Source organism: Aquarana catesbeiana, linkage group LG01, assembly GCF_042186555.1.
Source record: "Aquarana catesbeiana isolate 2022-GZ linkage group LG01, ASM4218655v1, whole genome shotgun sequence".
NCBI lineage: Eukaryota > Metazoa > Chordata > Amphibia > Anura > Ranidae > Aquarana > Aquarana catesbeiana.
In genome coordinates, this window is record NC_133324.1 from 140484808 (window position 1) to 140545755 (window position 60948).

General features: G+C 42.1%; 1 protein-coding gene across 1 annotated transcript; it reads right to left on the reverse strand.

Moving 5' to 3' along the window:
* Positions 1-53128: 53128 nt before the first annotated feature.
* On the reverse strand, positions 53129-55362 carry TMEM174 (transmembrane protein 174). Its single transcript, XM_073611777.1, has 2 exons — positions 54657-55362; positions 53129-53228 (listed from the first exon to the last, which is right to left on the reverse strand). The coding sequence occupies exons 1-2, from the start codon at positions 55280-55282 to the stop codon at positions 53129-53131; spliced, it is 726 nt and encodes a 241-aa protein (XP_073467878.1). The 5' UTR covers positions 55283-55362.
* Positions 55363-60948: the final 5586 nt, after the last annotated feature.

Here is a 60948-nt window from a genome sequence, read left to right on the forward strand (position 1 = left end):
GGGAATGATTTAAGGTTATGGTCCATAAGAGAGCAATGAGGAATGTCAAATTTGAATTTTCTTCAGGTTCGATCAGAAGGCGTGACTTACTGTTCGTATGGTCTGATATTGTGGCCCGTGCACAATGGAGGTGGGGCTAGGTCAGTGGAGGGCATTGACAAGGCCAGGGTAAAGGTGAATTGGGAGGTTGTGCAATTTCTTATGCTCAATGGGGGCTTGGCAGTACAGCATCATGGTCGGAAGGTGCACCATGGCGATATTTACGCGGAGACGGCGTTCATTTGAATGCCACCGGTATCGATTTGTTGTGTCTGGGGTGGAGGACGGTATCCAGAGGGCCCTGAGGGCGTGGAGGTCCGCTCAAACCTAAGGTGTCAGGCCTGAGCGGTGGTGACAGGGTGCAAGGTCCTTATAGGTCATATGGGCAGTTAAAAGGTATGGTGTAGGGACCCGTCTGAGGTACGGCTCCCTGTTGGTAGGGACCCGTCTGAGGTATGGCTCCCTGTTGGTACGGGTACCTGCTAGTTTTCTCCGAGTTGGGGGTTCACAACTGGAGGCCTTAAAAGTGACTAGCAGGTATGGTTCTTGTTTATGCCTATTGGGACCTTGGGCTCCATTATCGTTAATAAACTGTATGTTATGTTTAAAAGGTTATTGATATGGTAATTATTGGTTATTTATATATTTGGTTAATAAAATGGCTGCTACAGCCAATTTACCCCAGTTATGTGTGGTGTGGTCATTAGAGGTAAGGGGGGTGGTTTTATTGGCATAGCAGGTAACAAGCCATGGTTAATACCATAGTCAAGAGAGGCCCGGAGTACAACGCAAAGCCATAACGGAGGGCGGCATGACAGGGTTTAATGGGGCTTTAGGTACCTGGTGTTAGGGAAGCAGGGGAGTGTAGTGCGTGTTTAGGTAGGCGGAACCCTGGAGGGGGAAGTGACGTAGGACCAGGAAGGGAGGAACAGCTTCCCACCCTCCCGTCCTACATGTTGTGGAAATTTTTCGGTTGGTTTGTGGGACTGGTGCGTCCCTGAGGAAAAGTGGTGCCCCTGGCGGGGTGCAAGGTCCTTTTAGGTCATATGTCCACCTAAAAGGTATGGTGTAGGGACCTGTCTGAGGTACGGCTCCCTGTTGGTAGGGACCCGTCTGAGGTACGGCTCCCTGTTGGTACAGGTACCTGCTAGTTGTCTCAGAGTTGGGGGTTCACGACTGGAGGCCTTAAAAGTGACTAGCAGGTATGGTTTTGGTTTATGCTTATTGGGACCTTGGGCTCCATTATCATTAATAAACTGTATGTTATGTTTAAAAGATTATTGATATGGTAATTATTGGTTATTTATATATTTGGTTAATAAAATGGCTCCTACAGCCAATTTACCCCAGTTATGTGTGGTGTGGTCATTAGAGGTAAGGGGGGTGGTTTTATTGGCATAGCAGGTAACAAGCCATGGTTAATACCATAGTCATGAGTCCTAGCTAGTACATTATGAAAAGCCTGGTCAATTTCCATAACACCAGTGCTGCTGTATTGCACATAGATACATTAGCAACAGGAGAGCTGTAAATGATGATCCTGTGGAAATAATCCCACAATGTTGAAAAACAGAAAAAATAAGCTTGAGCTATACTCTTCATTACACTTGTTTTTATCTACGTGATCACGCTTTTTAATTGTCTTGTTTATTGGTGTGACCCAATAAATGCATCATTTTTGCTCTGCACTATTAGCGCATTTCATTTTTTTTTGCCTCCCTACATTCCGGAATTTCCATGAGGTTTGGACATTACATCATTTCCCCATGGTCCCTCCCGAGTGGCTGTCTCCATCTTGATCGGCAAAGCAGAGAGGGGATACCCCACTGAGATCCAGGGTCCCTGGGATGACCACCTCCATCTTGGATCTCTAAGCCTGTTCGATTCGGTGTCTCTGGCATCCGAATCCACCATCTCTGGTAAGAGTATTCAATTTATTTGTCATTCGAGATTTTCATGCTGATGAAGCACAGATTTGAAGAATTTCCATTCACTTTGGACTCACTCTTCACTCTTCATGATGGGACTCTTTTCACTTATTTTTATTGTGGTTTAGTTCTAATATATTTCAGTTGTTGAACTTTACACATTCTTTTTTTGTGTGTCTCAGTGTATTGTATCCACTGATTATAATATCACCTTTATTTTAGCGCTACATTTTTATTATTATACTGCAATACAACTGACTAGTTCCTACTTCTACACCCTCTCCTACGCTGAGCCCTGTTGTATAAGGGCTTGTAAGAGGCTGATACCAGGTCACTTTCAAGTACTTGCATTAAAAAAAACATTTATAGTTATATTATCTACCTGCTGTCTGGGACATTTTTTAAAAGTCAAAACTTTGTAGAATCACAGTTCACTGTAATTACAGCTGCAAGTCTTTTTGGGGATGTCTCTACCAGCTTTGCACATCTAGAGAGTGAAATTTTTGCCCATACTTTTCTGCAAAATAGCTCAAGCTCTGTCAGATTGAATGGGGACCGTCTGTGAACAGCAATTTTTCAAGTCTTGCCACAGATTTAAGTCTGACTGGGTCATTGTAACACATGAATATGCTTTGATCTAAACCATTCTATTGTAGCTCTGGCTGTATTTTAAGGGTCATTGTCCTGCTGGAAGGTAAACCTCCACCCCTGTCTCAAATCTTTTGCAGACTCTAACAGGTTTTTTTCCAAGATTGTCCTGTATTTGGCTCCATTCATCTTCCCATCAACTCTGACTAGCTTCCCGATCCCTGTTGAAGAAAAGCATCCCCACAACATGATGCTGCCACCACCATGTTTCACGGTGGGGATAGTGTGTTCAGGGTGATGTGCAGTGTTCGTGTTCTGCCACACATAGTTTTGCTTTTTAGGCCAAAAAGTAAAATTTTGCTCACATCTGACCAGAGCATCTCGTCCCACATGTTTGCTGTGTCCCCCACATGGCTTCTCACAAACTACAAACGGGACTTCTTATGGCTTTCTTTCAACAATGGCTTTCTTCTTGCCACTTCCATAAAGGCCAGATTTGTGGAGTGCGCGACTAATAGTTGTCCTGTGGACAGATTCTCCCACCTGAACTCCAGAGTTACAATGGGCCTCGTGGCTGCTTCTCTGGTTAATGCACTCCTTGCTCGGCCTGTCAGTTTAGGCGGACGGCCATGTCTTGGTAGGTTTGCAGTTGTGCCATACTTTTTCCATTTTTGAATGATGGATTGAACAGTGCTCCGTGAGATGTTCAAAGCTTGGGATATTTTTATATAACCTAACCCTGCTTTAAATTTCTCCACAACTTTTTCCCTGACCTGTCTGGTGTGTTCCTTGGCCTTCACAATGCTGTTTGTTGACTAAGGTTCTCTAACAAACCTCTGAGGGCATCACAGAACAGCTGTATTTATACTGAGATTAAATTGAGATTACATTGCACACAGATGGACTCCATAGGCGTGCGCAGGGGGTGTGCCCCTAATGCCCAGGCACACCCCAGGGTTTTTTCACTGTCACAATGTGTGACAACTCCACCTCGGTGTCTGGTGTGTTCCTTGGCCTTCACGATGCTGTTTGTTGACTAAGGTTCTCTAACAAACCTCTGAGGGCATCACAGAACAGCTGTATTTATACTGAGATTAAATTGAGATTACATAACTAATAGCGCTGCCAGTGTGGCCATTTATCAGTTGAATGTACAATTCCTGTCAGAACTGCAGCCACTGGCCGTGGAGTGAGCAAGCAGGCAGCCACGTTTTCCGATACTGTCTCTGTAGTTCCAGCTACAGAATCCCTGACAGCTGAATATCACTCCGCCACCTGCTATCAGAGATGCTGTATCTGGGATGACAGTATGGGATAATTCCTGACTGCTTACTCCACAGCTGGTGGCTGCAGTCCTCACAGGAGTTAGTAGAGCCCACAATCCTATGCCTTCTGTTGCCACAAAAACAGATTACAACCGAAAACTGTCTCTGTCCTCGGTACTCATTTTTCAGTCTGAGTCTGGGGTTTCACAGCTCAGTACAGGTGTGTGGAGCAGGAAGAGATCACAGTGCATTCTCCATCATGCTTCCTGCCCAGCACACAGCACAGCTCTCCTCGGGGCAGACTGAAGATCTCAGAGGAATTATGGCAGCCTGCATCTTCTGTACCTTCTGTACATGTGAGTCCCGACCTGTCCTGCACCTTGCAGGGAAGGTTTACTGAAAGAAAAGTGACATTCTTCAACATGTTAGGAATTACTGGGACTTCTACATAGATGTATTCAACATTCACAGTATATCTTATTAAAATCATTATTTTTTAATAAGATATAATGTGTATGGTAAATACATCTATGTAGCGCCTCAGAAGTCCCAGTAATTCTCATCCTAGCAAAAAATCTGAGCATTAACATCAAGAAATGGAATTCCATAATACATCCCAACTTCAGGAAAGTAAAAAATTAAATCCTTTATATTTGTTTACGGATTATATTAACCCTTCAATTAATGCCCTATAGACAATAACTTGGCGTACAACATTTAACTCCTATGCTATGTCTTGTTTACTTTTGTTTTGACCAGCTATGTATATAGGACTGTCTGTATACCTGCTGGTTTGATGTATCACACACCTCACTGTTTAGTGCAGGGGTCTTCAAACTACGGCCCTCCAGTTGTTCAGGAACTACAGTTCCCATGATGCCTAGTCATGTCAGTGAATGTCAGAGTTTTACAATGCCTCATGGGATGTGTAGTTCCGCAACAGCTGGAGGGCCCTAGTTTGAAGATCTCTGGTAGTGGTTAGCTCATTAATAAAATATTTCTGTTTAAAAAAAAAAGTACATCGTTGCATGTGGGGAGGGGGAATATACTCTTTTATTTACCTGATTCCAAGATCTCTTTCTTCACTCCAAGTCGTGACATTATCACATACCATACAGAGACATTAACCCTGTATGGTATGATGGAGATGCTGGAGAGTGACCACAGCCAGTATAACTTACATAGAAGCTAAGGGGGACAGTCACAGCAGTGGAGGGAGCGGAGCAAGAAATAAGGTAAAGCTGAGTACACACAGACTGAGATTTGTCCAGTTCACCAGGTACTAGATATATTTCAATCTATGTGTAGCCTTGCCTATAAGACAGAAGCCAATCATTCGATCAGCTTCTCTTGGACAGGACTACTGGAAACCTTGTTCTTGCAGCCAATCAGCTGCAGCACTAATCAGTGTATTCTGATGGTGGAGAGTCCCTGCTGTCAGAATACGATGTCCCAGCAGGGGGATTCTTGCATCCATTTCGCTTGTGTAGATGCAAGAACCCGTCAGCTATTGATCTGAGTAAAAAAAAACCCATGCACATTAGGGCTGCGCATCTTCACTGGTCTCACGATTTGATTCGATTATGATTATCTGGTCAACAATTCGATTCGATTTGATTGCGCGATGCATCACGATGCATCACGATTACCGATGAGCTCCCACTTCCACTTGGGCCGCCTAGGTGGACCTTCCACCCTGCAATCTTCTGGGACACATCACAGTTCCCAAAAGATTGCCCGGCTATGCAGGACAGCGCAGTGAGACATGCGCACCCAGCTGTGAAGCTGCAAGCTGTCACAGCCGGATGCCCACAGTAGTATTGCCAGCGCTGTGGACAGGCGAGGGAGAGAAGGTAGGGTTTGGGTGGCCACGTCGCTGGATTGTGGGACAGGTGAGTGTCTTTTTATTAAAAGTCAGAAGATGCACTTTTTTTGTAGCTGCTGACTTCTAATAAACAAAAAATTGACTGGAACTCCGCTTTGAATTAAAAATAACCTCACTCCCTAAAAAGTGCAGTAATCCGGTGCACTACAGGGTACAGAGATTCACACACACGGCTGCTGGGAGGTCAAAAGGGAAAGAATCCACAGATGACAAACAGCCCTGTGAAGTTCCCTGTACTGTCTCTGTGCTGACCAGTGGCGGCTGGTGCTCAAAATTTTTTTGGGGGGCGCAAGCAAACTGAAAAATACTGAACCTCCCCCGTCAAACGCAGCCACTTGTGCCCGTCAAACGCAGCCACTTGTGCCCGTCAAACGCAGCCACCTGTGCCCATCAAACGCAGCCACCTGTGCCCATCAAATGCAGCCACCTGTGCCCAAACGCAGCCACCTGTGCCCAAACGCAGCCACTTGTGCCCGCCAAACTCAGCCACCTGTGCCCAAACGCAGCCACCTGTGCCCAAACGCAGCCACCTGTGCCCAAACTCAGCCACCTGTGCCCAAACGCAGCCACTTGTGCCCGCCAAACTCAGCCACCTGTGCCAAAACGCAGCCACCTGTGCCCAAACTCAGCCACTTGTGCCCAAACTCAGCCACTTGTGCCAAAACGCAGCCACCTGTGCCCAAACGCAGCCACTTGTGCCCAAACGCAGCCACTTGTGCCCAAACGCAGCCACTTGTGCCCAAACTCAGCCACTTGTGCCCGCCAAACGCAGCCACCTGTGCCCAAACGCAGCCACCTGTGCCCAAACGCAGCCACTTGTGCCCGCCAAACTCAGCCACCTGTGCCAAAACGCAGCCACCTGTGCCTAAACGCAGCCACTTGTGCCCGCCAAACTCAGCCAAATGTGCCCAAACGCAGCCACTTGTGCCCAAACGCAGCCACTTGTGCCCAAACTCAGCCACTTGTGCCCAAACTCAGCCACTTGTGCCCGCCAAACGCAGCCACCTGTGCCCAAACGCAGCCACCTGTGCCCAAACGCAGCCACTTGTGCCCGCCAAACTCAGCCACCTGTGCCAAAACGCAGCCACCTGTGCCTAAACGCAGCCACTTGTGCCCGCCAAACTCAGCCACCTGTGCCCAAACGCAGCCACTTGTGCCCGCCAAACGCAGCCACCTGTGCCCAAACGCAGCCACTTGTGCCCGCCAAACGCAGCCACCTGTGCCCAAACGCAGCCACTTGTGCCTGCCAAATGCAGCCACCTGTGCCCAAACGCAGCCACTTGTGCCCGCCAAACGCAGCCACCTGTGCCCAAACGCAGCCACTTGTGCCCGCCAAACGCAGCCACCTGTGCCCAAACGTAGCCACTTGTGCCCGCCAAATGCAGCCACCTGTGCCCAAACGCAGCCACTTGTGCCCGCCAAACGCAGCCACCTGTGCCCATTAAATGCAGCCATCACTGACCCCCCACAATTACTTTCTTTTAATAAATATATTACAATGGATGGTGTGCCCCCACTGTATGTGCTTTTAAAAAACGATGTCACTTCATACCAAATTTCGCCGGTATATGATCATGTGACTCCCGGCCGTCCCGCCCCTCTCCGCTCTCCTCTTCCCTCTCCGCTCTCCGCTCACGTGTCTCCTGAGTCCTGACGTCAGCGGGGAATTCTCAGTCCCGCCCGCTGAGTATAGTTATCGTATCAGAAGAGAGGCGGGCGGGACTGAGAAATCCCCGCTGACGTCAGGACTCAGGAGACGGAAGCTGAGAGCGAAGAGGAGAGTGGAGAGGGGCGGGGCGGGCCGGGAGTCACATGATCGTATACCGGCGAAGTTCGGTATGAAGTGACATTGTTTTTTAAAAAGCACATACAGCGGGGGCACAGCATCAATTGTAACACATTTATTAAAATAAAGACGTTTTAAAAATTTGCTCGAGCGCTTTCCCGGGAGGGGCGGGGCTACTAATGACGTCACCGAACATCGATTTTTGGGTTTTTATGCATCGATGCCGCATCGGGGACACCCGAATCGCGATGCATTGATGCAACGATTAATTTCAGCACCCCTAATGCACATGTACCAACTTAAAGTGGTTGTAAACCACAGCAGTGAAATTAAAAAAAACTCTCCTCTGTAAGGCAATTGCATAATATGCTAGTATGCATCACATACTGGCACATTATGAAATACTCACCTTACAACTAAGCCCTCTGACAGGGCATACATCTTCCCCGGTCTTCCTTCCAGGTTCGCGGGCTTCAGCTGTATGAGTGACCGGAGCTGCACATGCAGAGACAATTTGAGAGGTGGTGAGGAGACATTGTATCGCCTCCACACAACTTGCTTTAACCCCTTGAACTCCACTTTGCATGCAGTTGCAGGCCACTTGAATGGGTCACTGTCAGTGGGTGCTACACCTGCTCAAAGCAACAGGGAGTACAATTGCAGCTGCAGCATGTAAACATGCCCATCCGCTGCCTCTAAAGCTAAAGGATAGTAGTGGTTGAGGAGTGGTAAAAGCATAGCTCAACAGCAGGGTTTTACTGCACCTCAACCGCTAGTGTGAACTATTAAACGTTTTGATAAATTTTAAAAATTCAAGTTTCTTTTTTTTTTTTAATTCAATTAGTGTTTAATTAAAACATGTTTTAATACATTTTAATTGTTGTTTACATTTATTTATAAAAGTGCGTGTGTGTATTTATACAGATACGCACGCACGCATGTGTGTTTGAGCCTTGGGGTGCACACCCTAATGCAATAGACTGCGCATGCCTATGGTGGACTCTATATATTAATTAGGTGACTTCTGAAGGCAATTGGTTCCACTAGATTTTGTTTAGGGGTATCAGGGTAAAGGGGGCTGAGTACAAATGCACGTCATACTTTTCAGATATTTATTTGTAAAAAAAAAATTGAAAACCATTTATCATTTTCCTTCCACTTCACAATTATGTTAGTCTATCACATAAAATCCCAATAAAATACATTTACATTTTTGGTTGTAACATGACAAAATGTGGAAAATGTCTAGGTCTAAGAATACTTTTTCAAGGCACTGTATATACAGAATTTATGGCAGAATTTATGATTTCTTGGCCATTTTTCAGAGAATACGAATGATAACACAAAAACTTTTCTTTCACTCATGGCTAGTGTTTGGCTGAAGCCATTTATTATCAATCAACTGTGTTTACTCTTCTTAAATTATAATGGCAACAGAAACTACCCAAATGACCCTGATCAAAAGTTTACATACCCCAGTTCTTAATACCGTGTATTGCCCCCTTTAACATCAATGACACCTTAAAGTCTTTTGTGGTATTTGTGGATGAGGCTCTTTATCTTCTCAGATGGTAAAACTGCCCATTCCTCTTGGCAAAAAGCCTCCAGTTCCTGTAAATTCTTGGGCTTTCTTGCATGAACTGCACATTTGAGATCTCCCCCGAGTGGCTCAATGATATTGAGGTCAGGAGACTGAGATGGCCACTCCAGAACCTTCACTTTATTCTGCTGTAGCCAATGACAGGTCGACTTGGTCTTGTGTTTTGGATCATTGTTATGTTGGAATGTCCAAAGACATCCCATGCGCAGCTTCCTGGCTGATGAATGCAAATATTCCTCCGTATTTTTTGATAACATACTGCATTCATCTTGCCAACAATTTTGACCAAATTTCCTGTGCCTTTGTAGCTCACACATCCCTAAAACATAAGCGATCCACCTCCTTACCTTTCATCATAGACCTTGTTGACTCCCCTCCAAATGTAACGTTTATGATTGTGGCCAAAAAGCTCAATTTTGGTTTCATCACTCCAAATGACTTTGTGCCAGAAGGTTTGAGGCATGTCTGTGTGCTGTATGGCATATTGTAAGTGGGATACTTTTGGCATTTGCGTAGTAATGGCTTTCTTCTGGCAACTCGACCATGCAGCCCATCTTTCTTCAAGTGCCTCCTTATTGTGCAACTTGAAACAGCCAAGCCACATGTTTTCAGAGAGTCCTGTATTTCATCTGAAGTTATTTGTGGGTTTTTCTTTGTATCCCGGACAATTTTCCTGGCAGTTGTGGTTGAAACCGTAGTTGGTCTACCTGACCGTGGTTTGGTTTCAACAGAACTTCTCATTTTCCACTTCTTGATTAGAGTTTGAACACTGCTGATTCTCATTCTCAATTCCTTGGATATTTTTTTATATCCCTTTCCTGTTTTATACAGTTCAACTACCTTTTCCCACAGATCCTTTGACAATTCTTTTGCTTTCCCCATGACTCAGAATCTAGTAACATCAGTGCAGCACTGGATGAAAGATGCAAGGGTCTGTCAGGAGTCCAGAAACTTATTGGCATTTTATACACACACACTAATTACAAGCAAACCGATCACAGGTGAGGATGGTTACCTTTAATAGCCATTCAAACCCCTTTGTGTCAAAGGCCAAAATCACCAGGGTATGTAAACTTTTGATCAGGGTCATTTGGGTAGTATTTTTTGCCATTATGATTTAAAGAGTAAACACAGTTGATTGATAATAAATGGCTTCACCCAATCACGAACCATGAGTGAAAAATGTTTTTGTGTTATCATTCATATTTTCTGAAAAATGGCCAAGAAATCATAAATTCTGCCAGGGTATGTAAACTTATGAGCACAACTGTATATAAAAAAAAAGGGGGGGGGGGATAAAAAGTAAAATAAATGGTGGAAACAATTCTGGATTCATGCCTTAGCATAGAAATGAACATTACAAAAACATCCAACCTTACGGCAGGGTGCACATATGTAGGACCCTAGTAATAGTAAGCTGAGGGCTTTCTTAAGAAACGGAGGCAAAGCAACTACATACATTGCATTTGCAACCATCCAGACCAGGGCAACGCCCAGTGGCCAGATAAGCATATCAAATAACCAGAAAAAGAAGGGCAGAAGGAGCGGAAAAGTAGAAACAGAAGAAAACCGAAGAGAGAGAAAGGAGGAGAGGAAAGAAGAGTCCCACTGGGTTCACAACGGAGGATCACTAAATCAACAGAAGGGTATTGTCGAATCAAGAGGGCTGAATGTGAGCAATCCAAGGTTGCCAAACCTGAAGGAATTTTTCATGGGTGTCTGATAATATGGCTGTCAGTTTCTCAATAACCATATTATCATTCATACGATTTTTGACAGCTTCTAAACTGATTACAAGGGTTTTCCAAGCTTTCGTAATAGTAAATGTGGTCGCAGTGAAAAAATGCAGAGCAAAATTTTTCACATACATGTAAAAATCAGCATTTTTTGCTAAAAAATTACTTATAACCCCCAAACATTACATATTTTCTGAAAGCAGAGGCCATAGAGAATAAAATAGTGGCTCTTGTAATATTTTATGTCGTACAATATTTTCACAGCTATTTATCAAACTCAGATTTTCCAGACAAAAACACTTACATGAATTTTAGGGCACAAAAACACAATATAGTACCCCGTTTTTTGGTAATATATAAAATATGACGTCTTGTTGAGTAAATAGATACCAAACATGTTAAGATTTAAAACTGTGTACACCTGTGAAATGGCTACAAACTATGGTACCTAAAATTGTCCATAGGTGACGATTCAAACGACTTTACAGGTTATCAGTTTATAGTTAATCGTGAATTAGGTCCCTAAAATTATTGCTCTCACTCCAAGGTTCACAGTGATACCTCACGTGTGTGGTGCAATCACCACATATGCATGCCAGACCTACGCGCACATTGGGATTTGTATATATATATATATATATATATATATATATATATATATATATGGAATGGGAGTGCTATTCATTTTTTTTAAATTATTTATTTTATTTAAATTTATTTTTTACACTTTTTTTCCCCTGCTGCCTACTAAACAGAGCAGGTCACATGTTTGGCATGAGTGCCATTCAGGGAAGACTTTGCATGCTCAATGACTGCAAAGCGTTCTCTAATTAGATGAGGTGGAGATCATGATGTCACCACCCCACCTCTCCACCTTGTCCAATCAGTGAATGCTTTGAATTCATTGATAAAATACAAGTGCTCCCTGAATGGCACCTGTGCCGAGCCAGCGACCCCCTGTGTTCACAATGCAGCAGAGCATCCACTCAACACAGGACCCAGTGAGGCTAGTGAAGATCACCACAGTCTGGGGTAGGGACCAACGCATCAAACTGCCAAAACGAACCATCAGAGCGCCAATGGACACAGCCTGTCATATAAATAATTCAATATAAATATACAAGTACAAGGATCTATTCATTGATTGAGCACAAATCCACGTACCATAATCACACCTACATGCCTCAAATAACTGGCAAAGCAGAGTTATGTGTGCATGAGCCCTAAAGCTGACAAAATTGTAGATGTGGATTCTTTGCAACAACAGTAACAGTTTTTGTGTGCAAAACGTCTCTGATATCCCATCTCTGTGCTAATATGATTGTCTCCCTTCTGTAGAAGTCTTCACAAAGCTTGATGTCAAATTACAGGCATTTCCTACAATAAGAATATCATCATTGTTTAGATACTTTTTGCATGCATTAGGATGCTGGGATACAGGTTTTTTTTTTCTTTTGCTACAATACTGCAACTAATCAGGTTGTTATACAAGATGTTCTCTCCTACTTAGCAGTCCAATTCAGAATGGGCATGGCCTATTCTACATCAATATCTGAGAAGCAGGTAAGAATCCAAATGAATGTTTACCAAAATCCTTGCAATAGATATAGTTCACCTAGAAGGTTTTGTGTGTTCTTGAAGAAAACTGGAGTTGCACTTTAACCTGTTAAGAGATCAGACCTTTAAAACCATTATTCAATTTTGGTTGCAGGATGGTGGTATGTTACATCTTTTGGAGAAATATCACCAAAATCTACACACTTACTTCTTTCTACCTAGTATTGACCTTACTGAAAAGGAACGAGGAGAGGTATGACACTGGTGGGCAGAGCAGAGTTTGGAACTTTGATGGAAAGGCCTACGGCCACTAAAGTGACAAGCGATATGACAGCCTATGGCCAGCTAAACTATGGCCTTTAAGAGACATGACAGCCTATAGATTAGTGAATTTACCCAGTCTGTACCCAGTTTGAACTGCAAAGGAATTTTTAACTGTATAACGAATATTAAACTAATCAATAAAACCACAATGCTTTTGCTAGGGTCCTGCTAGCTTTCTTCCTGTATATAAATTACATTTTCTATGATTTTATGATATACATATTTAAGATCTCCAGTGTTTCTTCTCTTGTTTATATTCATTATATAACACTGAGATTGCTCTGGTGGTTTTAAAGAAAGCAACCCCTCTGCATTTTAACATGGTAAGGCACACAGTGTTTCCTTCAGAGTAAGGTATGAATCTACAAAAAGATTTACTAAAATTCTTGCAATATAATACCTTGGATGAGATTGTTTTGGGTTTTTTTTCTTTGTTTTGTTTTTTGCTTTGTATTTTTTCTTTTTGCTAAACGTTTGCATTAAACTTTCAAATATAAATTTTTTGCAATCATAAGCAGTATGTTTCTCTTCCTACCACTAGGTGGTGGTCCTCCATAAGGAATACTTATAGCGGTAGCATATCACCATCTACTGTAACATTTGCATCATGACATCAAAACAAGTTCCAACCTTTCCATCACAGGTATAAAATAAAACAGAAAGTAGATGCCACAAGGTAAAGGTTTGTGTATATAATAATAATAATATATATATAATTTATTTACTGTATATAGCCAATTAAAGGGATTCAGTATTCTTAATTTAATTACATAACTAAAAAAGTGCAGCACTCAAATAAATAAACTGTTACAACAATAATAAAGTGCTCGGCAAATACACGTGTCCATGAACATATTATCACCATCAACAAACATTTTATATGTGAAATAAGAATGATATCAAAATATTCTTGGAATATGCCGTCATACAATGAAGTATCTATAAAGTTCAATGTGATCCCACTTAGAGTGATAAATTAAATACACATAAACCAGTGCAATGTACATACAGTAAAACAGCTTGCACACATTTGAATATCAAAGTGCTCTTAATGGTAACCCTCAAATGCAAGAATCAGCCTAAGTGCTCTCCCTCTCCACCTGGTGCATCACAAACTGCTCACTTCTGGACCTCTTTTCTGTTAGGCCCCTTTCACACGGGCATTCCGTGTGTCTGTTTTTCATCCATCGACGGATGAAAAATATACATACATGTACAGTGGGGACGGAAAGTATTCAGACCCCCTTAAATTTTTCACTCTTTGTTATATTGCAGCCATTTGCTAAAATCATGTAAGTTCATTTTTTTCCTCATTATTGTACACCCCATATTGACAGAAAAACACAGAATTGTTGACATTTTTGCAGATTTATTAAAAAAGAAAAACTGAAATATCACATGGTCCTAAGTATTCAGACCCTTTGCTCAGTATTTAGTAGAAGCACCCTTTTGATCTAATACAGACATGAGTCTTTTTGGGAAAGATGCAACAAGTTTTTCACACCTGGATTTGGGGATCCTCTGCCATTCCTCCTTGCAGATCCTCTCCAGTTCTGTCAGGTTGGATGGTAAACGTTGGTGTACAGCCATTTTTAGGTCTCTCCAGAGATGCTCAATTGGGTTTAAGTCAGGGCTCTGGCTGGGCCATTCAAGAACAGTCACGGAGTTGTTGTGAAGCCACTCCTTCGTTATTTTAGCTGTGTGCTTAGGGTCATTGTCATGTTGGAAGGTAAACCTTCGGCCCAGTCTGAGGTCCTGAGCACTCTGGAGAAGGTTTTTGTCCAGGATATCCCTGTACTTGGCCGCATTCATCTTTCCCTCAATTGCAACCAGTTGTTCTGTTCCTGCAGCTGAAAAACACCCCCACAGCATGATGCTGCCACCACCATGCTTCACTGTTGGGACTGTATTGGACAGGTGATGAGCAGTGCCTGGTTTTCTCCACACATACCGCTTAGAATTAAGGCCAAAAAGTTCTATCTTGGTCTCATCAGACCCGAGAATCTTATTTCTCACCATCTTGGAGTCCTTCAGGTGTTTTTTAGCAAACTCCATGCGGGCTTTCATGTGTCTTGCACTGAGGAGAGGCTTCCGTCGGGCCACTCTGCCATAAAGCCCCGACTGGTGAAGGGCTGCAGGGATGGTTGACTTTCTACAACTTTCTCCCATCTCCCGACTGCATCTTTGGAGCTCAGCCACAGTGATCTTTGGGTTCTTCTTTACCTCTCTCACCAAGGCTCTTCTCCCCCGATAGCTCAGTTTGGCCGGACGGCCAGCTCTAGGAACGGTTCTGGTCATCCCAAACGTCTTCCATTTAGGGATTATGGAGGCCACTGTGCTCTTAGGAACCTTAAGTGCAGCAGAAATTTTTTTGCAACCTTGGCCAGATCTGTGCCTTGCCACAATTCTGTCTCTGAGCTCTTCAGGCAGTTCCTTTGACCTCATGATTCTCATTTGCTCTGACATGCACTGTGAGCTGTAAGGTCTTATATAGACAGGTGTGTGGCTTTCCTAATCAATTCCAATCAGTATAATCAAACACAGCTGGACTCAAATGAAGATGTAGAACCATCTCAAGGATGATCAGAAGAAACGGACAGCACCTGAGTTAAATATATGAGTGTCACAGCAAAGGGTCTGAATACTTAGGACCATGTGATATTTCAGTTTTTCTTTTTTAATAAATCTGCAAAAATGTCAACAATTCTGTGTTTTTCTGTCAATATGGGGTGCTGTGTGTACATTAATGAGGAAAAAAAATGAACTTAAATGATTTTAGCAAATGGCTGCAATATAACAAAGAGTGAAAAATTTAAGGGGGTCTGAATACTTTCTGTCCCCACTGTATCTCTATGGGATAGCGGACGTTAGCCGATGATCATCCGCTGACATCCGTCTCCTCTAAGCTCTGTTTTTTTTTTTTTTTTCCATCAAAGCTCTGTTTTTAATGATAGAAAAAAACCCAATGACTAGTTTCACACAGACACCCCATGTGGTTGCGGGTCTGTGGGCGGGGGGCTTATCGAAATCTGGGGCCCCCAGATCCAGCCCCCTCCATGTGAATGGGTATCAGTTACATACTACCCCTACCCATTCACCAAAAAGACAGTGAAATGTAAAAAAGACAGTTTTTGACAATTCCTTTATTAATAGCTCTGTCTTCTCCCGGTGCCGTCTTCTCCTGCCACCATCTTCTCCTGAAGCTGTCTCTCTCGGGTCCTTCTCTCCCGCCGCCGTATACTTCCTCACCGTCGGTTACCCGCTAAAAAAAGCCACTGTTCTTCTGTTACCGTCTTCCTCCGCTGTGTTGTTGTCCGCTGTCTGGCATCTGTTATATAGCCATGAGGCATGGCTATCCAATGATGTCACCCGGAGAGCCAGCCCTTGTGATATCACAGGGGGTGGGCTATCCAGGTGATGTCATCTGATGACCATGCCCCATGGCTATATAACAGATGCCAGACAGCGGATGACAATACAACGGAGGACAACGGCATCATAAGAACATCGGCTTTTTAATTTTCTTTAGCAAGTAACCAGTGGCGAGGAAGAGAAGGCATCGGGAGAGACGGTGGCAGGAGAAGACGACGGTGGGAAAATACGGCAGTGGAGAGGACAGCACCAGAAGAAGACAGAGCTATTAATAAAGGAATTGTCAAAAACTGGCTCTTGTTTTTTTTTTTTTTTTTACATTTCACTGCCTTTTTGGTGAATGGGTAGGGGTAGTATGTACCCGATATCCATTTACATGGGGGGGGCGGGATCTGGGGGCCCCCTTGCATTTTTGTTTTTTTTACCGGCATTTTTTTTTCTTTACATTCAGCTGTCAGCAGGGAACCCCACTGACAGCTGATGACTCATCGGTTGTTAAGGACGTGACAGCTGGCTTCCTGGCCCCTCCTTAGCAACCAGCTATATATAGTGTTTGAAGTTCAGTTCAGTCACTTCAGTCACTTTATTTTGTAAAAAATGGATGTCAGCGGATATGAAAAAATATTAAAAAAAAAAAAAATGTGACTGAACTGAACAAAAAAACGGATTGTCCATGTGAAACCAGCTTTATAGGAGGTTTAAAAGCGGTACGGGGTAAATTCATCCACTGACTCCAGTTATAACCATCAGCTTAGTAGATGCAAAGGCTTAAACTCAGCAGTTTGCTCCAAACACATAAAGTACTGAGAAAGAGAAAAATCACAAGCTTTTATTAAAAAGTGTCACACAGCACTATGAACCAAAGCTCCATCTTATTCTGCGGTGATAACTGACAGCTGCTGTTGCTTAGTGTGTGTGTGTGTGATCTCATCGGGTTGGCTCCCACTGACGCCTTGCATCCAATATGATACTTCATTAGAAGGTACAGACATTGCAAATATAACCTACTACCCCTGCACTTTTGTGAAGATTACTAACTAAAAAAATGAGCAAAATCAAGAGTTTTAATTTCCCTAAAATATGAGCAGAAAACAAACCATTTCAGCATTTTGGCAAAATGCATTAGAGTTAATGTGGATGGTGATATTACAGCGGTTTATAAGGGTACAATGGGCATAAATTGCTTTTAAAGGAAGTTCCTTTCAACCACCACCAAAAATATACACCAAAAGGAAAACATGAGTAGAATATTTTTTTCTTTTAAACAAATTTAATTTAAGCAGCTCAGGGACTGAAAGAGAATTTTCATTCTGGAGAATTTTTTACAAGAATTACTCAGACCACATCTACTACACAAAGCAGGTAGCTCTTGAATTAGTTTAGCCCCATGTCCATCTCCCATGAAGTGATTCTATACAGCCAACTCTTTAAGCAGAAGCATATTTAGAGGGATATATAATGACTTGTGGTCCTCAGTCCTGGTCTAGAGACATTCTCACTGCGCAGTACATGAAGTCAAGCAGTGGCTGCCTGCTAGCAGTTTGTGATCTCCATTGATTGCATACATGCATTGCAGAATACACATTATCTTTATAGCTCCTGGCAGCAAAAAAATCAGTCAGTTAGGTATATGGAACAGACGCCTTCTCAGCAGCAATTACAGTGCAAAGGGCAGACAAGCTGGATATAAATTGAGCAAGATTTACACTGGCCTGGGACTTTAATGATTGTTTTAAAAGCACATGGTAAAAAAGGCCAGAGGTAACAGTTTATATTTTTTATTGCTATCCCTGTCAAATGCATTTTAAAATTCCTTTGTAGCTTTTGAAAAGTGTTGTGGTTATCTTTTGCACAGGAGCATTGTGTTAGAATATTATTCCAAATTCATAATTTCTGCACTTTTAGGTGTTATATTATATTCATGGCAAGATTGCAATACATATTTGGTTTTATGTTTAGTCATAATATAATAGTATGTGTGAATGACCTTGATCAATTGATTTGATATGATTCTTCATCTATAACTGAGTATTGCTAGAAGTATCTGGTGTATGTAGTTAGTTTGAGAATGACATATAAGGTATCTGGTATAGAATGTCAAGGGAGGTCCAGAATAGACCAGTATTTATGTAGTTAGAGAAATAATACATATTTGTTTATATCCTGTTATGTTAGTTTAGTGTAGTCTCAGTCATATTAATAAGTATTAGTATATAGTTACTTAATGTAGTTAAAGTTGCTAATATGTGTTCATATTAGTAGATGTTTGGTTATATGACATTACATGATCAGCACATTACTACAAGTATAGAGTGTTACATGTGGGCTTGTCAATCAAACTCCATATATGACTCTCTGAGTTAATATTTCCTTTTGTATAGCATATTGCTGAAGTTAGCAGAAATGAATGTGTGCCATACAAGGTTCTACGTTTTTGTGAGGTTATGATGTTGACATGTAACATATAAAGCCAACGCTTCGATATTGAAGGTTAGACAGACATACACACACCCACTAGGAGAAATAACACTTACATATTCACATAAAGACCCACTGACAAGTTGAAACAGTTGATTTCTCTCAGAAGTCTAATGCCTCGTACACACGATCGTATTGTTGGCCAACAAAACCATGGAATTTTATCCGAAGGGTGTTGGCTCAAACTTTTCTTGCATACACACGGTCACACAAATGTTGGCCAACAATTACGAACGTAGTGACGCACTAGACGTACTACGTAGTTTTTTTATTATTTTTTATATATTATGGTTTTTTTGCACCAGCACCTGAACATTTAGCCTACCCTAGTCTCTAATTCAAAACCATAACGCTCTCTAATCCTTGCTTAAACCTTCAATATAATCCCCAACTCCAACCCTAAATTTCAACCTAACCTTTACTATAACACCTTATCCTCAAACTGGTCCTGAAAGTGGACCTAGCATCAAATATCATGTTGCGTAATGTGTGAGTGTAATGCCGTGTACACGCCATTTCCGTCAACACTAAACCGCTCAAACTTTTCTTGCATACACACGGTCACACAAATGTTGGCCAACAATTCCAAACATGAGAAAGCAGTGACATACAACGTGTACAACAAGCATATAAAAAGGAAGTTCAATAGCCAATGCGCCACCCTTTGGGCTCCTTCTGCTAATCTTGTGTTTATCTCGTGTTACTAGAAGCTTGGTGAGAGACGATTCGCGCTTTTCAGCCTCATGCTTTTCAGTTCGTTTCTGCTTTTCAGTTTGTGCTTGTGGGTTCAGTGGTCACCTACCAGTGCCTCAACAACAGTGCTGCACAACAGTGCCACCTATCAGTGCCCATCAGTGTCACCTACCAGTGCCCATCAGTGCCACCTATCAGTGCCCATCAGTGCCATCTATCAGTGGTACCTATCAGTGCCCATCAGTGCCACCCATCCGTGCCACCCATCAGGGCCCATCAGTGCCATCTTATCAGTGGCCATCACTGCCGCCTTATCGGTGCCCATCAGTACTGCCTTATCTGTCCCCATCAGTGCCGCCTTATATGTGCCTATCAGTGCTGCCTTAACTGTGCCTATCAGTGCCCATCAGTGCAGCCTATCAGTGCCCACCACTGCAACCTATCAGTGCCCACCAGTGCCACCTCATCAGCGAATATCAACGAAGGAGAAAAATTACCTGTTTGCAAAATTTTATAACAAACTATGAAACATGATTTTTCTTTTTTTCAAAATGTTCCATTTTGTTTAGCAAAAAACAAAAATCCCAGCTGTGATTAAATACCACCAAACGAAAGCTCTATTTGTGGGGAAAAATTGCTAAAAATTTCATTTGGGTACAGTGTTGTATGACCGCGCAGTTGTTATTCAAAGTGTGTCAGCGCTGAAAGCTGAAAATTGGTCTGGGCAGGAAGGGGGTTTAAGTGCCCAGTAAGCAAGTGGTTAAGGTAAGTGTAATCCTTTAACATCACATTCTATGTATTTATTTGCTAATGTATTGTATTTCTTTCATCATTCCATAATTGCCATGATTGTAATATGCTGTGAATGTCCTCTTTGTCCTCATGCATGCTGTAAGCTTTTAATGCTTTTTTGTCCTTCATGCAAATTTGCCTTCAATAACCTCCCCAGCATGCTATCCTGGGCCCATACACACCTAGCCTAGTCACTTAACAATGTATTTTGTCAGCTCCATTGTAGTGCTTACCCTAAACAACCCCTAAAATGTATCCAAATGTTATTGTTGTCTTTAAATTCAGGCATAGTGCAAGAGGCTTTTTTTTTGGGGTCCAAAACTCATTTGGAACCCTCCATCCCCCCCAACCGCTAAGTCAACCAATACCAATACTCTATCTGCTGACTTTGCCAAACCCATACACACTATACCTACCTCTTTTATGTTCATATTTATGAATGAATTCACCAAAGCATGTAGTGCAAGTGCCTGCCTGAATACTTTCAAATGGTACTGTTTAAAGTTTTGCTCTCCTATTATCTTGATAGGTAATTGCAGAATGTAAAAATGTGCTTCAATTTGGACAGTGTGTACTCATAATTTTGGATTATGACACTTCTTACCTGTCCAGTGGGCTGCCAGTAGTGTAAGTAAGGAGCTGGCCAAAGTAACACACATTATTTATGCATTCAGCTCTCAATGAAGTGGAGAGGGTTACTTTTCCAAAACATCTCCCCCCACCCTTACATTTTTACAATGGGCCATCAGAGGGGGTGAGGAATCTGATAAGTGGACCTTATACTTTTGTCTTTAAATACTCATTTAAATAAATGTTATACTTATGTTGGCCAATAATGTTTGTCTAATCTGCTTGCAATGGTATGTGCAAAAGTACTAATTTTTTTTTCTTGTTTGACTCAACAGTTTCCTTCCAACCCACAGGAATGGCAGACTGTGGCCTCCCAATTTGCCCAGTAGTGGGACTTTCCCAACTGCGGTGGTGCGATAGATAGAAAACATGTCCGCATCCTCCCACTCCCTACTCGGGGTCATACTACTACAACTACAAGGGGTATAGTAGTATTAGTGTTGTTGGCAGAGAAGTTGGCAAGTTACGAGTTTCTCTATGTGGACGTGGGGAAGAATGTCCGTATGTCGGATGGTGGAGTCAACGCCCAGACTGAATTCTACAGACGGCTCCAGAAGGGCAGCTTGGGCTTGCCACCTCCAGCAGACAACGTGGCAGGCCTCCCATTTGTGTTTGTGGTAGATGAGGCATTTGCGCTGGGGGACCATCTGATGTGGCTGTTTCCAATGAGGACCCTCATCCTGGAGCAGAGGGTTTTTAACTACCGGTTGGCCAGAGCCAGAAGGGTGGTGGAGAATGCCTTTGGCATAATGGCCAGCCGGTTCCGGCAGTTCCTAGCATCCATAAATATGGCCGAGTACAAACTGAACCATATAATTTTATGCTGCTGCATTTAGACAATTTTATGAGAAAAAATGCAGTCAACTATCTGGCCTCAGTTGCAACTGAGGCCGGCTCACAGGAAGAAATCATGATGACTCTTGAAGCTGGCCATCCTGGCTTGCCCCCCCAAAGTGCCCGCTAGGTACGGCAAAGCTATGTGGAGTACTTTGCGGGTAGGGCGGCAATTGATCTCTTTAAAATAAATTTTTTTGTGAAAAACTGAACTCATATTTCATATGATTTACTGTTTGTGTTTCTTATCTGTCTCCTAGGTTCTCCAATGGCCTTTTATTTTCGGCCATTTTCATCAATAGTGCAAACGTAACTTATTTGATACATGAGGTGCTGTGGGTCTGCTACACAAACACAATGATTTTGTTGTTAATGTATGTAATGCATTAATGATAAAAATAATCATCCTTTTCAACTCCATGAATAAATTGCTTGGAGTCCTTAAAATGGCCTGATTGGGGCAAATTTTACAGCACAGTGGGGGTTATTTACTAAAGGCAAATCCACTTTGCACTGCAAATGCACTTGAAAGGGCACTGAAAGTACAAAGTCAATTTGCCTTTAGTAAATAACCCCCATTGCCACTGTAACTACACCAACTTACTAAAAAAACTGGTATTGAGCATTGAAAGAAGAAGCCGCACATTGTTGAGTATAAAACATTTTACTCCAAGCACAGTCACATGTGCGTTATAAAAGGGTTTTTAAACAAACCAACATCTTTGGTGTATAACATATATGTTTGAGAGTAGATATAGCCTTTTTTGTGGTTAAACAGGCATGTTTAAAAACATAACATCCACATCCCCAACTCAGGAACTTACAAAGTTCAACTTTGATAAAGTGAAGGCCATATGAGACATTAGTATGTCAAAACTGTGTTGATTTTGCCTTCATCAGATGGGGTGATCTCACCCCTGTAAAAGCCAAATTTTGAAGATGCATACAAATTGGGACTCAAAATGTGGATTTCCATCATGATCCCATGACTAAAATGTGTGTCTTTTCCCTACATCTATTTTGATAAAGACACAAAACACACAGTGTGTCAACATGTGCTATCTGCCATCATGGAATATCAATGTACGCGTTTTGTGGGTGCAACCCCTTCCTCGCAACTAAAGTAGGTGAGAGGAAGGGGTTGCACCCCCAAAACACGTCCATTGATCCCCCATGATGGGAGATAGCACATGGTGACACACAGGGCCTTATTTCAGAAAGGACCATCCACTTTGCCCTACAAGTGCACTTGCATTGCACTTGTAGGGCAAAGTGGTTTGGCTTTTTTGAAATAAGCCACAGTGTGTCACCATGTGCTAGATCCCATCATGGGTGATCAATGGATGTGTTTCGGGGGTGCAACCTCTTCCTCTCACCTACTTTAGTTGCGAGGAAGGGGTTGCACCCACAAAACCCGTACATTGGTATCCCATGATGGCAGATAGCACATGTTGACACACTTGGTTTGATTTACTAAAGGCAAAAAAACTGTGCACTTTGCAGAGTGCAGTTGGCCTCTGCAAGTGCAATTGCACCAGAGCTTAGTAAATGAGGTAAGGCTTCACTTTGCAAAGAGTTCCCAATCCTGTGCAGGGAAAATTAAAAAAACTGAATTTTTGCTTGCACATGATTGGATGATGGAAGTCAGCAGAGCTTCTGCTCATTTACCAAGCTCTGGAGCAACTGCTCTTGAAGAGGGCAACTGCACTTTGCAAAGTGCACAGTCTTTTTCCCTTTAGTAAATCAACCCCACTGTGTGCATATTCAAAATTTGGCTTTGCAATTACTTTAAAACTTTTAAAACACGGAAAACAATAACGACAACATTTACATTTTTTGGTGGTTTTAAATTTTGGCTAAAACATCAATGATGTTAGTCAGTCTTTTTTGAACATCATTGATATTTTTCTTGACCTTCTCTAAATCCCGATTGCACACCATTATCTCACTGATGAGGACTTTTGCACTGTTGAAGTGAGTTTCTTCTTCCACAACATCCACATGACTTAAAAAAAAAAACACACCATGTATTATAAATATTCAGGCATCCATCTATTACCTGAAGCTGTGGTCTCAGACACTGACCTGTTGTGGTCACCATTTCGACCACTTCACCCACCACTTCCTGAACCTCAGAATCCACATTAGGTTGTGTGCTGAGTTCTTCCCCTTCTTCAGTAGGTGTGGGGTTCCTGGTGTCCTCAAATGTGCCAATTATTTTCTCCCCTATGTGAATGCAAAAAAGGTATACTTAGCAGACAGATATTTGAGGTGAGAAATAGGAATATGAAACATTGCTTGGAAGTGTCGTCAAATTGTCTGTTTTGGCAGAGTTCCAAGCTGAAGACATGATTTTTTTTTCCCTTTCAAAAGCTGGAATACTTACCTGTTTTGTGCAAGTTTCACACATGGAGAGACCCCTAGTATCCACTGGAGCACCTGCGTGGGACACCATAAAAATGTCGTTATGGTGTTCCACACTAGTGCTCCTGCGTCCAGATGTGTAAACAGCTGCTCTCCTTACACTGAATCAAGTTTTCATTTCATTATAGTTACAAACACATCTAGAAAACAATGTAATAAACTTCTTTTAATACAAATAGGCATGAACAAATGTAGTTAACCTGCATCTGCCAAAAACTTTGTATTAGTGGTCGAAGGAACAATGTTGACTACGAACGATTACTGTGCCCACGAACCTCAAACTTGGCATTTTAAACAGTAAAGGAAAGCACATGTACCAACACAAAAGTAATAATAATAATAGGAACACAGGACAAATACTTACTTTTTAGAAGCACTTTCCTGATCCTTCTATACTGATCGTGCTCCCTCAATTTCAGATCTGACCAGCGTTTCCTCAATTGCTCCTTGGATCGTCATACCCCAAAATTCCTGTGCAGACTTCTCACAACTTTAGTCGTGATCTTGGCCTTTCTCACATTAGGATTTGTGTAAGGTCCATATTTCCCATCATAGTCTGCCCTCTTCAAGATGTTCACCATCTCCACCATCTCTACAAAGGACATATTTGAGGCCTTATATCTCCTCCTGGATCTGGAACTGCCTTGCTCTGGGATTTCCTCCTCGTTGCTGCTCTCTGCACGCACCTGCTATATCTCCGCCCTGAAAGAGAAGAGGCGGGGAATACACTAGAAAAAAGGACAGGGGCGGAGTTTCATGCATGCGCAGTGTATATAAAGCATAACGCGTATGTACGATCTGTGAGTGGAGGACAGAGGATTGTAAGCGCCGATCATGCAAACGAAGGTACAATTTTAACTTGGGGCATCAGTGGTTAGCGGCCTATACTGCTTATAGATTGAGGCCTATATTAGGACAAGATTAGGAGAGTTTAGCCTGACATTAGGGTTTGTCTTGTGTTGTGTCTTGCAGATAAAATGGTGGATAAATTTACTGACCCAGACATCCTGCCAAAATTCCTGGACATGTACAGGGAGTTGCCATGTCTGTGGCAAGTGACATGCAGAGAATACTCCAACAAGCAAAAGAGGAAGGCAGAGCTGGAGAAACTGTTGGAATTGGTGAAGCCGGTGACTCCCAGGGCAGACATCAACTATTTGAAGGCCAAAATTGGTAGGTCCAGGATTCCATGAGATCAGGAGCAGCAGCAGATGACATACTACAACAGACTGCGTTTTTGTCAGACCAGAGTGAACCCAGGCCATCCTTATCTACACTTTCTTCCACACTTCCTTCAACAACAGATGTGGAGGAGCCCAGCTTGAGCCAGGTACAGGCAGTCCCCAAGTTCCGAACGGGTTAGGGGCTGCCAGTTTGTTCTTAAGTCGGATATGTTCGTAAGTCGGAAGCGCATGCGCAGAATGGCAGGGACGTTTTCCAATGTTTTCCGATGTTCTATCAAGTAGCCACGCATGCCCAGATGACGTTTTCCGGTGTTTTCCGAGGTGCCCACCGTCGAAAAGTGGACGTGCATGCGCAGAACGTCAACGCCGCCTCCCGTTCGTAAGTAGGAGTTGTTCGCAAGTCGGAGGTTCGTAACTCGGGGACTGCCTTATAGCATTGTTGAACATATTTCTTGTCAAAAATGTAATGATGTTAACTAGATGCTATCATTGATCACTAATTTCTGATTTAACAAAGTGGTTTACATATCAATAGACAATAGTAGCCAAAAATGTTTGGGACAAGAGTGAAAAATGCTGGGGTCAGAATGATAGTCTTTTCTATTTGTTAACATTCAATTTGCAACAGTCATGAGCTCAAAATTGTGTATAATTGATGACCAAAAAACTAAAACTATGTACCATTTTCATACACAGGAAAGTCTCAGCCAGGAGGTGGCCGTGGCAAGCAGCCTGACAGAATCCCATAACAGAACAGAACAAAAACAACAAAAACAAAGATTATTCAGGAGATCACGAGAAATAATGTAGCGCTGGTAGATTTTTATCTACCGCTGATAGGTAAATCTAGTGGATCACTTATTATAGGAAGTTATATTTTTCTCTGTTCCAGCTTGGCTGACGTTGCGTGTAGTTCCACACTGTGCCGGTGGGTGTCGTTATCGTCATGGGCCAGTGTTGGAAAAGCAACGTGTTGAAGCGTATGAATGCTCCTCTGCTCCTGGAGATAACTCGGTGGAGGTGGTCCTCCGAGTTGCATTCTGGGAGAGGGTATTTATGGGACAGACGCCATGTTCTGGGGTTCATTTTCAGCCACCTGCTGGCCCTCCTGGCTGACAGGTATGTGTTAAGAGTACCACCTCGTGGTCCTCCGTTCCGGAGGCCCACGTCGCTGAGGCATGTGGGTGGGCCCAGAAGCCTGTCTGGGGCCTACCACAGCAGCAGAGGAATGGTCCTGAGCTGTCTATCCTGAGTGAAGAAGCTGGACAACCGAGAAGATCCCAGGGGAGGACCCGTCATGGAAGGATCATGCAGAGTGCTGGTCTGGAGAGGGGCCTGGTGACTCGGTTGGAGGACGTATCCTGAAGTAGTCTTACTGCATAGTACTGCCGGGTTGGCTTAAAGGTTCAAGTACTGTGTCTGACATTCATCGCAAACTATTACATCCTGTGGCAGAGGATCGTACGGGTTTTATTTCAAACAAGTCTGTGGCAGAGACTTTTGTTCGTGCTATGTACTGGCTGCTAGACAAGTGAGAGAGGCCTATCCAGGCGGGCAAAGATTGAATTAAACAAGGGGAGCGCATTCAACTACAAGTGTTCAATTACTAAGAATGTTCTGGAGAATACTAAGGAAAACCTACTCAAGTGTTTGATGCTTATATCGTCCAGAGGTAAACTCAACGGAACCCTAGACCCGGTGGCGGTGAAACAGAGGTATCGAGAGTGAAGGTAACAAGCCCGCTTTAAACCAGCGGCTCCACCGAGAGTTAGTGCTACAAGAATAAAAAATCTGTTTGTCAGAACTCTGTGTGAATATCAGCAGCAAAGCAACTTCATTATTCTAGTATTATAAAGAGGAACAGAATGCGCTGCATTGAGAGATTTCAAAATTTGCCACGTGACAAATGTGCTATCTCCATTGCGAAAGCTAGTTTTACAAGACCGAGCACTTCCGTCTCGTACTTGATTCCAAGCATGCGTAAACTTTTGTGCGCGGACTTGTGTACACGCGATCGGACTTTCCGACAACAAAGTTTTGTTGGCGGAAAATTTGAGAACGTGCTAGCAAATATTTGTTGGCGGAAAGTCCGACAGCAAATGTTCGATGGAGCATACACACGGTCGGACTTTCCGACAACAAGCTCACATCCAACATTTACCGTCGGAAAGTCCGACCCTTTGTACGCGGCATAATACTTTAAAGCAGTTCTCCCATCCTCATCTGATCATACCACCATTACTGTACTGTAAATATTTATAGCAGAGTTCTGTCCCCCAGCAAAAAAAATTACACATACTGTGGCTGTTGACTTTTAATATTAGGACACTTACCTGTACTGGAATCCAGTGATGTTGGCACTCCAGCCAATGTTTCCATCGACTCTCGGTTGCTGCCGCCGCCATTGCCTGCAAGGGAGGCCCTACGCACTGCGCTTTCTGAATGGCCCGGCGGCGTGGGGAAGGAGGAGGGGGGTCGAACTTCAGAGGGATCTCCCTGAGCGAGATCTCTCAGAAGTTGGAAATGTAACCTGTCAAAAACAATGGCAAATGTGGCACCGGAGAGGCAGATAAGCGGAGCTTCCACTTTTGGGTGGAACTCCGCTTTAAATAAACACATTTAAAAATAATTGCTTGCCTGCTTCTTTATTGTGTCAACACAAGCTCTTTCTCCTCCACCATTTTCAAAAGAAGATATCATCAGTGAGTGTCTTCTTCCTTTTTGTTGTGTTCCAGCTCACTGATGATATTGATCCTGATCTTACACATGTACTGTATGGCAGTCCACACATGGATCAAGTTTTTTTTGTTCAACCAGCAGGTTGAATGAAAAAAACTGATCTGATTTCCCCATCCACACATTCGAGGTGGATAAGGGTACGCTCCCCACTAAGTCATTGTATTCTGATGGCAGGAAGACTTTCCCATTGTCAGAATACACTGATTAGCAGGGCAATCTATAGCCTAGCCTGAAGCACTGATTGAACAAGGAAAGTCCGGGAGGGTGGTTGTACAGTTGGTAGACTGACTTCTGTGCAACCACAGTGCCCATACATGGAATGAAATTTCCATCCAAGTATGGCTGGTTTAAGAGATCTAAGTAGGCCTGGTATTGTTCTCTAACAAGGGCCCCAAGTCTAATACAGTGCATGCACAGTGCAAGCTTTCCCTGAAAGGCACAGGTAACATAGCCTATCCAGGGCTCACCTGTTCGGACAGTGCAAAGTCACCAGTGCCTCAGGTAAACCAGGAAGTACAAAATTTAAATGTAAGTTTAACAAAAATGATCTGATTATACAAATGCCATTCATGTATGGGCATGCAGTGAGTGCCTGCATCATGTATTTCTGTGTTTGGTAAATGTCCACTGTAGGGTTAATACCACAATAATATTCGTTTGTAGAATAGAGGCAGTCAGACAGCAGATTACTACTGTCACATAGAGATTTTGGCATATATGTCTAGTGATTTTCTCATTAGGCAGTGACACTAAATAGTTCTTCCAGACTTGAGTTAGCAATCTCTCCTTGAATCCGCCGTTTATCCATCATCTGTGAAAACACTGAACAGGTCATGTGACACTTTGATGACCTTAACTAACAATGAATATGTACTACATCTGGCAGGTAATATAACTCAGACATGCAGTCTAATCCCACCACCTGAAAATGCTATACATCACATGTAACAATAACAGCAGATTTACAAGAAAAAGAGTAACTCTAGGGAATTGATTGCAATCATAGTTTTCATTGCAAAATTTTGGAATCTGCTTTAAGTTAATTTTAGCATTTGAACACAGATAAAATAAACAAGGCGTGTTTATGAAATGCCAGCTGCCCTTTACATTATATATGCATTGTAATCATTTCCCAAAACATGCATTTATCATACTATGGATAGAATATTGCTAGAATGATAAAAAGTTAAGTTTTAGGACCCCCTTCACAGCTATACGTTGCAGTAACACGTGTTACCACAGCCCACGCTAATGCTTGGCACGCTATGCAGTGTGTTGCTGTACCATGCGCAGTGCATTCCAAAGGACCTGTGCTGCAGCACCATGGTACACTGCATTAAAAGGATGCTGATTTTTTGTCATGCACTGGCAGCCCATTCAAAATTAATAGTCTACTTAAGTGTCCTGATTTTTCTGTTTTTGATTTTGGCTGCTTTAAATTGTGCCACGAACAAGAGTTCAAGGCTGAATTTACACCTATGCATTTTTTGTGCTTTTTGCATTTTTCAGATTTGCACTACAGAACGTGTTCCATAGGAAAACGTGCAAATCTGCAGAATGCAAAATGCACTAAAAATGCATAGATGTAAATCCAGCCTAACAGATACATACAAACATCAGAACAATATATTTTTTTAAAAATGACGTTTTTCCATTACTTGTGCTTGAGAACTACAAGCTGCGGTGGAAGATGGGACTTGTTGTATCACAACTCACAGTATCAAACTCACAGATTAATGTAAATGAATGATGTAAAGCAGAACCCCTCACAGTCAAGCCAATTTTGAAATGTGACAGTAGGTGCAGGGGAGAGGAACCCCCGCCCGCTGTCATGGAGGGGTGTGCTCAGGGGATGAGGGAGGGGCTTGTGGCATGTTGCATGTTACACCCTAAAGCCGGGTACATGGCCTAATGCCGGGTGCCAGTTGCACAAAAAAAAAACTGGCAGCTCCAGTCGAAAACACTGTACTAACCATGCGTGGTTAGTCCAACGATCTCCCCCTGATGAGCTGTTGTGTTCTGACAGGGGGATGCCGGGGACGCCCCCCCACACCAGAACACTCCGATCAGAACTCTCTGCCATTGGCACTGATGAGAAGTCGGTTGGCTGCTGGTTTTCCAGCATGCACAGTCGGCTTCTGTCAGACTGAAATATACATGGGCAGTATGTTAGACATTTTTTTTTGAAACGACAAAATGTCTCCCGACATTCTGCCCATGTGTACAGGGCTTTAATATGGGTGTAACATGTTACATGCTCCAATTGTGAACTTACCTTTAAAAGAGGAGATTCATTAACATAGTCAGTGACTACTTAGCAACCAGCAACTGTTGAGACAAACACTTTGGTCAGAAGTATGTAATGTACAATATAGCATGAAGAGTGCAAGGGCTAGGTGTATATAATGTACTTAGAGTGCAGTGATCAGGAGTATGAAAGTGTGTATAGTGAAGAGCTCAGATGTGAACAGTGCTCAGAGTGCAGGGCTCAGGGGTAATTAAAGTGGTTGTAAACCCTTTACAACCACTTTTTACTACAGGTCAGCCTTTAATAAGGCTGACCTGTAGCTACCCCAGATATCTCCTAAACCTGCATGGTTTAGGAAATATCCCCTGTATCGGCATGTGCTGACTTCATCGGCACATGCGCACTGAAGCAATGGCACATTCGTGCCATTGCTTCAGCTAGTATGCTGTCACTGGCGGCTCCCGCGCACATGTGCGGGAGTAACATCATCGCGGCTCCGGCCAATCACAGCGCCGGAGCCCGCAATACCCGGAAATAACTCCGGCAGCGGTGTACGAGGACCGCTGCGGGGGTTAGATCTCAGGTAAGTAATTCATAATAAGCTAGTATGCTATGAATACTAGCTCATTATGGGGGTTTGTTAGTGGGTTTACAACCACTTTAATATACAGGACATGGGACCATGAGTACTTCAAGTAGAAATAAAGCCAAAACCATTTTCATAAAGATATTTAGACTAACCTGGCACCCAAATAAATATTAATCCAAATAGAAAATATGAATCTTTATTACAACAGAAAATTGTAAAGGATAGCTATAATAGGAGTAATATGAAATTTGTAATTGACAAACTCTCCTCCTGTAAGTGCAGGTTAACTAGCTGTCATCCAAGGAGATCAATGCTTTTGAGTAATTGGGCCAGCACAAAATGTTCAGACATCACTCCCTTGTTGCATGCCTGTTCCAGTTCAGTGTATTTCAACGATTGCAGCCAAATTGAGATAACATCTACTTTATATTTCTTTTTGTTCACATAGTATAAAAAAAATTAAAATTCCTGCCTACCTTCTAAGTGCTTTTATTGCTTAAAATTCCTACACCAAGTTCTCCCTGCATTGTAACGTTAAGGAATGGGGTGTGGAGTAACGTTTAACATAATGAGTCCTATCTGTACTGTCCTGGCATCTCTTCATTATCAGTTTTATTACAGTCTGTCCTAACAAAGGCTCAAAATGTTATAGGCTTGCCTATTTCATTGTATGTTAATGAGGAATGGCTCAGCTTCAATCCGTGTGGGGACCAGGACACCATGAGACTGTCCTGAAATGCTTGCAAACTGCCCTGAGGCCTACGCCTCAGGAAAATCTAGAAGGTAGGAAATGTTTTAAAAACTTTTTTGGGGTATGCTGTGTGAATAGGAACACATAACATTTTCTGAAATTTGGAAATATACTTTAACCACTTGCCTACGGGGCACTTTTACCCCCTTCCTGCACAGGCCAATTTTCAGCTTTCAGCGCTGTCGCACTCTGAATGACAATTGTGCTGTCATGCAACACTGTACCCAAATTATCCTTTTTTTCACACAAATGGAGTTTCCTTTTAGTGGAATTTTTTATTTTTTGCTAAGCAAATGAAAAAAAGACTGAAAATTTTGAAAAAAAAATAAAATTTTTTCATAACTTATGATAAAATGTTGCAAACAGGTAATTTTTCTCCTTCACTGATGTGCGCTGACGAGCTGCACTAATCGGCACTGATGAGGTGGCACTAATGGGCACTGATAGTTGGCACTGATGGGCACTGATGAGGTGGCACTGATGAGGCTGCACTGATAGGTTGCACTGATGGGCACTGATAGGTGGTAATGATAGGCAGCACTGATGGGCACTGATAGGTGGCACTGATAGGCTGCACTGATAGGCACTGGTAGGCGGCATTGATAGGTGACACTGATGAGGAGGCACTGATTGGTAGCACTGATGGGCACTGATAGGTGGCACTAGTGAGCACTGATTGGCAGCACTGGTAGGCACTGATTGGCAGCATTGGTGGGCACTAATTGGCAGCACTGGTGGGCACACACTGGCAGCACTGGTGGGCACACATTGGCAGCACTGTTGGGCACTGTTTGGACTGCATTGATACTCAGGACACTGATGAGTGCCCTGAATATCAGTGCCCATGTCACACAAGCTGGTTACTGGCTCTCTTCTTCTTTTCTCACGCTGATAGTGTGAGGAGAGAAAAGCTGATAACCGGTTTGTGTTTACACCCTGTGATCAGCTGTCATTGGCTGACAGCTGATCACGTGGCAAAGGGCTGCTGTGATTGGCCTTTTACCCCGATCTGTAATCAGCAACTCAGCAATCATAGAGAGTGCCACCCACAGGGGGGCGCATGGGAGTACGTCCATGGGTGCCCGCTCGGCATTGGAAGCCTGCGCTGTAGCCGTCTTTCCGCTATAGCATGGGCGGCAAGCAGTTAATATGTATTTCCACTTTTGCAGTATAATTGCTAAAACCTCTTCTACATTTTTGTTAAGTATCCCCATTGACAAAGCATACCTAAAAATACTTAAAAAAAATACTTCTTACATTTCTTTAGAATAGCTTCCATTGTGCAACTAAGAAACAGACTGAGAGACACTTTTTTTAACTTACAATGTACCAACCAAGTCTTGATATCTTTATCCCTTTGATAGAACAGACATCTATGTAGGCAGGAGCATACTTGATGTGCTGCTGTTTTAGTTTAGTTTATGAGCTGCCCAGGTAGGAAAGGGGTTGATACTGTGTCTGCTGGTTTCCCAGGTATTTTTGGGTTCTGTCCTCCATCCTGTCCAGCCTATAAATCAGGGGGAGGCTGGGCTCAGGGAGCAAGCAGGATTGCATGGGAAAGAGAAGAAGGTCCAGTCCAGAAGAAGATGTAGTTCGGAGCAATTCTCGACTACCACCCCAAGGGAAGCCACCTGCAATGGCTGATAGGGCTGCCCATAACTGGGTGGTTAAGAAGTTTCTGTGTACGGTATTTATGAGACTGTGATTCTTGTAATACGAGTCTGTGATGCCGCAAGAACTTTAGTAAAGTATTTGAACTGTTCTAAGCCTTGTCTGAAGTTATTCAAAGGGGTGCATAGTGGCACATGGCACATCAGAAGAACAGGGCCTGTAAAGCACATATGAGGCATAGGAGGAAGGTCCCCACAACGGGTTAACTCAGCAGTAAAGTCGGAGCACGAGGATAGTTGCTACAGGTAACCATGAACTGGTGGGAATGTAATAGCAGCCAGACAACGAGATGTTGTACCAATTTCAGGTGACAGGACCTCCAGTAGCGAGGGGATCGGTATTCTGATTTCCTACTTAGTGCTTGTCCCCAATAGTATCTGGGTCTGAACCCGCATTATGGAGAACCCGTGTATCCAGTCGCATGGTACAGAAGAGTGAGAGTTAATCATGTGCACACATGAGGTACTTGTAGTGAGGTGGCAGAGATAAGCTGGACTGGTGGAGAGGGCATAGGCTCGGCAGTGTCCCTCCTAATTGCAACATTCAACAAGTGAAGATGTGTATTGACATGGGATGGAAGGCTTCACAGAGGAATTCTGTATGCTACATTATTGCACACAGTGAATGGCTCATCTCTAAGTCGGGGTGCCACATTAATGTTGACTTTTACATGAACACGGCCCCGTCTGGTCCTGGGCATTGATGATCACATGCAGAAGAAGAAAATAAAAGCACCCTACCCCCCCCCCCCCCTTTATTCGTATGCACAAGGCAAGTGGGCTCCACCCCGACCCACCCAACTCCTAACCCTACACCCTGAATGGCTGACTCCTGACCCTGCACCCTGCATTACTAACTCCTGACCTTGCACTCTACATTATAGACTCCTGACTCTGCACCCTGCATTACGGACTCCTGATCCAGCACTCTACATTACTGAAATCCTCTATATTACTGACTCCTAACCCTGCACCCTGGATTACTAACTCCTGACCTTGCACTCTGCATTACTGACTCCTGAGTCTGCACCCTGAATTACTGACTCCTGAGTCTGCACCCTGAATTACTGACTCCTGACCCTGCACTCCACTGTAGCACCCTCTAGTGTGCTAGAATAGTATTTTTGTTAGAGTAGGTAAATTGTTTGGCTTGGCTGGCAGCCAAGCCTGTGTTTTTCTGGGTCAAGGCTTGAGTGACTCAGGGAGGGCTGGATGACTCACAGGCAGCATCTCTGAGACCTCCCCCTACTTCTGGAACTTGCTGGAAACTTCCAGAAGAATGGGCGTTGAGGTTAGAGAGCGCTGCCTGGAGTATTATGAGGGCCCTGACCAATCCCCAATAGATGGGTGGGCAGGGAGCAGGCCCCCTCAAAATACTCAGGGTCAGCACAGGTGAGGCAGTGGAGTTTGGGTGGAAGCTGGAGATAGAGTGTTAGGCTGTCGGTGGTTCTTGAGGGTAGCCCCCTAGTCTGGGTGGGTGACCTCGGGCCTGGGCTCGGGTGCGGAAGGGACCCTCTTCACCACACACAGAGGTGTCCTAACCAGAGGCACGGGAGCAGGAGAAGGACAGCAGGAGAACACTGCCAGGCAAATCTCCAGGGAGGAAGACAGCCAGGTGGGCTGGTGAGTGTTACATTTGGGATAAGACTGATAGGCATGCCTGAGAGGACTGTGAGAGAGCAGTCTGGAATGGATGCAGAGTCAGTCTGGGAGGACTGTGGAAGTCTAGCCAAGTGGGCTGGAGAAAAGGGCAGCTGCAGCCAGGTGGGCTGACAGTGCTTGAAGAGGTGGTGCTGGGATCAGTAGCCACAGGAGGAGGACAGCTGGGCACTAGGACTTTGCTGCACAAATAAGGGGCCCACTGTCCCTGCCTGTAAAGGGCTTTTGCTATCGATCTGACTGAGCCTTTTCTCAGATCATCCAAACAGTGCCAGCTGGTTCTGGGAGTTGTAGTTCTGTAATCAAGTTGTGTGCAGGAGGCAGAGGAGAAGTATACTGTATATACGAACTGTATATAGTTGTGTCCCTGAAGAGTTCTTCTGCTCCTTAGGGGTGCACTACAGTACTGACTCCTGACTGCTCTCTGCATTACTGAATCCTGACACTGCTCTTTGCATTACTGACTCAGTAGGCCATTTTGTCTTTCTTCCAATGACAACTGACACCAGGGCATTTTGTTTCCCTTTAATAGACCAGCAATGTCGGGGCAAAGATACATCATTAGAACAGCTATCATTTTTTTGCCATGTTGTATGTTACATACTCCTGACCAAAGTGTTTGAGCAGTGTACACTGTGCATAAACTGGGAGGTATTATTTTGTAGTCACCGACACCAGCGTTGTGGGTTATTGTTGCAGAATCATGTTCATAGCACCACTATTTTACTTACTAAATGTTCCATTTCTTGATTGAGATTGTGAAGTAGCCATTTTGTTTTATACGTGTAGCCAGGAGCGGACTACAGTTATCTGACTTTGCAGACTTGCCTTCTATTGTTCCAGCTTGCTCCTATGTCCCCCTAGTGCTGGGCTCTGATCACTGACATCATATTTCTGAGTACAGAGGAAAGCATTGTGGGAGCTGTAGTCTTCTGGAAAGGCATTGCTGAATTGCAGAACTGACTATGGACTACATCTCCCGGCAAACCATCTGCCCCCCGGGAGAATTGTTTTAGAGGCAATAAAGGGAACTGATGACCAGGCTCATGCTCTCTTGTTTCCTGGATCCCATCGTGTGAGAACCATCTTGCTGCTGTGTGAGGAGATCGCGTCCTACCATGTGATACACAGCCTAAAGCTGAACACTGCGGAACCGGCCGGTTCACTGAGTCAGCAGACTGATCGCCATCTCTGCCCATCTGCAGTAAGAAGAATCGTGTGATCATCCCTCCGGGAGGCTGCCAAGTTCTATCAAGATTTTTGAGGGGGCCTTTGCCCACAGATCCCATCGCCTTGTATAAGTACTACACTATGAACACTGTGCACAGACAACATTCACTTGGATTACAAATAGTATTGCTACAAGCCAGAACCAGCTATCTTGCCCTGTTCATCATCACTTTGCTACCTTAAGGAATGTTTGTTCTATGAGCTCCAACTTGCCCATGAAGACAGTGCAAGGCCTTGCTTTTAGGACATTATTGTTTATTGCTCCTAAAGGGGACACTTTACTGGTAACTATGGTACATTATCTCTCATTAGGATTAAAGGTATTATAGGCCTACTTGTTGTCTACTGCTAAACTAGATGCCACTGGTTATCGATGGCTGGCCATCCTATCTAAATTCCAGTTAAGCCTGAAGTACCGGCCAGGGATAGGAAACCGGGATGCTGATGCCTTATCTTGAAGAGAGTATGTCTTCAGCGATGGTGCAAGGAACTGGGTTCATTTGACTCCTGAAGGAGTTCATGCAGTGTGTCAAAGAGTAGAGCATCATCATAAAGGGGCCACAGGAGCTGAAGCTGTGGAGTTACCCCTGCAGGAGTGCCTCGGTATTACTGTGATCTGATGCAAGTGCGTAGTCAAGAGTTGCATCAGTTGACAAAAGAGAACTTGAGAATGGATCAGTGGGAGGATCCATTGTGCAGCCTTGTTAAGAAGGCGCTGATAGCTCGAGATTTTCAGATGCTGCTGAAGAGTTCTGTTGACGGTGCAAGATTAGTCTACAAAGAATGGGAGCAAATGCAGTTGGAAGATGGTGTCATATACAGGAAAGGCCCATCTGAAGAACCAGGTGTTCGACAACTGTTTCTTCCAGAAAAGCACAGATTGGTTGTGTTGACAGCTATTCATGATGACCATAGGCATTTGGGGCCAGATAGAACCCTTAAGCTAGCTAGGGATCGTATCTATTGGCCATCCATGAGGGCCGAAGTTGAAAGTTATTGCTGTTCTTGTGTTTGGTGCATCCAAAGAAAGACTTTGCCTGGTAGGGCTGCCCCAATGGGCCATTTACAAAGTCAGAACCTGACCTGAGTGGGTGAAGTAGTGTCCTGGTTGTGACAGATCATTTTACCCGCTATGCTCAAGCTTTCCCAACCAAAGACCAACAAGCCAATACAGTTGGAAAAACTTTGGTAGAGAAGTTTTTTCGTTCACTACGGTCTGACTCAACATCTACATTTGGATCAAGGTTGGGACTTTAAGAGCAAAATTGTAAAACGGTCATGTGAACTGTTGAGTATTCAAAAGTCCAGAACTACCCCTTATCATCCTCAAGGGGATCTACAACCAGAACGTTTCAATCATCTTGCTAAACATGCTAAGAACTCTGCTTTCAGAAAAGAAACAGCATTGGGGTGATTACATTGCCGCAGTGGTCCACGCTTACAACAGCACAGTGAACTACTCCACCGGGTACTCCCCTTATCGGTTAATGTTCAGAGGAGAGGCCTGTTTACCTTTGGACCTGGCCTTTGGAACATCCCTGGATCATACTTCTCGGGCTTCTTACAAAGGATATGTTGATAGACTTCGAATAAACCTGTAAACTGACTATGAGAGAACTAAGGAAGCATCTACCATCAGAGAACAAAGAAACAAAAGGAACTTTGATCTAAAAGTGATAGTTCAAGACTTGCAACCAGGAGATCAGGTGCTGTTACACAATTTGGGAGTGCCAGGAAAACACAAGTTGGTTGACCAATGGCGTTCTCATCCATAATTTGTTTGCAAACAGCTACCTGGGGTTCATGTGTATCAAATTCACCCAGAAGGGAAGACCAGTCCACTAAACACATGGCATCAAAACCATCATCTGTCCATATTCCTGAGGCCGTTCGGGTATCTCCGCCTCCTTGCTCTGATGCAGCTTCCCCTCCTACTTTGAGACCTAGAACTAGAGTTTCTCAGTCTCCAGCAGAAGATATGGAAGGAATCTCCCTGCCAAAAAGGGTGGAATTTCAATCTTCTGAGACAGAGGGACCTGTACCAACCCCTGTGAGCGGGATTGGGGGGGTTAAACTAGAACCAACTGACAACTTGGGAACACAAGATCTTGGAGAAGTTCCAGCTTCCCCCACTCATGACATAGGAGGAGAGACTGTCCCTGAGATTGAGGAGGAACCGGAGCCCGGCTGTAGTTTCGGAGGTACGAACTGTGGACCCTGAACCTTTGAGGAGCAAATACTCTAGACTAGAAATCTGTCCACCTAAAAGACTAACGTATGACACCCTTGGAGAAAGCTCAGGTGAACTAATTTCCACAGCTCAGCATTCTAGTCAAGTGCCAGCTTCTTCTACCGAACCTTTGATAGAGGATGACCCTGTTCCACTCCCTGACACTACTGGGTGGGCCACAAATGTATTACTAGTCTGTAAATCAAATGATTTAGCTTTGTCTGATGACTTGTATAGTTTACTGTTGACAAATCCCTCTATTGCCCAGCTTTTTGCTACTGTATATTCGGGTTAGCAGATTTATTATTTACAGGACTTTAATGTGTTAATCAATAACTATCTAGTGGAATCCATGTTGATGGAGACAAGGGCCTCATCCCCACAACCATGGCTGGTGGTTGTGGCGGCCTGTGGGTGGGGGGCTTTTTTTTTTTGTTTTACTTTTTTTTTTTTTTACCAGCAAATTTTTCATTTTTTTTTACTCAGCTGTCAGCAGGGAAGCCCATTGACAGCTGATGACTCATCGGTTGTTAAGGACGCCGTGGCCAGCTTCCCAGCCCTGCTCCTTAACAACCGGCTTATACTGCGCCCTGATCAGGCAAAGCTTTGCCCAAAGCTTTGCCCAATGAGGGCGCAAAATGCACTGTGCATTGAAGGGAGTTTGGCAGGGCAAACACCAGCCGCAACACCCTGCAAATTCAGGTGTTCCCCGAATGCGGTGAACAGCCAATGTTTGGCCCAAACTGATGCTCGGGCCTAGTTGTTCCCCCAACTCTAAACAAATATAAGGCAGATGTTATCCCAATTCAGGTGCAAAAGTGGAAATACACTTTAAGAAAGTTTTGCTGAACACAGTTATACAACTAGCTATTTCAGGCAGCCCCCATATTTCTTTCAGTATAGGTTTCCTATATCATCAAGGCAACTAAGGGCATGTGATAATGACTTTTCAGTAACTGAATAGCTGGCAGCTTTTGCAGTAGGTCTGGACAATGATAAACCCAGCAAAGTCTGACACAACTGGTTCTGTGTTCTCTCCTCTCCTACAATGCAGGGGCCCGTTGTTGCGTTTTTCCTGTACCACGTACACAATAGCTGCCTGTTCTTATGTTTTCCTTATTATGTTCTGCATATGTTTAGAAAATAAGAAAAGTAAATGAATAGGTAGCAGTTTTTAAAATGCTGCTGTCAGTGGTTTCTGATTGCAAGTAAATGGTATGAAAATACTATGGAAATAATTAACAAACTTGTGACTTCCTCTGTGTCACACATAAAAGGTACAGTGCAGACAAACGTGGATAATTAAAGCTGAACCCAAAGCATACAGCTGAATATACAGCTGAAAGACATGTAGTAGATCTGTTTTACTTACCAAAGAATTAGAATTTCTGTCTATCCAGTCCTAAGATTTACATGGCACAGCCAGACAGCACAGTCAGTCTAGAGACCCTTAAAATTGGCCCCAACACTTAACCTAATCCTAACATTTAACCCCTATTGCTCGCCTAAAGCCAACCATTTAAATGGACCCCATAACCACAGACCCTTTACCAAACCATATCTTAACCCTTTTCCTAGTCCCTTATGCCGCGTACACACAATCGGAATTTCCGACAACAAATGTTCGATGGGAGCTTGTTGACGGAAATTCCGCCGTGTGTAGGCTTCATCGGACATTTTTTGTCGGAATTTCTGACAACAAAAATTTGAGAGCTGGTTCTCAAATTTTCCGACAACAAAATCCGTTGTTGGAAATTCTGAGCGTGTATAGACAATTCCAACGCACCAAATTCCATGCATGCTCTGAATCAAGTATGAGACGGAAGCGCTCGGTCTGGTAAAACTAGCATTCATAATGGAGATAGCACATTTGTCACGCTGCAAATTTTATAATCTTTTAATGCAGCGCATTCTCTTATTTTTTATAATGCTACAATAATGAAGTTGTTTTGCTGCTGTTATTCACACAGAGTTCTGACAAACTGATTTCTTTATTATTTCTCGTGATCTCCTGAATAATATTTGTTATTTTTTTCGTCAGATCTCCATAATAATGTTTAGAATTTATTTTTATAGTGATCTTTTTTTCTTTATGAAGATCTCCATTTTTTTGTTTGTTTTTTATCTCCTGCTTTTTTTTTTTCTACTGATCTCCAGAATTTTTTTTGTTGTTTTGTGTGTCAAGTTACCACAACACCATCATTAACATTTATTTTTTAACCTCAAGGAGGTTGTTTGGTGTTGGTGTTCCTTGTTAATTTGACATTGTATTTTTGAAATGTACCTGCCTACTCACAAACAAACTGTCCTTTTTTGAAGTAAAACACATAGGCAAGTATTTGTGAAAAAAAAAATAGCCATTTATTAGCGGGTCATAACAAAATAAAGAGGACGGCAATGCTGGATAAACTGGTGAAATTGGCGAAGCTTTTGTACCCCAGGGCACACATCAACTATTTTACAGCCAAAATTGGTAGCATGAGGAGTCCATATAATAATGAGCACAATCCAGTCCAGGACTCTAAGAGATCAGGAACAGCAGCAGATGACATATATGTTCCCAGGCTGTGGTCTTACCACAGCCTGCGTCTTTTGTCAGACCAGACTGAACCCAGGCCATCACTTTCTTGTCTTCATTCCACGCTTGCTTCCAGGCTTGCTTCCAGGCTGTGGCTCTGGTGTTGGAGTTGTGGCAGGAGGTGGAGGAGGAGGAGGAGGAGGACGATGGTCGAACTCACAAACCTGGCTTTGGCTTGTGAGTTCTCCCCTCAACCCCTTATTTAGGGCTTGTAAGATAACTTCCTCACAGAAGAGGCGTTGGCCCTCCTCCATTTCCTGCATTTTGCAGGCTGCCATGCAGGCATGGTCCTCTTGAAGATTGGGGGGGTTCTGAGGGCCGCGGTAGCCTGCCGAAATAGCCCAAGTGCTGATCAGGTTACTGGGCCTGGCCACCTCCTGGCTGTCACTTACCCCCGCCACCTCCTGGCTGAGACTTTCCTGTGTAAGGGAAAAGGGACATAGTTTTAGGTTCATCAATCACACACAATTTTCAGCTCATGACTGTTGCAAATTGAATGTTAATAAATAGTCTTTTCTATCATTCTGACCCCAGCATTTTTCATTCTTGTCCCAATCATTTGTGGCCACTACTGTCTATTGATATGTAAAACACTTTGTTAAATCAGAAATTCAATAATAACATCTAGTTAACATCATTAATTTTTGGACAAGAAATATGTTGAACAATGCTATACCTGGCTCAAGCTGGGCTCCTCCACATCTTCCTGGCTGGAAGGCCCAGGTTGGACGATCAGCGCTTTCGATACTCCTTCCTCCGCTCACAGATCGTACATACGACGCACACGTGTATGCTTTATATACACTGCGCATGTGTGAAACTCCGCCCGCCCCTGAACTTCTATCTAGTATATTCTCCGCCCTTCTCCTTCAACGCAGTAGGGCTGTACGATCAGTACAGAAAGATTAGGAAACTGCTTCTAAAAAGTAAGTAGTTGTCGTGTGTTCCTATTATTATTATTACTTGCATGCTGCTCCATGTGCTTTTCTTTATTGTTGTACAGTTTCAAATGGCAACTTTCAGGTTCGTGGGCACAGTAATTGTACGTAGTAAACATTGTTCATTCACCCACTAATACAATGTTTTTGACAGATACAGGTTAACTACATTTGTTCAGGCCTAGTTGTATTCAAAGATTTTAGTACATTGTTGTCTAGATGGGTTTGTAACTAGAATGAAATGCAAACTTGATTCAGTGTAAGGAGAGGACACTCAGCAGCTGTTTACACATCTGGACGGAGGAGCACTAGTGTAGGACACCAGAACAAACTTTTTCAGGTGTCCCACACAGGTGCTCCAGTGGATACTATGGGTGTCTCCATGTGTGAAACGTGACCAAAAAAGGTAGGTATTCCAGCTTGAAGAAAGGGAAAAAATCATGTCTTCAGCTTGGAACTCTGCCAAAACAGACAATTGTACGACACTTCCAAGCAATGTTTCATATTCCTATTTCTGCCCTCAAAAATCTGTGTGCTATGTATACCTTTTTTTAATTCACATAGGGGAGAAAAGACTCGGGACATCAGAGGACACCAGGGACCCCCCACCTCCTAAAGAAGGGGAAATACCACCAACACAACCAGAGGATGTGGTTGAATCAAGTATGAGACGGAAGCGCTCGGTCTGGTAAAATTAGCATTCATAATGGAGATAGCACATTTGTCACGCTGCAAATTTAATAATTTACCCTTTAGCCCTTTACCAAACCATATCTTAACCCTTTTCCTAGTCCCTTATGCCGCGTACACACAATCGGAATTTCCGACAACAAATGTTCGATGGGAGCTTGTTGACGGAAATTCCGCCGTGTGTAGGCTTCATCGGACATTTTTTGTCGGAATTTCTGACAACAAAAATTTGAAAGCTGGTTCTCAAATTTTCCGACAACAAAATCCGTTGTTGGAAATTCTGAGCGTGTATAGACAATTCCAACGCACCAAATTTCATGCATGCTCTGAATCAAGTATGAGACGGAAGCGCTCGGTCTGGTAAAACTAGCATTCATAATGGAGATAGCACATTTGTCACGCTGCAAATTTAATAATCTTTTAATGCAGCGCATTCTCTTATTTTTTATAATGCTAGAATAATGAAGTTGTTTTGCTGCTGTTATTCACACAGAGTTCTGACAAACTGATTTCTTTATTTCTCGTGATCTCCTGAACAATATTTGTTATTTTTTTCGTCAGATCTCCATAATAATGTTTAGAATTTATTTTTATAGTGATCTTTTTTTCTTTATGAAGATCTCCATTTTTTTGGTTGTTTTTCATCTCCTGTTTTTTTTTTTTCTACTGATCTCCAGAATATTGTTTGTTGTTTTGTGTGTCAAGTTACCACAACACCATCATTAACTTTTATTTTTTAACCTCAAGGAGGTTGTTTGGTGTTGGTGTTCCTTGTTAATTTGACATTGTATTTTTGAAATGTACCTGCCTACTCACAAACAAACTGTCCTTTTTTGAAGTAAAACACATAGGCAAATATTTGTGAAAAAAAAAATAGCCATTTATTAGCGGGTCATAACAAAATAAAGAGGACGGCAACGCTGGATAAACTGGTGAAATTGGCGAAGCTTTTGTACCCCAGGGCACACATCAACTATTTTACAGCCAAAATTGGTAGCATGAGGAGTCCATATAATAGTGAGCACAATCCAGTCCAGGACTCCAAGAGATCAGGAACAGCAGCAGATGACATATATCTTCCCAGGCTGTGGTCTTACCACAGCCTGGGAGCCACAAACATCCTGATCCCGGAGGAGATTTAAGGCTTCAAATATGTCCTTTGTAGAGATGATGGAGATGGTGGACATCTTGAAGAGGGCCAACTATGATGGCAAGTATGGACCGTATCCAAATGTGAGAAAGGCCAAGATCATGGCTAAAATTGTGAAAAGTCTGCACAATAATTTTGGGGTATGACGATCCAAGCATCAATTGAGGAAACGCTGGTCAGACCTGAAATTGAGGGAGCATGATCAGTACAGAAAGATCAGGAAACTGCTTCTAAAAAGTAAGTAGTTGTCGTGTGTTCCTATTATTATTATTACTTGCATGCTGCTCCATGTGCTTTTCTTTACTGTTGTACAGTTTCAAATGGCAACTTTCAGGTTCGTGGGCACAGCAATTGTTCGTAGTAAACATTGTTCATTCACCCACTAATACGATGTTTTTGACAGATACATTTGTTCAGGCCTAGTTGTATTCAAAGATTTTAGTACATTGTTGTCTAGATGGGTTTGTAACTAGAATGAAATGCAAACTTGATTCAGTGTAAGGAGAGGACACTCAGCAGCTGTTTACACATCAGGTGCTCCAGTGGATACTAGGGGTGTCTCCATGTGTGAAACTTGACCAAAAAAGGTAGGTATTCCAGCTTGAAGAAAGGGAAAAAATCATGTCTTCAGCTTGGAACTCTGCCAAAACAGACAATTGTACGACACTTCCAAGCAATGTTTCATATTCCTATTTCTGCCCTCAAATATCTGTGTGCTAAGTATACCTTTTTTTTATTCACATAGGGGAGAAAAGACTCGGGACATCAGAGGACACCAGGGACCCCCCACCTCCTAAAGAAGGGGAAATACCACCAACACAACCAGAGGATGTGGAGGAAGGAGAGGTTAATGAAGTGGGAGAAATAGTGACCACAACAGGTAAGTGTCTGAGACCACAGCTTCAGGTAATAGATGGATGCCTGCATATTTATAATACATGGTGTGTTTTTTTATTTTAGGTGATGTGGATGTTGTGGAAGAAGAAACACATTTCACAAGTGCAAGTGCACAGATCCTCATCAGGGGGATCATGGTATGCAATAGGGATTTACAGCAGATCAAGGAAGACATCAATGATGTGGAAAAAAGACTCAAAAACATCATTGATGTTTTAGGCAGAATCTAAAACACAATAACATTTTTCAAATTGTTTTTATTTTTCTAACTTTTCAAAAAAAATTGAAAGTCAAAGATGCACACAGTGTGTCAACATGTGCTATCTGCCATCACGGGATATCAATGTACGCGTTTTGTGGGTGCAACCCCTTCCTCGCAACTAAAGCAGATGAGAAGAAGGGGTTGAGCCCTTGAAACACGTCCATTGATCCCCCATGATGGGAGCTAGCACATGTTGACCTTAAGCATGGGATCAGGATGGAAATCCCCATTTTGTCTCTCAATTTGTGTGCATCTTCAAAATTTGGCTTTCACAGGGGTGACATCGCCCCATCTGATGAAGGCAATATCAACACAGTTTGGACATACTAAAGTCTGATATTGCCTTCAATTTATCAAATTTGAACTTTGTAAGTTCCTGAGTTGTGTATTGTTTAATGGTTTTAAACACATGCCTGTTTACCACAAAAAAGAATATTTCTACTGTCCAAAAAAAATTTCATTCCAAAAATATGTTGGTTTGTTCAAAAACCATTTTCTAACCCACATGAGAATGTGCACAGAGTAAAAATTTTTCTACACAACAATGTGTGGCTTCTTCTTTCAATGCTCAACAGCAGTTTTTTGAGTAAGTTGGTGTTTACAGTGACAATGGGGGTTATTTACTAAAGGCAAATCCACTTTGCACTACAAGTGCACTTTTAATGTACTTTCAGTGCACTTTTGCAGTGCACTTGTAGTGCAAAGTGGATTTTCCTTTAGTAAATGACACCCACAGTGCTTTATAATTTGCAACAATCAGGCCATTTTCGTCACTCCAAAAAATTAATTTATGGTGCTGAAAATGATGAATATTTTTATCAGTAATGCATTACATACATTAACAACAAAAACAAGGTGTGTGTGTAGCAGACCCACAACATAATAGTTAGCTGAAGAAGAGATTGTCACCTCATGTATCAAAGAAATTACGTTTGCAATATTGAAGAAAATGGCCAAAAAGAAAAGCCCATTGGATAACCTAGGAGACAGCTAAAAGAAACACAAGCAGTAAATCAAAGGAAATATTATTTCAGTTTAAAATAAAAATGTATTTTAAACGTTTCTTAAACATTTTCTGTCATATCAATGGCCCCCCTACCCGCAAAGTACTCCATATATTTTAGATGAACCTCGCAGGTGCTTTGGGGGGGCAAGCCAGGATGGCCAGCTTCAAGCGCCGTCAGGGTTTGGTCTTGAAATCCGGCCTCAGGCCCAACTGAGGCCACATAGTTCATAGAATTTCTCCTTAAAAAGTTGTGGAGAATGCAGCATGCAAGGATTATATGATTAAGTTTATATTCTGCCATATTGATTGGCGTAAGGAATAGGCAAAACTGGCTGGCCATTATCCCGAAAGCATTCTCTACCACTCTTCTGGCTCTGGCCAGCTGGTAGTTGAAAACCCTTTGGTCCGGGGTGGGGGTTCTCATCGGGAACGGCCGCATCAGGTGATCACCCAGCCCAAACGCTTCATCAGAGACAAAGACGAACGGCAGACCAGCCACGTTGTCTTCTGGAGGTGGCAATCCCAAGCCACCACTCTGTAGCCGCCCATAGAACTCAGTCTGGGCGATGACTCCACCATCTGACATCCAGCCATTCTTCCCCACGTCCACATACAGAAACTCATATGACGCCGACACCACCGACAACATCACAATACTATTAACCCCTTATTGTTGTAATTCAAAGTAAGAACCCCAACACCAAGCCCCTGCACAGCACGAACTCTACAATGAGTATGTACCCATAACATGGCTTCAGAATGAACTAACAGAATGCACTGAAAATCAGAAAGGCCTGAGAAGAGCGAGCTGAAAATCAGAAACGTGCAGACAAGAACGCACTGAGAATCAAATACGTACTAAAAAAATACGCACTGAAAACCAGGTGTGAACTGACTACATGCACTGAAAACCAGATACGAACCCACAAGCACAAACTGAAGCACTGGCTATTGAACTTCCTCTTTATAGTGCCATCATACGTGTTGTACGTCAGCGCGTTCTTGACGATCAGAATTTCCGACAACATTTGTGCGACCGTGTGTATGCAAGACAAGTTTGAGCAAACATCCGTCGGAAATAAATACCAGGATTTCGTTGTCGGAATGTCCAATCGTGTATACGCGGCATAACACTATTCTAACTGTAAAATAGTCCTAACCTGTAAAATGAAACCTTATCACCTAACCAAATCCTACCACTGCAGCCCTATGCTAACCTTTAAAATGATATTGAATATTTTGGATTTTTAGTTTCAAACAGCAGGTGGAGTTCTAGACTTCTTTTCATATATTTGCCAGTCTAACCTTAGCTGTTCTGTTGCACAAATCAGTTGCTGTTTACAGAGCTCAGTAGCTCAATTTTAAACCCACAACAGTATAAGTCAAATGAATTACTTTTCTCTGTTTACTGTCTGCGCTGTATACAGCGCTCCCAAAAAGCCCAGCCCATTGAAATGAATGGCCAGCGCTGCCAAAGCTCCTGAAAAACGACTTGGAAGCGCCGCAACACGGGTGCTTTTAACCCCTTCTTCGGCCGCTAGTGGGGGTAAAAGTGACCCGCTGGCGGGCGAAAAGCGCAGCTTAAACAGAGGTAAAACGAGCTGCATTTTAATGCTTGGTGGCCCCAGTGTGAAAGGGGTCTTAGTCAATAAGTTAGTGCTCATTAGGAGCACTCACCCTCATCATTTTCTCTTAAATGAAATCTATGGTAACACTTTAAATGTATAACATCAGAATTGTAATAACAATATAAACAATAGTTATATATAATAATCCAATATTTGCTTATTTGAAAAATATCCTTTCCTGTTGTGAGTTCTGGTGTCCATCTCTTTGCAACTCTTTACACAACTTCCTGGATTCCCTGTGGGCTGTGCAGCTTCTCCTTTAATTTGTAAGGACTACATATATCATGGCACCTTGTTGCCTGCAAGCAGCCATTGCTGTACTGACTCCTGATACTCCTCCTCTCAGTGCCTCTTTAGTTCAGAAGGCAGGCTCCGTGAAATGTGTGACACAGTGGTGCCTATTTACAGAGCATTGTGAATGTGTGTCACAGAATGATAGAAAAGAAATTAATGGGTGGTGATGGATCTTGACTAGGTAAGATTACAAACTTCAAGATCGTTCAGATTAAATAGGTAGTAGATGCTACTGATTTTTTTAAATGGGCCCCTGCAGGTTTATGCCATAATGTGCTAGTATGTACCGTATACTAGCACATTATGACAGTCTTACTTTTTAAATTGAGTCCTCCAGCGCTGAGCTATCACCGCTCCTGGTGCTTCCATTTTCATCCTGTCTTCCTTCTGGGTTTATGCGCTCTGGCCATGGTTAAGCCACAATGACGTTACTCCCGCCCATGCACACGGGTGTCACGATCGCGGCACAGCAATTTCTGCATTCAGGACACACTCAGTGCAGAGCACACTGTGCATGCTCAGTGATGTCATTGTCTGGAGACAGGGTGCATATCTCCTAAATGGCACAAGTTTAGGAGATAACCATGGTACCTACAGGTGAGACTTATTATAGGCTTACCTGTAGGTACAAATTTTACATTAGAGGTTACTACTACTTTAATAGGAGTAGGCTAGAAATAATTGGCATACAATGTGGAAATGAATATATGATTTTACATTTTTACCAGAGATATGCTTAAAACCTTATACAAAATCTATAAGAGAAATGTATAAGAGGCCCCCACGGCCTCTCTCCATGTCCCTTATCAAACACTCTCCATACCACTACAGCCCTACCAATATTTTTAAGGGGGTCTCTGACATTTTTCTCCTTGGATCTTGTCTGCTCACTTCTGTCTCATGTCTTGCACATCTGTTCTCGTTTTCTCTGCATGATATTGCATGTGATATTTCTGAGTTTTTTATTTTTTAACAAGTTTTTTTCAATAGGATAGTACCATGTATTCTGTTGTTTCCATAAACATGATGAAATTAGCTCCTCAAAGTCTACTGTTTAGGTTTGAATAAACATCCTTTTAGACAGTACTATTCTTTTATTCTTTCTTTGATATACTGTTTAGTAGCATGTTTAATTTCCTTGTAAAGAGCTGAAAATCATTTCTCACATTAATTAATATGAAAGACCAGCACACATGCTAGCTTACTAATTTAGCAGCAATATACACAAGGTTACCTTTGATTTACTTATTCACAAATGTACAACATTGTTCACAAAGTGCATAAATAAACAAAACCTGCATATTTAATTTGGCCATTGGCTTGTAAGGTTAATTAGAATTATATTTACGAAAACTCAATTAGTTTGAGTAACTATTTCAGTCATCTGCACCATATGGCGATGGAACCGCTGTACGTTTGACAATGACGCAGTCCGTGTGTTCTCTAGAGAGGCGATAAAAATACGCACTACACAGCGTCCCATTTATTATGCCTTTCGTTATGTAGATCATTTCACAATTATCCATAATGTGTTTATAAAGTGCTGACCAGACACTGAATGGATAGCAATCATTTACATTCAGTAAAACAAAACAGTCTCAACATAAAGTACAAACACATCACAAAGAAACAGATGGGCTTCTGGGGGATGCAAGCAACAATATTATTCATGAAATGACTACAAATGGGGTCAAACACAATGTTTGGCTATTATAACTTTCATATGCCTAGGCTAGGCTGAAGAGCTCCTGAATAACTGAATATGCAAAAGTTTAAAGAGGACCTAAATTCTAAAAGTAAGTATTCGTTACCTTAAAGAAAACATCTAGAAAAGTTTATTATGCCTGTGCACTATCCTGAAAGATTTCCCTTTTGCCTTAAATGCCTACTGAAATAAAGTAGTGGACTTCTTGTGCATAGGTACATAAACTGCTAAAAGTCATAAAACTTTGTATATGAGATTTGGTGTGATATTATGCCACTATTGTACTGCTCACGGCAGTACCATGTACTGTGGATGAAGTATCAGTATGACAACCAAGTAACTGGCAGCTAGGCCCAGCAGCAGACACACAAGAAAGATCATGGTGGCCTGTAGGTTATGGGACTCACTATGAGAATTGCCTACCTTACTCTTTTAAAAGCCAAAAGTTCCCAGTCTTCTCCTTAGTATAATCAATATTGCAAACTTCCGTGTAAATATATTCCACCAAGATATTTGGGGTGAAATTGTAACATTTCAGTGGCAGACAATCCATCCTTAGAATAAAAATACAGGGAAGGTGTAAATTCAGCATGTGGCTTTGGAGACCAAGGACTTGGATTTGCCATGTCATATCATTGTCTTGTGCTGTTAAAGGGATTGTAAAGTCTCAAGGTTTTTCACCTTAATGAAAAACCCTCAAGAATAAAATGCATTAAGGTGAAAACCTTCTTTGCTGCAGCTGCCCCAAGAGCCCCCCTTTTTCTTACCTGAACCTGATCCGATCCAGCAATGTGCATGAGCCCAGTGGCTCCAGAAGCTGTCTCTCTCCTCATTGGACAGATTGATAGGAGCAGGAGCCATTGGCTCCCATTGCTTGCAATCAAATCCAGGGACATGGGAGGTAAGTATAACATATTTGTTATTTTTATTTAAAAAAAACAAACCTCTACAATCACTGTAAAACAAACACGTTAACAATGAAATAAAGTATTTAGGAACAGAAGTTACAACTTTCCTGCATCCTTGAGTGAAAGGCTTATGTTATCTGCACTATATACTAATACTGTTTAAGACATGTGAGTAAGACTTCATTATTATGTTGGGTGCAATGAGGGAGAAAGGAATAAGCATTGCCCAAACAAGAGCAAGAGTCAGGATCGAAGGGTCTCTCTAGGTTATAGCTGTTGTGCCACTACTGTTAGGACATTAAATAGATCTGGATGAGCCAGACTTAATTCATACAAAAGTATATTACAAAAACTGGACTGTTCTGGATCCCAATAACTTCCCCACAAGTCATGTATATACTTCAATAACCACTGTTTTAATCAAGAGGTTCCCGGAGGGCAGCTGGAACATACTAATAAAAATCATGTCACGAAGAACAGTGTTACTGGTAACAGTTCATTGTATTGTGTAATGAAGAACAGAAGGAAATTGTCCCTTTGTCACATTCCAAGGGTAAACTCAAAGAAAACATAGCAGTGGAAGATGCAATCATACCTTATCAGCAAAATGGTTGATCGAAATGGACTAGTGTTCTCTGTAAGGTGCTGTTGAATATTGTGGTAGGCAGTGGCGGCTGGTGAAGTTTTAGGATGGGAGGACCAGACCCCGCCCTTCCTTTTTGGCCCCTCCCACTTCTCATAAGCCCCACTCATTAAAGAATCCACCCACCCCATCCCCTGTATTTCACTTGCTTCCACCCATAGTGTCAGGAGTATACAGCTCAGCATCACAGGGCAGAGTATACAGCCCCAAAATCACAGGATAGGAGTATACAGCCCCAGCATCACTGGACATAGTATACAGCTCAGCCTCACACATTAGGGTATATAGCTCAGCCTCACAGATCAGGGTATATAGCTCAGACTCACAGATCAGGGTATGCAGGTATACATCACCTGTCCTGTATACAGCTAGCTATATACACCCACCTTCCTTCCTGTATATAAAGACCTTCCTCCATCATCAATGACTGCAGATATACATCATCTGACCTGTATACAGCTATATATCCAGTAACAGGACAGATTATGCATATATGCAGTCAATGATGATGGAGGAAGGTCTCTATATACAGGAAGGAAGAAGGTGGGTGTATATAGCTGTATAAACTACCCAGGACAGATGTAATCACGATTTGTGTATATCTGTGTAGTGTATAGAGCTATATACACCCACCTTCTTCCTTCCTGTATATAGAGAGTCTCTATATAGAGTGTATATAGCTAAATAATTCTAAGAAATGATGTTGATCTATGTGCTCAGCAATCTAATTGCTCCCACTTCACACACCAATTAAATTAATAATTGTTCCTCTGCAAAAAAAAATTTCTTATAAATATACACCCCTACACACATGCAGAGGAACAATTATTAATTTAATTGGTGTGTGAAGTGGGAGCAATTAGATTGCTGAGCACATAGATCAACATAATTTATTTTTTCACAATAACACTAGTTCTAAAATGCACATAATTATTTCACAATTCTGAAAATGATTTCATTTAAATATGTTGGTATTAGGTTACTAGTATATAGAGTAACTTAGTTGCTCTTTATTTGTGATACATAAACACCAGGTACAACAATGTATCACAATTTTTTATTTAATTTTTCATTTATTTTTTCACAAAAATAATGGTAAATCACGTGGATAAAGCTGTTGTATACATTGTATCACGATATATATTCATTGGTGGCGCGCTTGTAATTTTCCATTATTCTTTTGGGGCTTTTTTTTATTTTTGACTTACACGAGCAGCTGCACCTGTTTGGATCTTTATATGGTTAGCGCAAAATATATTCGTTTGACACAGTTTCTCACTGGCCAGAAACTGTAAGTGATGCCGCGGCTCCGAGGGAAAGCACCACCCATGTCCTGCAGCGGTGCCAATCAAAAACAAGACAACAACAAGAATGACACTAAGATGGGAGTGTTCAGGCGCATTGCATTGCACCACAATGCAGGACAAAACCAGGCAAATGAAGCGCCTCGCCTGCAATCACGTGATTGCATAGACGCCACGCTTTCCATAGTGCATTGTGTCCGGCGCCTGAACACAGTGGACCTTTTTTTAAAATTTTTTTAAAGGGCCTTTTTTTTTTGCGACTAGCTTTGGGGGGCAGCGCCCATACACCTCTATGGATGAACCGCCACTGGTGGTAGGAGCTTTATAAAAAAAGAATAGCTAAAAAACAAACTTTATTTCATCTGAGAGCACCTATACGTTCCATATAAATGATTGGTACTGCTTCTCTGAATAATTGCTCTTCATGTCTATATTATTATACTTTCCATGGACAGAAAATATATTACCCCAGAATTTGACTTCTGTACATAGTTACATAGTTAGTCAGGTTGAAAAAAGACACAAGTCCATCTAGTTCAACCAATAAAAATCATACAAACCTATATACACAATCTTATACCACAGTTGATCCAGAGGAAGGCAAAAAAAACAGCAAAGCATGATCCAATTTGCTCCAGCAGAGGGAACAAAATCCTTCCTGATCCCCTAAGAGGCAATCACATATTTCCTGGATCAACTTTACCTATAAATGTTAGTATTCAGTTATATTATGTACATTTAGGAAAGAATCCGGGTCTTTTTTAAAGCAATCTACTGAGGTGGACAGAACCAGCTCTTGATGGAGCCTATTCCACATTTTCACAGCTCGTACTGTGAAGAAACTTGTAAATCCTTACTTAATGGAAAGTGGGACTTCTGTAACTCTTGAATGAATTAGTTTATTTCAGGAAATATTTCTGCATATGAAGGTGGTGGGCCACTGTACGTATTTACACTCTGGAACTGTTCATGCTGCCTTCTGAAATATGGAGATCTGTAAAGTTGGAGAGATAAAGGCAAAGTTGAGAATGTTTAATACTTATCTTAGATAAAAAGATCAATCTAGTATGCTCCCTTAAAATAACCTTGCTAGTATTTTTCTATCCAAAACTATAAAGCTTTCATGTCTGAAAATCCCTACTCTCCTACTATCCCTTAACCCCAACCCTTATAATTGCTAGATTTAAACAAAGAAAATCTAAATGCCCCAAATACTTACCTGAATCCGTGGTTATGTCACAAAACAGGTCCCAAGTCTTTTTTTTTTGTCTTGTAGAGTGTAAGGGTCTGGTATTTGTTCCTCACATATGCCCTGGTGATGTGGACACATTCCATTTGCTATCCAGTAGCAGGGTTCTCACAGGTTCCAGAAGACTCCAGTGGCATGATAACATCACTGCAAGGGGTTGCAAAAAGACTGGTTGGTGGTGGACCCAGACTGCAGCAGTGGATCATTGGTTTACACACCTGGAAGAGGCAACGTGGAGGGTCACTTGATGTTGGATTCAGTAAAAAAAAGGGGTTTTGAGTTTTTTGGGGGTTTTTTGTGGAATAGATGGAAGCAAGGTGGCAACATTGTGGAGTGGTAGTAGTTTTTCTAGTGGGTCCATCTTGACTATTAACCTGGTACCATGTTATACATTTCTAAAAAGTAATTCAGTGTTAAAATGGTTAGCTATGAAAGGATAGCCCCATGCTGATGACAGTGGGATGAATCACCCTGTCTAATCTATACTTCTGTCCTATCCCTGCCTCTAGGTATCACTCATCCTTCTCTATAATACAAAATAATAAAACAAGAAGACTTCATATCACCGGCAAGTTATGCAGAGATCTCACCAGCAGACATAAGACATTCATACAGTTTCACCTCATCCAACATTGAAATATTTTGGATTGATTCACCCCATGACATAGTACGCAAATATAAAATATATATTCTATATGAAGGGATTTATACATTCTCATTAATATCAGGGGTAATCATTAAGGAAAGCCGGGGGAGGACTCTGAAAAGGACACAGTAAATTTTCTTGGTCAAACATTAATGAAATGTTTTCAGTTAACTGCAGAAATCCCCAAACTGTATGAGACTGCTTTACATGTCTTCAGAAGGTATCCAAATGATTTATTTGTAAGAGATTGATGACAAGAGTTAAAATTCAGTTATTTGTCCATATTGCATCTTACAGTAGACATACCCTAGCTTGGGGCCAGATACACCATTAGGCACAGTAGAGCTGTACCTATGGGCAGCAGAGCTATATAGCTTTCTTGTTTTTAGTTGTTAGCCATATATTTTTTCTGTCTTAAATAGAAATGCACAAATAGAAATGAACAAAATTAAAAAGAAATGAACAAAAAAGGCCTTACATAAACTTCAACTCTAAGGAAATTTGCACAGACAACAATAGGCACATACCTGTCATTTTCTGTGTCCGTAAGTGTTAGGTTTGTAATTTCTTCCACAAATGCTGGATTGTCCCTTGCATAAACACAGTGATATTCAGGAGGAAATACTGGAGATGCCATCACAATAGGAGTACTAGATCCACTGTTACTAGTAATGACAGGTGTGGGCATGGGAGATGTAATTTCATTGGCATCTTGAGCACTATATGGAGGAGGAATGTACTGTACCACAGTAGCCCCATGGAAAGTTATTGGTTGGTTTATTCCAGTGAAAACAAAGGACTGTCCAGCTGAAAGCTGATCTGCCTCTAGCACCGTATCCTCATTGCTATTACATGGCTTACATGACAGCAGTTTAAACTTGCATACGGATATCAGTGCAAAGGTCACCCCTACTGATAATAAAAGGGGTCCCAGTAACTGGGTCCACTCAAACCTATTCTTGTCATCACGTTGGATCCATCCCATTGCAGTAAATGTGATTCCAACAAGTCCCACAAAGATTCCAGAGAAAAGCAAGGTGGCTCCAGCTTTATCCCTTTCCGAGACTTGTACATCCAGCTGGTTGTTTGTGAATGGGGTAACGGAAAATATGTTGAGGGAGAAATCATCCACTGGAGGGTTCCTCTGTTCCATTCTTATTTGCTGTTTGCCTCTTGTTGCAGCCTAAATAGAAATACTTAGGAGCTTGCCAAGCTAAAAGATCAGGAGGTACAAGAAACACAAGACTCACATGGTTTGTACATAGAGAGTAGACTTTGGTATGCAGGTATAAAGGTCTGAGCAGTGAAGCTTAAATATAAAGGACAAGGGAATGTACTGTATATTTGTAGAATAACCTAGAAGACTGAGTATAAACTTACATGAACTGGAATATTAAAAAAAAAAAAAGCATGCTTTGAGAAACATAGATACAATATATGTACATTGATAAGGGATCAGGGCAGCTCATAACAAGTAATTGTCATGCTGTGGTATTAATGTGTGGGGTACCCCTTTGGTGTTTTTTTAATGACAGATCTGTCTTTTTTATTGGTGGAGTGTCATAAATTATTTTGATATATTTTTGCAATACTAAAATATTTTGTTATACTCATTATAGTTTGGGAGTGCAGTTTGCCCCTATTTTTTCAGTCTGTGTTACCATTATTAATTCAGTGTTTGGACCATGCACCACATTTGGATTGTAATGGATTGGTGTAGAACTAGATTAATTATAGAGGAAACGGATGTACCAGTGGTAAAATATTTATAATTATTTATTTCAAAGTTAAACTTTTATTGCGTACTTCAACAAGGCAGTAAATCTTAGAGTAAGGAAAAAATAATACAAAATTTGGAGGTACATCCATCATCACAATAATTGTAGAACAGGATGATTCACGGCATATTTCAAGTACAAAATGGTAAATTGAGATAATGCATACCCAGCATGTAATAAAGGATGGCATTTAAATCAAAAGCATCTACCTAGCGGGGAGAATCACCTTAATAAATTAAGCCAGCAAAGCCATATGCTATAAGATTATGAGATTATGCTACTTCCTAAGCAAGGTCTTGCCTGCACAATTTTAAGTTTTTCCTAAGACAGAACTTAAAACAAAAGAGAAAAACAAGAACCAAGAGTCAAGAGAGTAAACCAGTAGAACTTCCACAGTGCCCCAAGTTACTAACAGTATATGGCCCTCTGACATGCATCAATTAGCATGTCCTATGGTATAGGTGTAAGAATTATGAGCAGAGAAGACTTACAGTAATAGATAGAGATAAAAGAAAAGAAAAGAAAAAAAAAGGGGTGGGTAGGGGGTAGTGGAGGAAAATTGAGGTAATAATACAGCTGGGACCCCAGAGGCTGAGCCACCACGTCACGGCCCACACAATCCACTTTAGCTCCCCTGACTGCATTAATTCTAAGAAAGTGCACAGGATACATAGGTGTTGTAGTCACTGGAATATTGGAAATCGTGCCAATAGCACCTTGTTTTCCAGTACTGCTCCTCTTTCCATTTTACATCTGCCGTTAAATGCTCAATTTCGGCAATTTCCTTGACCACAGTGATACACTGGCCCACCTTGGGGTGTATCAAAAGAGATCTCTTGTATCTATGCCGCGAGAGCGGAGTTAAGTGGAATAGACATGTCTCTGGTCTATCCTCCAAGTGTATGTTAGTCAGCTTGAAGCCCAGGTTCCGAATCAAGTCCCAGAAGGGACAAATGCAGGAGCATGTCCAGAATATGTGTAAAAAGGTACCATCTTCTTGTTGGCAACACCAAACACTTTGTCGAGACTGCAGGGTAGATCCTGTGTAAAAGGGTAGGCACTCTATACCATTGTGTCAGAATCTTATATCTCGATTCCTGGAGCCTACTAGCTATGGAAGAGCAAAATACAAGATACGGTCTCATTGATTATCGGTACATGTCAAATCCAAGTCCCTTTGCCACCTTTGTATAAAAGGTGACACATAGCCTTCTGACGGCTAAGAATCTTAATATTTATTAACTGGAATCTTCTTATTGAAAGCACATTTCATTACATTTTTAATCCAAACAAGTGACTCTTAAGACCTAACAAGGCAACTGAGTTTTACTACAAGCACTTTGTTAATAACTGTATTGTATATTAATTATAATACTATAAATAACTCCAAAGATGTCCAGCCAAAACTAAGAAAACAGTTATAAGTGACGTACTGAAGATGTAATGTTTTACATTAGTAGAAAGACAAATTCTGGGACTAGAATGATACCATTAAAATACTATTGCCTCATACCGATACAATACTGGTAGAGAGTGGCATTTTTCATGTACAACGTAAAACAAATTCACATAATGGTGTATTCAACTTGTAAAATTCTCAAAATGTCAGGGTTAAGGAGTTTCGCTGAAGGCCACATTCATCCTGAGCCCAGGCCTCATTAAATCCTTGCTCAATTCTCTTCTGGTATAAATAATATGACATGTTTAATTGCCATAAAATATTGCAGCATTTAAACAATGTTTAATCATTTATGAAAAGTCTATTTATTATCCTGAACATCCAGAGCATAAAGCAATCCACGTTTATGTTTTACACAAAACGATGAATATGGTTGTTGTTTAATGAACAATTCATGAACTACGATCCTTATCCACTTGCCAAAATAACCATGATCATTTGTGTACAAATCCAATTCATTCTGTTATTTTATATGAACTGATGGTCATGCATCTAAAGCTAATATTGTTTTGTATGTTCAGAGGCACAGTAAAGAGCTCAAGTCAAGAAACAATATTTTTAAGCAGTTAAAATGGCCTCATATATCTGTAAAAATCTATTTGTTCTGGGCACAATAAACTTACCAGGGTTATAGCAGTTATATACACCTTTGCATCAAAAGCAACATGACCAGTGCTGTGGCCATTAACTAAAAAGACCAGAAGGAGGGGAGTGGAACAACCACAGCGCTCGGGTCAATGGGACCGGCAATGCTTACATCTGAGCGCCCCAGAAGTAAAGCGGGAACTGTACTCATCCAATATGTATATGAGCAGATTTGATGGATTTGGAAAACAACTTGCATAATGCTGCTTGCGTCTGGTGCAAAGGAATATATAACGGCTACAACACTGATAAGGTTATTGTGCCCTGAGTTGAGGCTTAAAGTGGTTCTTTATGCATTTTATGCATGAGGGTAAAAAACCTTCTGTGTGCAGCATTCCCCGCCAGTCCCCCTACTACTTATCTGAGCTCCCTCCTCTTGGCCGGTGCAGTAAAACTGTGATCCAGCAATGTACACAGAAGCATCAGCTTTCCAGGGACTCTTTCTTCTCTCCCTGCCTGCTGAAGTGCTGCACATACACAGCCACTGCCAGAGTCTGTGCCCCCACTCCCTTCTTACCAGAGACCAGGTCAGCTGAGGGAGGCAGACAGCCCCTCCTAGACTCCTCCCAACTGCTTCTGGAATCTTTTCCCAGTTTCCAGCAAGCAGGGAAGAGTCACCAGAGATGTCACTCAACCCTGACCCAGAAAAACACACAGGCTTGGCTGCCAGCCAAGTCTGAATTTACCTACATTGACAACAAAAATCCTATCCTATCATTAGCACTCTAGCCACACTAGGGGGTGTTACACATTGTTGCCACACGATCACAGGCAGCTGCATTAGGTGGGCTTTACTGGCAGGATCCACAGCTATATGCAGGGTGGTTAAGATAAATCTGTAAATGTCTAGGAACTTATAAGTGCTTCAGCACATAATTATTTAATGGAAGGTCATAGTCTCTCCATTCTAAGGCTATAGTTTTTGTTTAGTTTTTTTTTCTCTACGGAGTCTCAACTCCACTTTCTGAAACTGCTGATCTGTGCCTAAACTCTAAAGTGCCTAATCATCTATCCTTCACTGTTAGTGTATGTGTAGCGGCCACATTTTTGTTCAATAATTTAACCACTTGCTTACTGGGCACTTAAACCCCCCTCCTATCCAGACCAATTTTCAGCTTTCAGTGCTCTCACATTTTGAATGACAATTACTCAGTCATGCAACACTGTACCCAAATGATTTTTTTGTCCCTTTTTTCATACAAATAGAGCTTTATTTTGGTGGTATTTGATCACCTCTGGGTTTTTTATTTTTTGCACTATAAATGAAAAAAGACCAAAAATTTGGAAACAAAACTAATTTTTCTTAATTTCTGTGATAAAATTTTGCAAATTAGTAATTTTTCTTCATACATTTTGGCCACAATTTGTACTGCAACATATCTTTGGTAAAAATAACCAAAAATTTGTGGAAATTATTTGGTCTGTGTGAAAGTTTTAGAGTCTACAAGCTATGGTGCAAATCATAAAAAAATTATCACATCTGATGTACTGATGGCCTATCTCATTTCCTGAGACCCTAACAAGCCAGGAAAGTACAAATGCCCCCCAAATAACCCCTTTTTGGACAGTAGACATCTCAATGTATTTAGTTAGAGGCATGGTGAGTTATTTGAATTTGTATTTTTTTTCTCACAATTCTTTGCAAAATTTAGATTTTTTTTTCCCCCAAAATTGTCATTGTAATAGCTTATTTCTCTCACATGGCATGTGTATACCACAAATGACACCCCAAAATACATTCTGCTACTCCTCCTGAGTATTATGATACCACATGTGTGTGACTTTTTCACAGTCTGACCACATACAGAAGCCCAGCATGCAGGGAGCACCATCAGGTGTTCTAGGAGCAAAAATTACACATCACATTTCTCAATTACACTTTTGAAGCCCCTGGAGCACCAGGACAATGGAAACACCCACAAAATGACCCCATTTTGGAAAGCTAACACCCCAACGTATAATCTATGAGGCATAATGAGTCTTTTGAACGGTTCATTTTTTCCAGAAGTTTTTGAAAAATGTGGAAAAAAAATGAAAACGCATTTTTTTTACACAAAGTTGTCTGTTTATAATAGATATTTCCAACACATAGCATTTAGATAGCAAAAATGACACCCCAAAATACATTCTGCTACTCCTCCTGAGTATTACGATACCACATGTATGGGACTTTTTCACTGCCTGGCCACATACAGAGGCCCAACATGCATGGAGCACTATCAGGTGTTCTAGGAGCATAAATTACACATCACATTTCTCAACCACCTATTACACTTTTGAAGCCCCTGGAGCACCAGGACAATGGAAACACCCACAAAATGACCCCATTTTGGAAAGCTAACACCCCAACGTATAATCTATGAGGCATAATGAGTCTTTTGAACGGTTCATTTTTTTCCAGAAGTTTTTGAAAAATGTGGAAACAAAAAGAAAACGCATTTTTTTTTACACAAAGTTGTCCGTTTATAAGATATTTCCAACACATAACATTTAGATAGCAAAAATGACACCCCAAAATACATTCTGCTACTCCTCCTGAGTATGACGATACCACATGTGTGAGACTTCTACACAGCCTGGCCACATACAGAGATCCAACATGCAAGGAACACCATCAGGTGTTCCAGGGACACATAGCATGCACATACCAAGAAATACACCCCAAAATACATTATGCTGAGCAAAGCATAAACAAAAGATTACCTGTGGTTGTAGTAGCGCAGTTGTACACAGGAGGATAGCACTGGTCCAGGCAGCAGGCAGGGACTTGGTCAGCGGGCAGGGTTACTGTCCATATAAAGTCCAGGGTCAGTGCAGGCAGAAATATTGTCCGCAGTGCCAAAAATATTGGTCCTGGTAGTAGGCAGGTCCATGTGGTGTGGTCAGTGCGACAGGCAGAGGCATGACGGCAGTTAGTCCTACAGGCAGAAGTAGGGC

Bases quoted from the DNA above. Each gene is read 5' to 3' on its own strand.
- TMEM174 (XM_073611777.1), bottom strand. From the start codon at position 55,282: ATGGAACAGAGGAACCCTCCAGTGGATGATTTCTCCCTCAACATATTT. The intron at 53,229-54,656 runs GTATGTGCCTAT...CCAACTTTACAG, and splicing joins ACGGACACAGAAAATGACAG to ATCTCCATATTTCAGAAGGC.